Genomic DNA, 72,089 nt, shown 5'->3' with positions numbered 1-72,089 from the left:
ACTTTTTGGCTTTTCTTCCTTTTGGACCCACTGACCTCGGGGCTTCAAAAAAAAAAATTAAGCACAGAGCCAAAGCTCCATCAAGAATAGGACTTTTAACTCTTCCGATCTCTAAATGTGTTTGGTTTCTCTTGTCTGTCCCTTCTCTTAAGGTTTCACGCCGCTTGTCTTAGCACATAAATGTTTCTGGTATCGAGCTGTGGCAAACACAATCCTCTGAATATTACATGACTCCCATAACCCCCTAGTTCTATGGGACTGTTTGAACGTGATATGAGTTGTAGTCCAATAGCTAATAAAGTGATGTGTCATACCTGATATACATACATGCTAACATAACATGCTAACTTTCTATCTCCTCTGCCAAAACCATTTCCTCTAATGCCCCCTGATCGGGCCTGGAGGTGTTTTACTATGTCTAAGGGCCTGAATGCTGCGCTTCCCTGGCAAAGCCAGTGTGATGGTGAACTCTGTCTGACTTTCGTCTTTCCACACCTTGGAACAGCAGGGGACCGCGATCAGAGAAACATGACGAGGCAATGCATGTTTGCACTGAGTCAGCAGGACGTGTTTGTGTGTGCGCTCACATCTCTAAGGGTGTTGGAGCATTATTGTTAATTAATGAACACATTACTTAACCCCTCTGATGCTAGAAAAAATCTGTACTACATATAATAAGACAACCATATAGACTCTGATAAAAACTACCTCTGCACGCAGAGAATTAAAAGGGTCGGGTTTAACCAACCGACACTAGGGTCTCCTACCACAAAATTTCAGGTGCCTGACATCTAGTGATTGATGATCTAGTGATCCAGGAAGCCCTTAGTAGAAGCATTATTAAACACTCAGAAATCTCATGGTGCTGCCAAAAACACAAGGGATTCTGGGTAGGCGCATGCAAATAAGGTCAACAGCTGTCCATGAGCGGTGATCTGGCTATTGCACCTCTTCCCGAGTTTTGTCTAAAGGCTGTCCTGTACTGCGGGCAATTACTTTCAAGGGATCTATGTATAAAGTGGATATAGAGGCAAAAGGTGATCATTGTTGACCTTATTTGCATGCGCCTTATAACCTTGCTGGTTCAGAAGACTTTAACTGAATGGCCAATCAGGATGAGCAGGTCAGGTGCACTATGGGAAATAGAATATGCTAGGCAAAACATTAGTATGCTAAGTCATACCTCCCAACAGTCCCAGTTTTTGCAGGGAAAGTTCCACTTTTTGGGCACTGTCCTTTTGTTATGGGCAGCTGCCTTATTGTTCTGCTTTTGTGGGAAGTAGGGATTAGACCAGGTAGCTGGCCAAGTGTTTGTGTTCGTCTTCGGGGAAAAAAAGAAACCTTTGTATTCCACGAATATTCGCACGCTCCCATATGTTCTTCGTGTTGGTTTTTCTAGGATGGGTTAACACAGGGTTAACGCCGTAACAGTTAACAGCAGCTGCCCTTCATTGGTTGATGCCAGAGGGGCTCCCTGCCAGCAACCAATAGAATCGCTCTTATTAAACATTTGTGTTCCTTTTCATGTTCTCCTGGATACGAATGCACAAGTTGGGCTCACAAGAAGGTTGGGGAGATCCTCTGATCTGTAAAATCAATGAAGTTCTGTGCTGCCCAAGACCCTGACCCACCGCTTGTGACATCTTCCAACACTGGTGTCTCTATTTAGACACTTGAAAAGTAAGCAAACAAAACACATTGCGAGTTTCTCAAGCTGAAAGGGATGGGATTACATTCTTTTTTCCACATTCATTGAAAATGTAATCAGCGCTGATGAACTGCATCCCATAATTTGAGCCGAGACGATTTCATGTAAACACGATAACCCACGTAGAATTTGGTCAGTTAGAGGACAGGCTTTCAAACTTTCCAGAAGGGTCTCTGTCTGAAAGGTCTGATTAAGGAACGCTTGAGAACAGTTAAGTGTCCGTTGCTCCTGGAAACAATGATTTTCCCACTGGGCGTAAGAAACGTTTAGTAGAATACGCAGCAGTGAAAAAGATCTCGACTAAAGGGGGAGGTCTGACTCTTTCCTCGCTGGTGGTCTGCTTGCAGGTCGTACCTGCTACGTATCGGTTGAAGCATTTCATTACATGCTGGAAAAGATACACGTAAAACAATTTGCCAAATTATGCATCCCCGTGATTGTAGATCTGAATTAATTTTACAAGACTGGCTTATATCGTCTCACTGAAGAAAGATTAATGCCGAGCAGGAAGACTGTCCTGTTTGTACTTAATATACCCTGCGTCAGTCCAACAGGGTATTCTGATGGATACCCTCTACAGTCATCAAGTCTCATCTACTAAAAAGCTCATTGATAACATGCCATCTACTGAGAGGGTGGTAGATAAGCAGAGCAGACCCCCAGCAGAAGTGGTAGAGGGTAATACATTGAGGGTATTAAACATGCATGGGATAGACATACGGCTCCTGAAATTAAGGCAAGGCCAACGACTGATTAAGATTTGAGTCTTTACAGCCGGGAAAACAGGCAGACTATACAGAGCGAAAAAAGAAATATCGCTTTCCTAACGTGGGGAAGAAAGAAAGTGACCTGAGGCCCAAGTATGGCAGCTTGAGTCCCCTAAACATCAAATACCACCGGAAATGGCACACTTTACGGTAAATTGAGTACAGGCAAAGGAGCAAACATGATAAAAGATGAGATTCCATATGTTGTTTTCAGTAAAAGCACATTTCACAAGGATGGCAAATGTGAGACCTCTGTAAAATACATAGTTACAGATAATAGGACCCCCCGGGCAGGCGATTGTTATATTGAAACTGTCGGGGCTAAAGAGAAGAGAGAGTCGTGTGCTACTCCCTACTTCCACACTCTGCTCCCCCTGCTGTGCTTTGTTACGACATGAAAATATTTGAAAATGAAGGTTTTTTTTCATTATTAAAAAAAAATACTCCTTAAATCTTTTGAATGTCAGTGAGAGTGAGCAATACTGTGGGCTTTTCTCTCAAAAGATTTTAGGGAAATGGTTTCAAACAAAAGAAATAAATAAATAAATAGTGACTGTTCTGCATTTCATTAGCCATTTGTAAGCTTTTCTGTGAAAACAGGCATTACAAATATATATATATATATATTAAATCAGCGGGGGGCATCCTGTTTTGAACAACTTTTGATAGATCTGCTGCAAAAAAAGTTTTAATGCAGGGGTGGTAGAGAAGTGGAACAGCTTCCCAGCAGAAGTGGATCTGTCCCGTGATCCCAACTGTCCATAAAAGCTACTAAAAATGGGACCAACAAGTGAAAACGGTCTAGTGGATATAGAGAAGACGGCACAAGAAGCCCCTGATTCTTTTTAGCGCCCCGTCATTACTAGATTAAGATGTAGAAAACCATAATCTGCCTGGTGGGAAATGCAGACTTTTTTTTATGGTTTATTTTAGTTCGATGAACAAACCAAAAGGAACATTGATGATAAAACTAAAATACATACAAAAAGTGGCCTCCGCTCCTGAGAATTATTTGCACAACAAACACAGATGAAGGAACCGACTTTTCCAGATCCGCTGCATTTAAGCCTTTTACAAATTAAACCCGAATAGGTGTGGGTTTGAACAAGTTCCGACCGTAATCAGGGAGCGGTATAAATAAAACATTCGGAACAGGTGGGAGACATAAAGATTATGATATCGTTTAAGACCTTCCGACAAGGCTAACCCGTCATCAGGCTGCTGCGTGAACGGCCCTAATTTAGCTCGCACCAAAATGACTGCTTGTTTGACGGCTATAAACCTGATTTACTCCCGCCGTGGTCACAGCGGTGGACTTGCTTGTGTTTGATTGAATTTTTAAATTCAAAACCACACGAAAGCTGTTTTTTCTTCGCTGGGTTTGTGCTGCTTGAACTCTGTCTCTCAAATGGCCGAGTGTTGGGAAGTTCATTCCTTGACGATGGAGCAAGTCCGGAATATATGGCGGAAGGAGGGGACCTGACATTCTTCTCCATCATTAGACCGTGATCCCTCTGTCTCGCCCTACACATTTCGACAGCTATCCTAGCACTATATATATATATCATTATCCTATTACATTACCGTATAGATTGCAATATCTATTTACACCTTTGATTGAGTAACCTACGGCACCTCAATTGGGTTTACCCGCTACAGGACAGGCTCACCCAAGCACAACCAAGTTATGATAACTCAATAACAAAAGCTGTCATAACCGGAGTGAACTTGGTGGAGTCCAGCAGACCCAAAACCAACTCAGAGACAGTTCCTGAACCTGGAGATATAAGCTCAGCTCCGGAGCCAAAACTAAGCCAACCCAGTGAGCTTTTGATGAGTCCAGTTTCCATAGGCATTCATATAGCTCTGGGATTGCCTACCTCCATATCCATCCATCCATCTATCTATCTATCTATCTATCTATCTATCTATCTATCTATCTATCTATCTATCTATCTATCTATCCATCTATCTATCTATCTATCTATCTATCTATCTATCTATCTATCTATCTATCTATCTATCTATCCATCCATCCATCCATCCATCCATCCATCCATCCATCCATCCATCCATCCATCATCTACCTACCTACCTACCTCCTGTTAAATTAACCCACCTCACCTCCCTTTGAGTCCTAAAATGTGTCTCTATGGATTTTCAAAGCTCTCTGTCTCCTTTAGTATAAAGTGGTCCTTTTTTTGTGTATGACTTCATGTAAATCCCGCACCAGAAATAAAACAACTGGAAACCTTTATCACAGAATGTATTCCAAGTGACAAATGATGGCGTTCTAGAGGAGGCAGAGTCACTCTCCTATCAGCGTGGAAATGTAACTAGTCGCTTTTATTTATTAGACATTAATGTGAAATGTATCACAGAAGAAGCATTGGCGGAAAAAGTAAAAGGTAAGCAAAAAAAACCTTTAGCATGAAAAAAGAATTGGAGCGCTCAATTAATTTTGTCAAAATGTAATAAATATTTATACACGGGAGGCACCGTATTGCCCATTCACAGATCAAATTTTTTATGTTTTTATTTTTTTTTGGTGATTTTTCCACCCTGATTTTTTACACTTATACTTTTAAAATAACACCTTTGTCAAGTGTGCTTAACATGCACAATGGTAGCGTAATTATTAGTACAATGACACTGGTTGCTATGGTGACTGTGCCACTTTTTTATACAAGAAATGCTGTTCACAAATCCCAGGCATGAAAAGGGTAAAAAATAAAAAAAAAATAAAAGAATAGTAAAAAGCTGAGATTTAGGCACAAATCTTAAGCTTAATTAACTACAATTTTTTTCTATTCATAAGAGGTCTCAGCAGAATGAAACGCCGTTAATGTAACACAGCTTGTGGCTTCCTTCAAAACAATAAATAAATGAATTAATTATTTGCAATATTAACATTCACTTCTACCAAGAGAGGAGATGAAAGCAAATTGAAACCACTTCAACCGATTAGATTAAACCGAACACTTTTTCACAGCTGTCACTTTCTGGGGATGCTCAGAGTCTCCTGATGAGGTCACCGGTGAATAATGCCGGGTACCTGCGACGCAGTGCATTTCATTCATGAAGAGGGCAATCAGCCCAATTCCTGCATCGTCTGAATATGCTTTAACCTAAACCGTGAAAGGGATTTCCGTCCAAAAGCACCGAGACAACAACGTCTACGTTAACAAACCGAGAAAACGGCTCTCCTCATCAAGAAATGTTAGATAAACCCAGAGAGAAGATTAGGGTTCGCTACAATGTTACAGCGAAGAAAAAATATAACCACCTGTCACCGGTGTGCGTGCGTATATATGTGCGTGCATATATATATAAATATATATATACCATATATATTTATATGGTATATATATATATATATTTAGATGGTATATATATATATTTATATGGTGTATAAATATATATATTTATATGGTATATATATATATATATATATTTATATGGTGTATAGGGTATGGTGTATAGGGTATAGGGTATGGTGTATAGGGTATAGGGTATAGGGTATAGGGTATAGGGTATAGGGTATAGGGTATAGGGTATAGGGTATAGGGTATAGGGTATAGGGTATAGGGTATAGGGTATAGGGTATAGGGTATAGGGTATAGGGTATAGGGTATAGGGTATAGGGTATAGGGTATAGGGTATAGGGTATAGGGTATAGGGTATAGGTATATATACACACCATATAAGTTATTTTGAGTAAAGGTGATGAAAACCCTTCCACTTAAATTAAGGGGGTAGTAGAAGCATTATTAAACATTCATCTACAGACACCAGACGAGCCACAATGGATTCTGGGTAGGCGCATGCAAATAAGGTCAACAATGATCACCTTTTGCCTCTATATCCACTTTATACATGGACCCCTTGAAAGTAATTTATTTATTTATTTTCTGGATGCCCGAGGCGTTGTGCTTCTCATGGAGTGCATCTGTGAATTCGGTGATGAACTGCAGCATAGCCAGATCCAACTTTAACTTTTTCCTTCCTTCCTCGGCCAGAAGGCACGCAGGAGGGTCGGAACTGCTTGGCCTCCCAACAAAAGGATACTGGATTCCAGTTTTCTTCTTCACTGCAGTACAGGGAGCAAAAAACGCCAAATCAAAATCGTATCCAAATCAAAACAGTGTACGTTGCCATAACCGAAAACCGTAGGTCAATCAAAATTCATCGGCAGACGTGCAAAAAACATGGATGTCAAATAAATGATGTGCCCGGCTACCGTTAGGCAGTCAAATCAAAAAATGATGTGCCACACACAGGCCCATAAGAGGCAAGTAGTGAAGTGCTTCTGCAGCAGGCCTTCCATGCTTGCCCATGATCATTCTTCATCAACAAAAGTGCAGGGTTGTGAAGAAGACAACCGGAGTATAACTCTGGAACAAATAAGACACCTCAGGCTCCATGTTACCTCAGCCTTAAGGTCAGAGGATCAGGCTTTGCCCCCATTCCAATACAGCACTACACTTGATCTTTGCCAAAATGCCAGGAAGCAATCAACACTCATTGGCAGCAGTTTCATCCATAATTAGACTTGTCAACATGAGGCTGTGACACTGGTCTATTACTTGAGGCTTGGGGTAGCCAAGAAACACCATTACATAAGTTATGGTGAGTAAAGGTGATGGGAAAGCCCTTCTAAAGGGGTAGTAGAAGCATTATTAATCACTCATCTACAGACACCAGACAAGCAGGAAGGCTGTCCTGTACAGCAGGCAATTACTTTGAAGGGATCCATGTATAAAGTGGATATTTATTTGCATGCGCCTACCCAGAATCCCTTGTGGTTGTGGCAGCATCATGAGATTTCTGAGGGAAAAACAAGCCTTCTGGCTTGTCTGGTGTCTGTAGATGAGTGTTTAATAATGCTTCTACTATATGTATATATATGTGTGTATATATATATATATATATATATATATATATATATATATATATATATATATGTATGTATATATAATTTATTTTTCCCTTCTTTGAATTTATAAGCCGTGTTACATGGCTGTAGGATTTTGAACGGTTGAATACATTGTAACGGGTTAGATGTAGGACTCTGGCGTATCTGCATGTCTACCAGGCAAACAAATCAAATACATTAACTTCAGACAAGAACTGGGAAATGTCATTTGCTGCTTGTGGGTCCACTAACTGAGTTAGGGCTGAAAACCAGACATAAAAAGCAAATAAAAAAATCAAACCAGACGACTAAAAACGAGTAAATCAGTATTTCTTTCTGCAGCTGGAAGCTCTTACCCCGCGTTAAATACTTCATTGGTATCGGTACCACAGCCTGTGATTTGAAGAGGTGATGTCCCTTTAAGATCACCGAGAAACTTACAATATGTCAAAAATACGTCAAAAAACACGATGCACGGAGTGGGGAGGAATAACAAATTTTAGAATAGTGTTTATGCTGGTTCACGGGTCAAACACATTTACATTCTTGTTTTCCATTTTCTTTATACGGATTATATATTTAACGATATAATATTACATTACAGCAATTCCTTTACAACAGATTCACTGTCACAATAATACATTATTGAAACATACAGAAGGCCCGTGCTGAGCATGAAATGGTTTTCCTCCATACAGAATACATCGCGGCGAGAGCGCAAACGTGAACCGGGTTTACCTTGTTAAGTTAATGCCATTAACCCTTTGAATGCCAGAGAGGGGGAACACAAACCTGGCCTGCTGTACATGCATTTGCATAGCGAAAATGTAATTTCCGAGGGACGGTTGTGGTTGGAAGTTAAAGGTGCTGTTCCACCTACTCAATTTAACAGAACACCTTTGTAACTAAATGCACCATTAGAAAGATCATTCCTAGTATTGCTGAATGCCCAAGAGCTTCCTAGAAATAATTACGCACTACGAAAGCAGACACTGGTTATTATCACAGAATCTTTGGCGTTCCTCTGTTATTTCAATGTGATTAAACTTTCTAAGAAAAGAATCAAATGACAGCTATTCTGAGGGTTATTTGCTTAACACACTGCAGGGTACAATTATGCTTTGTCTAAGTGGAACATCAGCTTTAAGGGAACCCCAAGCAGCACACGCTAGGGTGACCACATCAGCCATGTCTTTCAGGGTATGTATGATTTTTACATATTGTGCACCAGCCCAGATAAAATGCTGCCCTGCGGTATGGGGGATGTATATCTGACTAATTGGTTCCCTTCCATACATCCCCCATAGCGCAGGGCAGCACTTTATCCGGGCTGGTCAGCAATATGTAAAACTTATATGCGTCCTAGAAAACATGGCCGGTCCGGTCACCCTAGCAAACTGCCCTCCCTTGGTGAAAGCCAAGATCTAGCCAAATATGCATATTATTTTACGCTCACAGGGAGAACTATTCACTCGGACGCCGGTTGAGGAGAAGGGTGGCACCTTTAATTCTTTTCAAGCCAAGATTCACCTGGTGCTCTGCAGCACCCCCACCGATAAAGAACAGGAACAGCAAGAGCCACATGTATGCTAACGGAGAATCAGTGTTTCGTCTTCTACAACATAAGTGTTAACGTAAAAACAGAGCTGGTATTGTCAGATCACCACTCACAGACAGCACTTTCATCTTCAACAAGTCTTATGAGTTTGAGGCTTGGGGTATCCAAGAAATACCATTACATAAGTTATGGTGGGTACAGGTACAACCACAAGGGATTCTGGGTAGGTTCATGCAAATAGGGTCAACAATGATCACCCTTTGCCTCTATATCCACTTTATACATGGATCCCTTGAAAGTAATTGCCCGCTGTACAGGACGGCTTTTAGACAAAACTCGGCAAGAGGTGCAGTAGCTAGTTTTGTCAGGTGATCATTGTTGACCTTATTTGCATCTGCCTACCCAGAATCCCTTGTAGTTGTGGCAGCGCCATGAGATTTCTGAGGTTTCTGAGGGAAAAACAGGCCTTCTGGCTTGTCTGGTGTCTGTAGATGAGTGTTTAATAATACTTCTGCTACCCCCTTAATTTTAAGTGGAAGGGTTTTCCATCACCTTTACTCACCATAACTTATGTTATATAGAAATGGAGGCGTGAAAAATATTACGATATCCACTCAAGACATACATTTTTTGTGTTTACCCAGCACATATTTAGGCGTATTAACAAACAAATCACAAAGCAAAGAACACAACATATAGATTCATTACAACAAAACAGCTAAAACACATTCATTTAATTTATTTACTATTGTTTAAAAATACATTATGGTGAAGAAACCTTATGATAGAGCAGTTTCATTCATGAAGATCCCAACAGGAAGATTAAAGTAAACCAGTCACATTGTTCTGATCTTACTACATATACGAATATAATAATTATCCTATACGTTCTATTAACATCTCCATTAACAAACCAGTCTGATCACACCGTACAGGCAGTCCGGAAAACAATACCTGGCCTTGGGGCTTACAAAGAGTCCAGAGGACATTTCTAGGGAGCAGACTCTCAGTCGGGGTGACATATGGTCAGCGAGATAACTCACAGGCTATTCGAGCTCATGAGAGCATGCATGGTGGTAAGACTATTACCGTATTGGCTCGAATATAGGCCGCACTTTTTTCCCCCACTAAAGTGGGGGTGCGGCCTATATTCGGGGTCTAGCGCCCGACGCCCGGGACATGCAGTCCCGGGCGCCGGGCAGGCAGCGGGGTTTGGATACAGACCTGCATCCTAATCCCCGATACGCTCAGACAGCCTCCCCTGCCAGCACTTCCCACGGGGGGGGTGCCAGCACGGGAGGTTGTCTAAGTGCATCGTGCGGACCGTCCGCACGATGCGTTTTACCTCTTCTTTTACCTTTTCTTTAAAAAAGCACCAAACTTTTAGGGTGCGGCCTATATACGGGGGCGGCCTATATACGGGGGCGGCCTATATCCGAGCCAATACGGTAATTGCCCCAGCATGCACTTGGCAGTTCCCATCTTATTACTGGTGCAGGAATCACTCAGATATTCGTTTGGCTTTTGTCTTGATATGAAGAACACCACAGTAGTCTCTTATCAAAATGTATTACATACAGACTTTTCATGGTAGAAAGATTAACACTCTTTGGACCGTATAAAATAACTGCTACGTTTTTGTAGCTGATACATTATTTGGAGAAAGCTGATATTGGCAACTTACTGCAAGCCATCATGTCTGATTTATGAATGTCTTCGCTGCTTACCCAGTAAGACCTTTAAAAATTTATATGAGCGGGAAGCAAGTGACCATAACAAACCACCGCCGCTCAACTCCAAAACGTGACGCCACCTTCTCCGGTCGGAGGTTTTACAGGGGCGAGGTCGGCATTTAAATGTTTGGAGCTGGTTACGGGCGTTACGGGCCATGAAACCAGGAAAAAAGGGGGGGGAAACAGAGACTTTACTGCTATATGTGGTGTTCTTGTATTATTTAAACCTCTAAAAGGGTAGTGATGTTTTTTTATATGTAAAAGCCACGGCAGAGGAGCATCAAACATTTTTATTATATATATATATTTTTTTTAGATCTGTATTTTTTACTCTAGAAAAAAACAAAGACAAACAATAACTCCATTTAGATCTTTTCTACAGTACTGTAAACAATGGAAAATGTTAGATATAAATCAGAAGATTTTTTTTATACGGAAAAACACGACTCCCTAAACTTACCGACTGACCTCCAAGTAAAACATCACGAAAAGCAAACCCATAACAATGAGATTTATATAAAATATATAATAAAACAAAACAACATGTATTTAAGTACACAATGTGCAAAAAAATGTTAGTGCCACTTCAAAGGGACAATCATACGCTATTTTATTCCTTCTTTGAGCTAAACCTGTGGTATGAAATAACCGTCCTTTAAAGAGGATATTCTTGATGAATACCTCTGCCGAGTCAATGAGGCATGCGCCGACATCTAATCTTACACCCCGACTTGTATGAATATTTTCTGCCATCCTTATATGAGAATTAATCATGTTCTTCGCACAAGGACTTCTGGGCATGTCATTCCCAGACTCACGTTCTCAATGTTTTAGCACACATTGGAGTCCGTTTTACACACTGGGCCAATAAAAGCATCCAGCTGACATACATGCTATTGGCTGCTGCTATCCCTGTTAATTTTGGTGAGAAATAAGCTCTGATTGGCTTTAAAGGGAACGTAATCGCAATCAAGTAGGAGCAGGACGTGTACTTAAATATGCTTAACGCTCTTGAATGCTCTGGGGGTCATTGGGGTCAATTCAAAATGGACTCCAAAATGGACTCTACATGAAACTAGGACTGGGACTTGCTCTATGAGACAATAACGTGAGGGATATCAGTTACCTTACATCCCCTACTCATCTCCCCTTGGATCTACGTACCACGTCTTGTTATGCTTTTGGGCAAATTTTGATGAGAGTTTATCTTTTACTGCATTTTTCCCCCCTAGAAATGTATGCTTTGCATAATAACACAGTTGTTAATGTACTCTAATGTATTTCTTTCCTAATCCCCCTGTTATTTTAATTAAACTCTTTTGTCATGTCTCCTGCAGGAGTTCAAAGGCTTGTAGTAGGGCGATACCAGCGGCATCTACAGAAAATGCGGTCTTTCTAAAGAAAAGGAGAGCGGATGATGAAAAAAAAACAACATTCAACTTTTACCATCTTAACTGATATAATTACTGCGCGAGTAAATCACATTTACAACAGGCAAACCATCGCTAGAATCACTTGTGTGCCGCGGTAAATGAGTTTATTTTGTTGCTGTGCAATGGAAGATTAACAGCTTTACTGTATCAGGCGAAATATTATCATAATATCCTTAAGATCAGCCTGAGAGTAAAAACTGATATTAATACCTTTAAATGTTCGTTTAAAGCCATATTCTACAGGGGCAATTACTTTGCGGACATATCGGCGGAATATTTAGTGAAAATGTAAGTTGCAATCATTACTTAAATGACTTAAAGACCCTGTTACATCTTATAGAAGTCTCTCTCGTGTTCTCTCTGTCGTGGTTTGCTTTACTAATCCCCCAAAATTTATAGGACTGCCATTTTTGTTGATATCCTGACCCCCTTTAAATTTGTTCGGTACTTAAATCTTTTAATCTCCTTTTTTAAATCTCCTTGCTGGACTTTATTGTTGCAAATAAGATGAACGCTGGTGCTTTATCTCCGCGAAGAACGATCTGTTTTATTAAAGAAGACCTGTAACCTGTGTAACAGATGCTGGACCCCCCATTTTATATTGACTTGCTGGTTTAAATTCTAATATTTTGTGTTTTCACCATTTCTATGTGTATTTAGATTCACCGTCTGGTCTACTCTTAAGCGTTACTTCCCTAATCCTTTAATCTCCGTTGTGTATGTTGAATGTGTGATGAGATTAGTCTGGTGCCGATGTTCATTGTAGAATCCCTTGCCGTTGTGTTATGTGGTAATTGTGTTAGTCCTTTCCTGTTTCTTGTGTTTGTCAATTTCTCCTTCCATGGCTATGCAGACTATGCCCGGGCACAATAAAGTCTGTTGTCTGGCATTCCCCTCTAGACTGTAAGCTCCTTTGAGCAGGGCCCTCCTCACCTGTTGTCTCTGTAAGTCAATTTGTTATGTTACATACTATTTGTTATGTCCTGTCTACCCATTGTACAGCGCTACGGAATCTGATGGCGCTATATAAAACAATAAATAATAATTCCGACTGGTGTGTTGTGACTGGTGGTACGGTTCTTTGGGGGATCCTGTTTCCCCCGGAGGGGCAACTTTACTTCGTCCAGGGACATCCCAGTAGACCTCCTGGTTCTTGTTAGAAATTGATAGCACTGATACCCATTAAGTCAACCATTATAGTGAGTTTAGTAAACTTGGTGCTCTACAATACCGTTTAAAAATGCGAATTATATTTTTTTATGTACTGACAAATACCTTTTATCACCATTAAAAAGGCATCTCTATATATCCTTAGAAGCCTCCACTTTGTCCACTGTCACCTCGTCCATGGGCAGTGGAGTCCAGAACTTTACAGCCCTTCCTGCAAAGAAAGACTTTCCCTGTGTCTCATAAAACATCACCAGATAAGTGTGAAGTCAAATAAAGCTACCTGCCATTTTTTCCCCCTCAATGCTCCCTGACACCCAAAAACTACATTATTGGGATGAGTTGAGTCTTGTTATTCATCCAAACCTCATCCTCTACGTCATTACAGCCGTCAGATCTTGAATCTTGCTTAACTATTTTCCACGATTCTGGACCAAATTTCTGGGAACAACTCAATATATTTCGTTTCTGTTACAGTTACATTACTATAACTGTTCATTCGGATTCTGGACAAGCTAGAGACCAATCCCAACAAACATTTACACCAACGGCGTTAACGCACATCCAGCCCCCAGATAGTGTAAGAGCTACAGCATTCCTTGATAGCGAGAAGCTCCGTGAAAGCTGCAGCACAGGAAGTCTCGTGAATGATTATCTGACGGTAATTAAACCCCTACAGTCCTTCATAACCATTAACCGTAGTGCCACAGATAAGTAAAACAATAATTACTAATCAGGCGACGTTCAATTTTCCGTCTCAATCAAAGCAAAAGACTGAAAGAGCGCAGGATTCTCATCACTTCCAACGCTACACCTGTAATTATTATAATAATTTCCTATGGTTGTGCTTTTTTTAAACAAGCAGACAGGGGTTAGGTACAAGCTGCAGAGGAGAGGGTTCCCTGCGCTCAGCAGAGAAGAATAAAACGAGGAAGTTACAAAGAATGATTGTTTCTAAGGGGAAGATACCAGCCAAAGAGGAAGTGTTATTTATTCAGTTATTAACCTTGTCTATTTTATTTGTATACATTAAATATATATCTGCTTTTTTTTTTACTTTATGCGTATGGTCATTAGATGCCAGGTTGGGATGGTTAACGGGACATTCCAACTACCATATGCACTTTAATGTGCTTTATCTTTGTTGAAAATTGTGACCTAAATGCTCCAAAATGTAGGGCCACAGTGGGTACCAGGTCCTTGATCCTTGACTTCTGGGGCCTGGACTCCCCACAAGGAGATATGCCGGATATCCCCCCCCCCCACCCCACGAAGAAGGACCCACTTGGAATCAGGAGGTAACGGTGTTTCTGTTTGGTTATCTTATCAAATCACGCTGCTACTTAACACTTGGGCTCTGCCCCAGTTAGCAGCAGACTGCAAAACTGTTGTCCTATATCTCTCCTGAATGTGGGCTACAAGATCTTCGCTAGGTTGCAGCAACCAGCCTGACCAGTCTTGGATTGTGGGGTCTCAGAGATCCCGCCATAGAAGGGAAAGTGCTGGTGGTGAGCAACAAGATTTTTCCCATTCCATACTATGGAGCTCAAGCCTGGCCCTTGCTGGTCACCATCCACAAAGTAGTCTTCCACTTCATCTGGGGCTCCAAAATCGACAGAATAAAGCGCACAGTGATGTAGAAGGGCACTTACAAGGGAGACACACGGGTGCCTGACACACTTGTCTTGTTGACAGCCTTCTTTGTATACAACCGTGTACCCAGGGCTCTCAGAGAGGTACTGAAAGGCTCTGCTGGAGACTCCATCTCTTGGTTATTTCTACTGCCTCTGTGAAGACAACTGAAGTGGGCACAGTAGGACAGCTCCATCCCTTACAATCGGACTATGCCTTGGTTCTACTTGGATGTGGACACCTTTGTAAGGCACTGGAGGGAGTTAAACCAGATCTGTTGTCATCGTGTGTGATTCACAAGCTCATCAGAGCCAAGGACACTGTTGAGGGCATCTCAGGGCTCCCTGCTGCCACAGTCACGACTGTTTGGGCAAATGTGGCATCAAGCTGGCTGACCAACAGGCATAAAGACATTGCATGCGTGGCCGTTCAGGGAGGTCTCTCCCTAAGGACATTTATATATGGCAGAGGACTGTGCGGATATAGACACTGTTTGCAGTGCATTGTGGAGGAGGAGACAGCCCTTGGTTTGTTCTGGCAGTGCCTGTTTGCACAGGCTTCGTTGAAAGCCTTGAAGCTGGAACTCAAGAAAGCAACCGTCCTACCACTCTTTAATTTACAGACTTTTTCCAGGAACCCACACAAAGGACGCCATTGACGATGTGTTGTGTGAAGGATGCTTTATGGGTTGCCAGGAACTGCCTGGTGCTAAGGAGGGAGCAGGTCACAGTCCATGACTGCCGCAGGCTCATCCACAGCCTGCTGAGGGACTACTCTCTTATGGACCATCTAGAGGAGGAAAACGAGTCCCACTCTCCTCTGGGCCCACTCTCCTCAACCCCCTTACTTTACCCCCAAAGCCCACAACTTGCACCCACCCCAGTCACAACACCGCCTCGTTTCCCAGGTTACTACCCTATGTGCCAAACCCTACGTGCCATGTCTGTATATGTAAGCGTCCTCTGCTGTTACTGTATTTCTGATCTTTCCTTTGATTACGCTGGGCTCCGTTGCAGTACTCCGATACTATTTAAACTTGTACTGACGATTCTTCTGATGATTCTTTTGCTTCTGCGCAACATCGCAGTTCATTTTGTACTATATTGATATCGTTGCTATGATTTATTGAAAAGGAATATTCAATAAGAAAACAGCAGACTGCAACATGAGACCTACTACCAGGATTGTAAAAACGCAGCATCACGGGAAAACTCATGCTGCAGACAAAGAACACCTATCTTTTCTTATATATGTCGGGCCTTTATCTGAAATAAAAAGACATCGGCAAATATACATAAATACGGTTTAATTTGGTCCTTACAGTAAGTATATTGCTGGCAGGGTCCCTTTAAGTCAAATTACCGTCAGTAACAGATATCCGGCATGCGTTATGCTTACAAGCCTGTCTGATATCCCAATTACCGAAATGCACATTTTGTTATCCTCCGACGTAGAGCTTTACAGCCAAGGCATTCTGGGGGAAAATCTAACCCAATCATTCACTTCCCCCCGGCCTGACCCTTCCCTGACACATGCAATTTCTGATATCTTAGTAATTTGTCACAGCTGCCATTTCATTTCTTCCTTCCTCCCTGCGCAACGAGCGAGTGACAGTACAGAAGTAATTATCATACCGTGCGGATTCTTACGATTGATTGCGGTTTTTGAAGACGCGAAACATAATGTTGTCAAAATAGGTGATCGCTTGCGAGCCGTAATGGAGGGATTTGGGTAGGAAAGACAATTATTGGAGATTATTTCCCGCAATCGACAACCGTTCTCGTACGGACATTCCACTCGCTTTCTGATACCCCGGCATCTATATGGAAAGACTAATTCATTAATTGGAATGATGGTCTTAACACTTGAACCAGGCTGAACTTCTTGTCAGGAGGAAAACCGCAGATATCAACCCCCAGGGCTGCTAAAGGGCATTTGACAAGGCGTTGAAATGTACCACCAACAACTGCATAAACTAACGTATACCTTCCAACAGTCCAACCATTCTATAGTGCTGGTTTTAACCGTATTAACCCCTTCAAGACCAAGCCCATACATGTACGGGCTCAAAATGCATTGTTTTTCATGGGTTTAAGGACAACCCATTGTCCTTAAGGGGTTAAGTTTCTGCAGTGAAAATGCAAAGCAATAGGGATGAAAAAAAAAGAGTAAACTTTCATACTCCGAGGCAAAAAAAAAAAGATTACGAAGCACCAAAACAGAATAGAAGATAAACCCGCAATAGAACTTCTTGTCAGGGTTTTCACGGGGCTTTTACCAATTAAACTTTCTTTAGCTTAGGGCCATTCTACATTTTCAGCATTTTAATTATTCACGGAAAGGGGTTTCCTACAATAGCGGGACTGAAATAAAAAAAAACAGCAGCAGACTCACATTTGCAAGGAGGGAATGCATCGGGGACCTAAAAAGTTCCACGCCATGCCACGGTCACCAGCGGTGCTGCCCGGGTTATTATACTTGCCTAAATGATAAGGATCAGGGAAGCGCATGTTGTTGGATCCCAAAAAAACATGACCAGTCCCTTTAAGCGTCCTTTCCGAGTAGGTGAAGAAGTATATTGTACGGGGATGAGTGGCTGCTTATTATTTTCTTCCCAAAACTCTTTTTGTTTTTGTTGTTAACGCAGCTGATGACACTTAGTTTAGATACTCGGGAAGCAGCCACTAATGAATGCCCTAACTGTTGTGCAAATTACTTGTTTAAAAACAAGATTAAGTCCCTGTTACTGAAGAAGTAAAAAAAAAGGGGGGGAAAAGCCTTTAATTAAAGGGAAACATTATCAGAAAAATAATGGTAGGTATAATCGCCTTTCTAAACCGCGTACTGTCCGCAACCACCGGGCTTTAAATGGACACCTAAGAGTTCCTGAGATATCCTATTAAAATCTGAAAAACAAGGTTGCTGGAAGTCATTCTGTATTGTTAGTGGAAATAAATAATCAGGATTAATGATGCTCTGGAGGAGGATACATAAATAAATAGTTATAGCGATGAGGATTACAGATATATGAATAATCTGTATGTGCTATTACAAGCTGTGTTGTTTTAAAACAATGGTTTGTGTGGAAAGAATGTTCATTAATCAGAGTGAATGGCGTCTGAGATACATTTACCTTTAAGTAACAGATCATATACTGTAATAGTCGCACAGGAATTAACATCTCAGGGTTTTAGGATACCCCTGATTGAGAATATGTGGGTCAACGAGGGATATCAAAACAGCCTACTCCGCTTGTTGCCCCTAAGATGACTTAAACCTATGGGCAGCAGTATATTCTGCCCCTCAGCCACAAAACCAGGGGGCAGATCATCCTAATGGGTGATCAGGCTCCCTGTGCACTACTGCATCATGTGCCGCTTGAAGACTTGCCCTAGTACCCATCTTATTTACACTATGGAGGTGGCTTGGATGAGGGCGAGGGTGCACTGGGCAATGCCCACTACACCTCCCTGTTTCAGTATAGTTATTCTGTACGATCAGAGTCCATAAGCAGATGAATTGAAGTAACTTCAATGTTGGGTAGAACATTGGCTTAGAGATAGAGAACAGAGAGTTGTTATAAATGGTACATTTTCAAGCTGGTCAAAAGTGGTAAGTGGTGTCCCTCAGGGTTCTGTTCTGGGACCAATTTTATTCACCATATTTATAAATGACCTGGCAGTAGGCGTTGAAAGTCATGTTTCTGTGTTTGCAGATGACACTAAACTAGGTAAAGTTATACAGGGCGAGCGGGATATTACTGTGCTGCAGAGGGATCTAGATAGACTGGGGGGCCGGGCACACAAATGGCAGATGAAATTCAATGTAGATAAATGTAAAGTTATGCACTTCGGGGTAGCGAATGCACAAGCAACCTACACCCTAAACGGTAGTGAATTAGGGGTAACGACAAATGAGAAGGATCTGGGAATTGTTATAGACAACAAACTAGGCAACAATGTGCAATGTCAGTCTGCGGTTGCTAAGGCTAGTAAGGTATTGTCGTGTATAAAAAGGGGCATCAAATCGCGGGATAAAGATATAATTTTGCCTCTGTAAAAATCAATGGTAAGGCCGCACCTTGAATATGCTGTGCAATTTTGGGCACCTATTCTAAAGAAGGATATCATAGCACTAGAAAGGGTGCAGAGATGGGCTACAAAATTAATAAAAGGAATGGAGCACTATAGTTATGAAGAAAGGTTAACTAATTTAAATCTGTTTAGTTTAGAAAAACGTCGCCTCAGAGGGGATACGATAGCATTATATAAATATATTCGGGCCAATACAAACCATTGTGTGGAAATCTGTTCATAAACAGGACTATGCACAGGACGCCGGGTCACGCGTTTAGACTGGAAGAAAGAAGATTTAGTCTAAGGCAGAGGAAAGGGTTTTTTACAGTAAGGGCAGTAAGGATGTGGAATTCTCTGCCTGCAGAGGTAGTTTTATCAGAGTCTGTACAGACGTTTAAACTGCAACTGGATGGATACCTGGAGAAACATAATATTCAGGGATATAATCGTTAATTATGGGGAAACAGCTTACTGATCCAAGGAGAAATCTGACTGCCATTTTGGGGTCGAGAAGGAATTTTTTTCCCTGGTTAGTGCAAAATTGGAAAGAGCGAAACCGGGGTTTTTTTTGCCTTCTTTTGGATCAACAGCAACAAATTAACAGATATAGGAAAGGCTGAACTTGATGGACGCATGTCTTTTTTCAGCCTATATAACTATGTAACTATGTAACTTTAATAAAGGGACGCGCCAGTCGCCCTATAGATTTTAATGCATGTGATAGCTGTGGTCCCTTTGATTGGTGTCCCTCTTGCAAATGCATGGGAGGGTTCATTAGAAGCCCCCCATATGCATCTCTGCCCATCCCCCCAGGTATTTTCTGTAAAGGAGATGTTTTCGGTTAAACACATTTCCTACCACATGGTATACTTCTCGCCAGACAGCTTCAGCTCTGGCTTGGCAAGCTTTCACAGGGAGTCGAAAGAGATAAATGCATCAGTTGAGGGAATCAGTTGACCCTAGAGGAGCAGCAGCTTCTCCCTAAGGTTTACGTGATTTTTTAAAGAATGAATATTAAAGTACTCATAAGGTAATTGAATATACATTTTTGGTGAGGTTGTCTGGAACATTAAACTGTCCCTTTAATACAACTTTAACGTGGCAGCATGTGCCCCAGAATCTTCCACTTCTTGTACCCTCAACTTATAACTTCTGTGTGAAGGGCAAGCGTGAATGTGTATGTGTGTACGGGCAGGCATTTGTAAGGACAGTGTATATGTGTATATTTTGACAGTCTATCCACAATTACTGCTATTTTTATGTAAAGGGAATAGACTGCATTACATGACCCCGAAGCGTTCTTTCCTCCCCGGAATATTTACTTATTTTACAGTACATTAGATAATATGATCAAAAGCATACTATCTCCCGAAACTCCTCCTGTGTGTCCTGAAAAAAAACAATATATAATTTGTGTGAGTATACACAAACGCAACAGAAATGTTAAAACAGCCATTTAAAAAAACAGTGGTCATTAGGGGGCTGAAATGGATTCATTTATTTGGTAATCTTCAAACGATTCCAATACCTCCCATGTGACGTCTACCCCTCTGATCCATCTGTAAAAGGTGGTCCTGATGAATTCTGCCAATATTTTATGATTCGAGACACTTGAAGAAGGAGAGGGAAAGAAAGACATCTCACTTGGTATTTTGCTAGTGGAAGTAAGAGGTTTGTTTTTCTCCCAAAATAGAATAATTGTAACCACAATTACAGAGAGCAGCTAGCGGGGTATGAAATGTGTTTCTAGTTCTTGATGGCAAAAGATTGTTGACTGCCTGGTAAGAAAAGCCAGGAGAGATTTCTAAACCACAGCCTCCAATCAGATCCATAAAGTATTCTCAGATCTTCCTCCATAACCCCTTACAGGATAAGAGCTATATGGAAGGATGACACATTTTTAATTGCCCGGCAAACGATTACCAGACAGCGCGGTGTACGTCAAGACAGATAGCGCATCCTGCAAGCGACGTGGGCACAACATTGTAGCAAACCGCCGTGTGTCCCTGTTTATATAACGCTTGGATTTGGATGATCTTCATATAAAATTGTAACATATTAACAATTAAAGCAGACATTGTTGAATTATTTTGTTCCCCTTTCCTGACCCTTTTCTCTGTTTTTCTCCATCCCCGGCCTCTTAACTTTTTCCCTACTGCATATTGTTTCTCCACACCAAAGTTTCATTTGGCTTGTCTTTCTATGAGACCTAAATCATTGTGTCCTTTTTCCTCCCCAGATGCTCAGAATGTTTGCTGGGCATGAGGGTTCTACAGCCCCAATAATATGTATAGAAAAAACGGGTTTCTAAATGAATCTGGGTAAATAAAATATATTCTTCTTCTTCTAAATGTATTAATTATATATATATATATATATATATATATATTAAATATAGCAATCAATAGGTCCCAATGTCCAATAAAAGCTCTTGTAAAGCCCCACCCTTAGCCACACCCCTAAAGAAAAAAGGCCCCTCCAACTCCAATGTAGGTTGTCCCCCAGGTCCTAGGGGGTTGGACACCCAAGGCCTATAGGCGCTTAAGAGGCCCCTTGGAAGTTGGAAATAATAATTATTATTATTATTATTATTGTTGTTGTTATCTTTTTTGTTATCTTTATATAGCACCAGTAATTTATTCAGTGCTTTATATAGTCCATACATTCAAACTGAGTGGAAAAACTAGAAGTGACAGACTAAGATGAACCATTAAATTAGATAAAGAAGGCCCGGCTCAAAACTAAATACATTTATTATTATTATTTATTATGATGTCTGCATAAGGTATTTCCCATTGTACGTCTTGTATATTATGTGAATATTCTGGCACTGGCCAATTTTTTTTTTTGCAGAACTTGCATCTTTATTTGGTCATTAATATAACCCTGTCCAATTAGAAACATTACGCAATATCGCACAACGACAGCTTCAGCCATAGAGCGAGAACCTCAAGATATAAAGCATTAAACAAAGCAACATGCTAAATAAACCAATCTTATTTTGTATTAAGTAAGAAAAAAAATGCACATTTCTCTCATGGCAGGTTTCTTTTAAATGCGGGTCCAAGCAGAGCTAAAACTCCTAACAGGAGAAAAAAAAATAATACAAAATTCTATTAATAAACCCATTAGACTCTGTCCACACTTTGGTGGCGGAATGGAACAGCAGAGGGGCTTAATGGCACGTGTATTAGAGATAATGTAGTAGGCATATGGAAGTCAATATAAAAACATCCAGGCAACAAATTTTCCATATGGCGTAAATATTAGGGTTATTATAACGGGGGCTGCGGATGAAGCAGCTCTGATGTCCTCGATCTAATTTCGTGCAGTAAGTGCCTGGGAGGCAGTTTTATGTAGGTGAATCAGGACAGACACTTAGAAAAACAATGAACCTAAAGGGAGATAGCGGTTTTATGTTGCATTACAGTAGACGGGATGCTCTTCTCCTCCTGATAAATCCAAAACAGAGCTCCTTCATTGCGGAATTTATACCCTCTGACAATTCCATAATTGCTTGGTGCTCTAGCATTAAAGTGCTTGGTTGCTTAACATTCTAGCCAGTAAATGGAATGATACACCGTAACAGCCGTCCAACTTCAACTCCCACAATCCTCTGCCCGGAAACGAGGCTGAGCAGGAGAGATTTAAGGTCCATCAGTTAGAAGGCCGCTGGTGGACAACGTTCTTCCTCCAGATTCTGCATTGATATCCAATAAACTTTTTTTTTCCCCATCATATTTTTAAATTTTTAGATACAGCGTTAAAGTGAAATGGCAAAATGTGAAATAAACACGGAAATCATTTAGAACGTATTAAATGTTGTAGGTTGTCAAAATAGCATTATCACTTTTCATCGAAGATGTAACAAAATAAAATGCAGACATCCCCAGACCAGGGCGTACAAACGTCTTTCTCTATTATTAAATGAGTTTTGTTCAACAGTTGAAAATCAGAAGGGAGATTTTATCACATCGATGATCTGTATTTGACCCTCGGCTGTTACAAGTCTTTTTAATAGGCATCTCATAAATTTTCAGCAAATGGAATTTTCCATTTTAGTATTTGAGGAAAGGATGGGGGGTTGGGAAGTACGTGCAAAAGGGGTGCTGGAGACAATTTAGAGAGGAGAGGAGAAGGAAGGGGATGATATCCATGAGTGATGAGCTGAAAAAGGTCAAGCATTATAAATATTTGAGGTGCTGAAGAAAGGTAGAGTGATTGACACATGTGGCAGGAAGATAGACATGTGGTAGAGAGGTGTGTGGGGGAGAGTTAGCACAGAGATAGACATGTGGTAGAGAGGTGTGTAGGGGAGAGTTAGCACAGAGATAGACATGTGGTAGAGAGGTGTGTAGGGGAGAGTTAGCACAGAGATAGACATGTGGTAGAGAGGTGTGTAGGGGAGAGTTAGCACAGAGATAGACATGTGGTAGAGAGGTGTGTAGGGGAGAGTTAGCACAGAGATAGACATGTGGTAGAGAGGTGTGTAGGGGAGAGTTAGCACAGAGATAGACATGTGGTAGAGAGGTGTGTAGGGGAGAGTTAGCACAGAGATAGACATGTGGTAGAGAGGTGTGTAGGGGAGAGTTAGCACAGAGATAGACATGTGGTAGAGAGGTGTGTAGGGGAGAGTTAGCACAGAGATAGACATGTGGTAGAGAGGTGTGTAGGGGAGAGTTAGCACAGAGATAGACATGTGGTAGAGAGGTGTGTAGGGGAGAGTTAGCACAGAGATAGACATGTGGTAGAGAGGTGTGTAGGGGAGAGTTAGCACAGAGATAGACATGTGGTAGAGAGGTGTGTAGGGGAGAGTTAGCACAGAGATAGACATGTGGTAGAGAGGTGTGTAGGGGAGAGTTAGCACAGAGATAGACATGTGGTAGAGAGGTGTGTAGGGGAGAGTTAGCACAGAGATAGACATGTGGTAGAGAGGTGTGTAGGGGAGAGTTAGCACAGAGATAGACACGTTAAATTAAAAGCTTTGAAAACGTTAGGAAAACATTACCTGTATTTTAATTTCCCTCGAAATGAAATGGATACATCCAAAACACAAGATGTACTTATTCTGGGTTTTTTTTTCGGTAAGCGGACAGGTTTGAGTATATAAATAGGAGAAAGAGGACGAATGACGGCAAAATACACATTCCAAATCAAAATGTTTCCAAAAAAAAAGGCATTGACAGGTCCAGGAGGACAACGCGAGGCAGCGATACGGAATGTGAGAATATATACGGATCTAAACACGGACAACCAATGCTCTCGATGTGAAGTGTGGAAGAGCTCAGCTACTAAATGCTTTCAAGTGACTGACGGTAAATTATGCGGCTCCGTGATGGAAAATGTATGATTTGTGTCTGTATAATATTAATGCCGGCTCAGAGTGCCGGTTTACAGCCCAATGGGAAAACATAGTTACCGTGAATTACTGACATTTGAAGGCATGCAGGAAACCACTATAATCTGTCTCAAGATGCGCGGGATGCTGGCTTACAATCCGCTGGAGAGGGTGGCAGGAGTGGCACTCGCGGGTGAAGGGCAAAATAAAAACCTCTTAAATTAGGTCTTGCGAGGGAAACCTGTTTAACCAAAGCGCTTTACAGCCAAATCATGCGTTATACCGTCCTATGCAAAGGTGTTTTCATATTAAAGTGAGCAATATATATGTGTCTTAGAAGCCCACCTTATGTGTAGACCATGGGGCAGCAATGTTAACTCCTTGTTCTCAGGATTTGCATGATTATTCCTCCCCATTTAATGATTTATTTTAAGTTTAAAAGATTATTTGCTCATGTGCTGCCAAGCAATAACGATGGTATGACCTCTACTGCACTGATATTGAATACAAAAACCCGACGTATATTTTATTCCATAGTTATGTGTACGGTGTAGAAAGAGTTAAATACGCACCAAGACACCCGCTGCAGGCGGTAGAACAGGGTCATGTTATGAGAAATCAGGCTATCTTAGGGGCAGAAATTATTGGCAGTCTAGACAGATGTGATTAATGATACAGACAACTCGATCATGGATAATTATCTCGTGGGCTGAGAGATCGGAACGGAAATGTTATTTTATGGTAAAAAAAAACAAAAAAAACAATAACAAAATGTAAAAGACATAAGGAATCTCTGCTTGGGAGGCCTTTGGTGGAATATTTGTGATTTTATTCTGGGTTTTTCCTTAATGTATTTCTGGATTTATCCAGAGCGCAAGCTCTACATGGAATACCGGATGGCTACACGGTGTGAACATTCCACTGGTTGCTATGGTGATTCCTCCACTTTTGCCACTTTGCCTAGGAACCGCTGTTTATGTATAACCCTCGTGGATAAGTGTTACACGATGCAAATTAACTGCTTGTTGCTGCTAAGTATGTAATTTTGGCGATAATGTGTGTAAAAGGGCCGTGTAGCCAATGCAGCTTTAAAGGGTTGTATGAAACATCGTATGCACCTTTACATTCATGCGTTGGTTCTCCTGGCCAAACGTATGGAGGGATTTATCAGAATCCTTCCGTTGGATTTGCTCTCGTTTCCCACCTCCCAGTTGTCTGCATTGCAGAAGATGCGTTCAGCCGAACACGCTTGTGTAACAGTGCCACGGAATCTAACATGAACCCTTACACGCACTAACACACGCACGCACACACGCGCACGCACGCAACATAGTCCCGCTATATTCACTGGGACTGCCAGTACTTGGCCGCTTTATGAAACCAAAAGTGGTATAGAAATGGGACTGTGAAGGAGGGTGGTATGACGCAACTCTAGAGCTGCAGCTTCTCCTAAAGGTAAGTGTTCTTTATTGTTTTTCTTACAGGTTCCATATTAAAGTATATTTTTCTACGCATTCTTTGTTGGTGGAGTTATATGGGACACTAGACCGTCCTTTTAATGCCCAACAGTTTAATGTCCAGCAGTGGTTGGATTACAGAGACAGGCCTCTCATTCTCCCGATCTGCCACTCCAGCGGCTGGATATGAGCCTAAAGATGTACTGATATCACCGGGGGACCTGTCCCATCACCGGCCCGGCCCTGGAGAAAGACGTACAGAAGTTTGAAGGAGTTCACAGAGAAGAGATGAAGACGACGCTATTATGGGTTTTTCCGGTAAGTTGGGAATGATTCACCTGTGTGAGGACGGCCATGTTCACCTCCTTCATGATGGGGTGACATTATGGGAATAGCTGGTACATCGTTTCTGAAATACAAACCAAATGTGACGCATCCGGGAGCTCTTCTGACTTGACCGCGAGTCATTGGGTGAAGATCTGCTTCCCCAGGTCTCCACGTAATTTTCTTCTTTCTGCGGGCAGGGAAGCGGTGTCCGGGCATGCGCGCTCCCCACTCACTTCTCGTCTTCTTCTTCCCATCCCACTGAAGGGTGTCTGGGCTATCCCTTCCCCCACCTGTGACTAGCCCGACAACTTGAAACCACCATCCCAGAAGAGGGAGCGTCTTCCCTGGGGGGGTTCTTATGTATAGAGCAGAAACCGTTCGGCATAGTGCATGCGCACACACATCACTATGGCTTTTTGGCATTGCTGCAAATCAAACCTACGGAAACAGCTGATTCAAAATAACAGCCGGGGTTTGATGGGTTACTGAAACGTCCTCTTTATTTTCGGTTAGCAGACACTGCACACGGGGCACGAAGTAACCGAAGCAAATAAATACCATGAGCGCTGCTTTTCCCAAGAAACCTGTCTCACTTTGTCTAATATGTAACAAGTCCCTGCACCTGTCTGCACATACACAACATAACACGTCTGTTATCACTGGTAATAACTGCCTTTCAAAATATGTATCTCTTCCAAGATTTCCGATGCATTAACTGTAACGCAGCCACGTTCTCTGCATAACCTCAGAGAGAGCGGCGCCCCCTGCTGGATGTTCCTGGGAGAACACGCTGTGAGCTGAGTCCCTTCCCTCTTGAGAAACAGAGAGCGGATTTCAAGAGGAAATCCCACTATTAATTATTACTGGGATTTTCAAAAATATTTAGCTATTTACTACTTTAAAACAGTTGTAGTTTTTGCATAAAATAATGTTTTCAGGCCGCTGAGTATCAGCCATTTGTATGAGCTCTCGCTCTGTTAAATGAACGGACTTCATTAGCATTGCCATAAAGCATCAGCTCCGTGTGGTGTTTAGAAAGTCCCCCAAAATATCACATGACTGACAACAAGGGCGGCCCCCAGGTCTGCAGATAAAGGGAGTTTATTGGAACTAGTTTTTTGTCGATGCCGACCGACATTACTGTATTACTGTATACTGGAGGGTCAGAGATTAAGATGTAATGTATGTAAGCTTTAATTTACTGAGAGGGTAGTAGATAAGTGGAAAAGCCTCCCGGCGGGAGTGGTAGAGTGTAATGTAGTGAGGGAATTTAAAAATGCATTAGGGATGCGATAGGGATATGACTCCTTAATATAAAGCAAGACCAACGACTGATTAAGGTCTGAGTCTTTACAGCAAGACAGAACAGGCAGCCTAGATGGGCCAAATAGTTCTTACGTCCCATCAAATGTTTATGTTTCCGTCCAGAACTTTAGAGCTGGTAAAGCTCGTATTAACACCCTTACCTTGTATGGACCTTGGTTCCCAGAAAGTTGACTCTGATGTCCCATTCATGTTCATGTTCCTTTAAATGTTTTGCTAATGCAACCCTGAAAGTAACGGGGTCATCAACCATATCTGACTCTAAAGAAAATAAGCCCCGTCTGCTACTGGAAACAAAAGAACACCAAATCAGCTCTGTACAAACAGGGGGCCGCGTCGCCTCCTTTCACCGCCGGCTTCCAGTATGGGAATAGCTGACACATTGTTTCTCAAATTCAGATCAGGCAGAATTAATAAATATATACTTTTCATCAGACAAAGGATAAAAACACATTTGTCCCGTGTTTTGTTTGAGGGGCTGATATATATACCATGGCCAGGGGGTCCCCGGATACTAAAATATAAAAGATCCGAAATATAGGTTACATGTTTAATATGTCCGACTGGTTCCTAACTATTCCAAAGACCTGTCAAACTCTTAAATAAGAATAATGATCTTGCACAGCAAAATCCATTTAAAAGGACATTCCAGCTGTTATATGCACTTTAATGCACATGATTACTGTTTTCCATATAAATCTAAATATTTGTAATATCCGAAATCCCTCCGTGTATTGGCACTCTATCCCAGCACTGCAAGCTTATGGATTTCCAAGAGACACTCAAGCGCACGCACAAACACGGACATACACACGCGCAGCCACACAATCGCAGACACACACATCACTGTGGGAATTGTCAGTTACACTGATCTGGGCTTAAGACGAGAGTCCACTCATAGTGCGGCTGAATGTTTGTGTCATGCCCCGCTTAGCTTGAATGACAACTGTCCCAGGGATTTGTCGTTTATGTGAGTGGAGGCTGCCCTGAGTGTTGGAGCTGTGATAATGCTCTATCTGTCTGCATAGAAAATAATGAGAGGAGCGAGTTTCGAAACAAAGTATCGGTGGACCAAGATCTCACAACATGGAGAAATGGACTGATGGAGAAAGGTAGAGGGAGACATAGGAGAGGGGGCAAGGGAAAAGAGGGAGAGAGGAATAGAAGGGAGGGAGAGAGGGGTAGAAGGGAGGGAGAGAGGGGTAGAAGGGAGGGATAGAGGGATCAGAGTGGAAGATGGGGCATATGCAGTAGTAGACATATAGTAATAACCTCTGGGCTTACTGACAAAAACAGAGAACTATCTTATAATAGTAAGGCCGAGCTCGTGTCTCCAAATACAGAATTAATAACAGGAGAACAAATTAATGTTTTACAAATGCAAATCTAAAAAGTAAAGCTGCAAGTTAATGGATTTGAGCTCAGTATTTGGGGCGAGATAAGGGATGTCACAGACAAGCGGTAGATTCTGGAAGCTAATGATGTTTCAATGTCTTTGTTCCTGGGCTGGAAGATTGAAAATGTGCCACGTCGTTCAGCTTTGCATTATCCCGAACACATTAATTTCCAGACAGTAAGTGATCCTGAACAAGAACGGATTCTTTAATATCCAGAATACTTGGTGTGAGACATCACGGAAACGAGACTCGTGTATCGCGCTGGAATGCAAGGATAGAAATGTAATTTATTGCACGCACGGCGTGATACGTTAAGTGCGGGGAGTTTTCGATGGAATGGTCCGAATGGGTCCTCTGGTGGCTGTAACAGATGGACATATCGTAACATAGGCATAGGCAGGAGAGCCTGCTGAAAATCTCTCCCGCATCAAAATTCATTACGGGTCCCTGTGCTAGATTTGGCAGTCAGATCCAATAAATTGTTTCTGCCATTTTTCAAGAGCGAACAATAAATCTGACAGATGACAAATCTACGGATAGAACTTTGTACAGCTCATTACGGTACTATCCTGGCCAATCCGCCTCGCGCTGCCTTTCAATCTGGGTGCTAACTCATGGCCTCATCAGCTCATTACCCATGACATGTGAGTAACTTTAACCACAATGAATGAATGAATTAACGAATGAGGAAAATATATATATTATTAATGAAGTAATTGGTACATGCATGTTTATTGCATGTTGGAGTTTTTTTGCATTTCAAATTGCATGCAAATTGGAGCATGTATTGTTAAGGTTTTTTTAAAAAATAGACTTCTGTCTCATTTATTGCCACTCCTGGCTTCTTCTACTAAAGCAAGGAAGCGTTAGAATCTAAACCTCTTCCACATGCTTTGCAAACACTCAATGCAGAGTTTCTTCTTTAGTTGTGTTTGCTGAAAAAGCAACAGAGTGATTACAGTTAGTGACAATGCAAAAAACACAACAGCTTATTTATGAAATATCGTTATATAATGTCTAAATAATCTATTATCATCACTTATCACATGTTTGGATAACTATCTAAAATATCTAAAGAGATGGCCGCCATCAGAGGGGTACAACCAGCACTGGTGTACCAGGAACGGCCAAGCAGGGGGGCAGGCCTATCTGCTCTTTCAAGGGCCCCTAATTGGCTGAAAACCCTGTTCCTGTCCTGCCATTGGTGAAGGAGGAGGGGCCAAGCGTCTACAGCTATGAGCGCAGAGGAGAGCTTCCATGTAGCCATGACAAGCATGAGGGAGCAGGTATGTTAATTTCTTTCTCCTTTTGTCATTGTCTCTCCTTCCCACTTATCTATCTCCTTCTTCTAAGTGAGGAAGGAATAGAGCTCATTCAACCCCATTTAGGAATAACGAAATAGAGGTTCAGGAAAGGAGCCAGGGAAGCGGTCGGCGGAAAGGTAGGGAGACTTCGGAATTTCGTTATATGTCTTTTCACTTAAAGTGCAAAGTCTAAGGACTTACAGTTCATATAAAAAAAGGGCTCTAGTGCTCCTTTAAGCATTTTGGGTACATAGGAAACGCTGTGTCCCTTGAACCAGCACTACCCAGCTGATGGCACATGGATAGTTGGTGGCTGGAAAAGCTTTTCTGGTTACTTGAACTTTCCTCTGAATGTGTATCATTTAGCATGGTTTATCTTAACACGCTTTGACACAATACATCTGTGCTAAAATAAAGGGAGACGGGGAAACCAGCAAACAAAATCAACACCCACATGGATTCAGGTAATTGCCGAAAGGATACAATTTTAAGTCACATTATATACAATAACACATGGTGTCTAAACATATCAATCTAATATGAATGATTAACAGGTTCAATAAAAGCTATCAATGCGGGTATATAGATATATATATACATGAAACATGCACACTTATGGTCAACATTGTTGGCGTCCTTGGATATTTTGTACGTTGTGTACAATATCTTCAGAAATCATTGAAATTATCAGGATATTTGAATGGGATGTCCAAAGGTAGTCAACAAAAAAGATGCCTTTTCAACGGACATGTGGTGATTTTACAGAACAAACATACAATATGACAAGGACAACATCGAAGGTACCTTCCCCTAATATTTGTTTGTACAACCCTTGGCAACAATGACAGCCTCCAAACACTTCTTTTAGCCGCCTTTAGCTGCAATTGCAATTTGTTCAAGATTTTGAATGTTTGCAGAATTCCAAATCAGACTGAGATCAGAACTCATTCACGACCAGTCTAAAACAATTCATATGTATCTTTTCAACCACTCCTTTGTGCTTTTGGATGTGTGTTTAGCATCAGTGTCCTACAGGGCGACCCATGATCCCCAACCCATACCTAGTTTTCTGACACCGGGTAGATGCGCTCTTTTCTTCATCATTGTGAAAAAAAGAACAGAGGATAAAAGTGGCTTTTTTTTTTTACGCTTTAAATGTGTCATCAATTGGTTAATTCAAGCCATGGACGCACTGACAATTTATCACAGGTGAATCTTATTTCACAGTAATGACATTCTAGTTCTAGATCTTCAAGAGTGTGCCAATAACACGCCATGGTAACATATAAATGTATATAGAACAAAGCTGTATCACTACACACCTCTTTCAGGAGATAACAAAATTAAAGGGTTAATACTTCAAGCAGAAAAGCAGGAATTCTTAAACATCCTACCTGGCTGTACCAGCGCATGGACGCCATTGAGAGTCTCCTAAATCAACTCCTACGGGCGAATGACCGGCAAAAACGTTCTCCCAAAATAATAACTCAAGATTTAGAGGAAAAAAGGAGGACCTAGAAAAAAAAAGAAATGGCATTACACGTTTCACATAAAACAGTACAAAAAAATGTTTCTCAAAAGTTGCTTCCAAAAAATCAATTGTTACTGCATTCAACGTAGGGCTAAAGCATGCAGCATATAAAAAAACTGCACCTCGAAGCAACATCAGCACAAGCGCTGTGCGTCGGGGGCTTCATGAAATGGGTTTCCAAGGCAGAGCAGCTGCAGTCAAGCTGAAGATCACTATGGGCAATGCCAAGCGTCGGCTGGAGTAGTGTAAAGCCGCCGCCACTAGGCTTCAGAGCAGTGAAAATGTGTTCTCTGGAGGTTTGGTGGATGCCAAAATATTGTATAAAACCTTTCAAGAAGAGTGGAGGCTGTTATAGCCGCAAACATGGGGCCAACTTCATGTTAATGTCCATGATTTTGGAATGGGATGTCCAACAAGATCATGTAGATGTGAGGGTCAGGTCTCCACATGCTTTGGGTCATATAGTATACTGTAGTATATTTGTATCCACGTTAAATCGACTTTGCGTTCAACTTAGTAAAATTACACTCATTTCATATTAATCAGGGACATTTTAGAAGACCAATGAGATAAGAATTTAAATTCAGCTGGCACAGGGGTAAAATAGGCAATTAAAATGAATTTTTTAAAATAACTACTTGTAGAAAGTTATAATCCCGCATATAAAGCTCTATTTAAAAAGAAATGTGATTCAACAAATGTAACAATTTACAGTACATCGATGATGATACTAATTAGATTTATGGAAGAAAAGCTTATCCGACCAAATATTACTCATACAAACAGTGCTTAGTTTGTTTGCTCTGTATAAATCAGTTTTCAGTAAGCATAGTAATAATTGAAAGGTTTTTCTATGCCATTTTCCCTAGCTTGCTGCTTCTTCTTCTTCTTCGAATTCAGATACCCACACAATTTATGTATCAATCTTAATAAATTATCCTCATGGTCTGCATAAAACAATACTGGATATTTGACCCATAACTCAAGCGCTTGTGCCAACCCTTAATATGATCTAAATATGATTACCCCCCCCCCAAAAAAAGAAGAAACTGTAAAAAAATTTAAAAAATAAACGTGCCTACGGGTAAAGAGAGCAGATTCTCGATAAAAAAAAACACAAAATCTGAGGCCCCTCGCTTGCAGTTTCCTGCAGCGGCAGAAGGAAACTTTGAGTATATGCGTAGGAGAAGTAATATCATTATATATAATTACTGGAGGATTGAGCACATTCTGCAGGAATCACTCAGCGCTAAGGACCGGATGTCAAGCCAGGGGCATCCATCAGCGCCTGAAGGCTTAACTGTTTGCTCGAGCTAACTGGCGTAATGTCACCTGTCTTGGAAGGAAGACCAAACACAAGCCTGACCTTGGAAAAATCCATTATGTCTTCTCCCTATAAGAATGTATCCGAACACTAAATCTACTTTGCGTTTGTCAATATGTATTAACCGCTTTAAAGTGAATCTAATACTTAACAAAAAAAAATATAAACATGCTCCTCATTTTCCGCTACACAGGCATTCTTATTTGCAAGAAGAAGAAAAATATAGAACCTAGCTCCGGAAAAAAATCCGACAACTGATCTGCAACCTAAAGTGCTTGTGGCTTCAGCTGCCTGTTGTTACATTACCAGACTTGATACACATTACGGTTCAAAAGTTTGGGGTCACTTAGAAGTGTCCTTGTTTTTGAAAGAAAAGCAAATTTTGTCCATTAAAAAACAATGAAATGGATCAGAAATCCAGCGCAGACAGGGTTAATGTTGTAATTGTAGCTGGAAATGGCTAATTTTTAATGGAATATCTGCATAGGCATATGGAGGCCCTTTATCACTCCCATCACTCCTGTGTTCCAATGGCCCTTTTTCACTCCAATCACTCCTGTGTTCCAATGGGCCTTTTTCACTCCAATCACTCCTGTGTTCCAATGGCCCTTTTTCACTCCAATCACTCCTGTGTTCCAATGGCCCTTTATCACTCCCATCACTCCTGGGTTCCAATGGCCCTTTATCACTCCCATCACTCCTGTGTTCCAAAGGCCCTTTATCACTCCCATCACTCCTGTGCTCCAATAGCATGTTGTGTTTGCTAATCCAAGTTTAAAAGGCTAATTGATCTTTAGGAAAATTGATCGTTTCTATTCTGGAGCTGCATCGCCTTGGCTTCCTCACTGGCCGAAGCCTCGGTGAAGGTCGGATCTTGAAGGATGGGCCCACCAAAGTCTTCAAGCTAACTACTAGCAGAGCAAGGCATCAATGGTAGGGATAATGTATTTTATTTTTATTATTTAATTTATAAAGCCATTTCCTGCTGTTTCTATACACATTATCGGGGCTTTTAGGGCTGTAGAACCCTGCGATACCCTCATACCCAGCAAACATTCTGGGGAAAAGAGGGGCATCAAGGGAAGAGAAAGGGATTTGACCCCAAAGAGGTACTCTTAAAAACGAGAGTTTCGGGGCATGTAAACAATTCTACTTTGTGCCTGTGACTTGTATTTAGAATTCCTTTATGCCATAGTATTTGCCTGTTCCTACTGATAAGATGTTCGTAACCGAGAATCTCTATTTAGCCCACTAGAGGTTTTTCCCATGACACTGGGGAAGTAGGAAAATGGTAATGTCTCCCTGTTATGGTGGCTACACCTCAGTCAGGGGACAATTACAGAATATATTTATATCTCCAATAACACAAATAATACGATTCTAAATAAAGCTCATGGAGTAATTGTATATAGTTGAGATGGAAGAGAGGTACCAACTCAGCCTGCAATGAGCTGCAGTTTAACAGCCAGAATGTAAGGGGTTAATGAACCCTTCCCTAAAGAAAAATGGCTGCTGACATATAAACTCCTGTCTGGAAAATTCCTTGATTTTCTCTGTAAAGTACAGGTTTCCATTCTCTGAATACAAAGTTTCGGCTAACGGAAACCGAAGAGATACAGACGCTAATTATAAATTCATAGAATCAAAGGAAATCTCACAATACTCAATTATAAATGAACCATTCTTGTGCTTCTTACTTGGATGTTTTTCCATACTTATTATATATCTTCAAAGTAGCAATTCTCTTGAAAATAGAAAGAAAAAGAAAAAAAAAACAAAAAAAAAAATAACGATTTACCTTAACAGTGACAGCTTAGAGGATAACACAACAATTCATTCCATGCCTCGGAATTGCTATTTTAACATCACTTTCAACTTAAGAAAAACATATTTGGAAAGTCTGTATCAGCATGTCAATGTTCTTAATTAGAATGCTATGTATTCAGTGAGATAAGCAGGGCTAGGAGCAACACCGGCTGCAACCAATCAACGCTAGGCAAAGATGAGACCCTTCTTTCCAATTGGCTGATGAGCTATTTAATCTAGTCTCCTTATCAGCAACATCTGCAAGCAGGGCTGGTCCAAGATATCATGCTAATCTTTGACCAAGAATGAAAAGTTGGACCCCCCCCCAAAAAAAATAGAAAATAAAATCACTCCCACAATCCTCCAACCAAATCATGCCCATACCTAGTATGTTACAACACGTATATTTTTCTCGGACTGGTGGACAGGGATTTACGCACATACTAACATGCTTACACACACTAACATGCTTACACACATTAACAAACATGCTTACACACACTAACATGTTTACACACACACTAACAAACATGCTTACACACATTAATATGCTTATACACACCACCACCAACAATAGAGAAGACTTTCCTGGAGGCTGCACTTACCTCTATCGGTCAATCCCTCCATGTATTTACTGCTGACTGGGGGCCGATCGATGGAGTGAGGCAGCACCCACCTCCAATGCCGGGGAATGGACTCATCCTTGACCCATGGTGGGACCGGCTCTGCCTCAAAAGGGTCCCTACTAATCTATCACAACGGCTCAGAGTACCAAACCTCTGCAGACAACTTACATCACTATTGTTTTATTTTTGCTCGTGAACGGCAGGATGCAGCGCGGTTTGATCAGTTATTTTCTATATACGTTGCTCATATCCCACACACCCCTAGGGTGGCAGGTCCCTGGGCGGCATCTAATACTAATAATACTAAATGATGACCCCACAAATACCGGGTTTTTGAACAGGTGCAAAATTAGGCTGGCAAGATGAGCCAAGCAGGTCTTCTCCGCAGAGGAGACTGAGTTTCTAGTAGTGTATATTATTTATGTATTTTGTGCTTTCTATTACAGATCTCGCTATGTTTTCTTCTTTCTTCCCGAAGGTACTGAAGATTCCACATACCCAGCGGGATTTTATTTCGTCTTGATATCGGACGTTTGATTTCCCCTCACGGTTTTGGTGATTTTCTTTTGGTTTTCAGCGTTCCTAACATGTGTCGGGTCTATTTGGCGCAGTGAATAATGTATCGGTAAGATAGCTTCATTCACAAACAATGCCCGTTTCAGTTATATTTAATCCACATTAGGCTAAATAAGTTGTTTACTGTATTTTTTGTCTTTTTAATCATATCTTCCATCTGATTGTTATGGCTGGAAGCCTTTCCAGCCTCCCCTTGCTTTGTATGTACCGTAGATCATTAGCAGTGACTATGATATTGACTTTGTACCTGAAATAATGATATTTTGAGTATGTAAATCACAAACCTCGGAGCAATCAATGCAAAGAATTTAAGCTCTAATGGGAATGTATATCGGTTGGTCCTGTAGGATAATTACAAATAAGCTCATTTGGTTTAAAATGGGTGATATATTGTTTGCTTTACGACTGATATTTAATGATTTGATCACTTAATACGTTATAGTGGTGCTTTGCAAATATAAAGGCAAAACTGCACAAAATATTTAATTAAAACATCTGCTTCCAATTAACGAGGACATGGTTCTGACGCGTGTCTTTTAAACACGTCAGAAGCAGGATGCTATGGAAGAAGAATTGTATTTTGTAATTAGGAACACTTTGCCAGCCATTTATATCCCTGGTGCATTTTTATTCCACTACTGATCGTGAGCACACCTGGCCACTTCTTAACATAATACGCTTCAGTGATGAAATAGTTAAAGCCCACACTGCCTGTGCACATAGGTTCAGGATTTGCATGATGACTCCTCATTAAGTTATTCCTCCCCAGTGGCGATAAGATGAGGTAAACACTAAGAAGTTACTCATTACAATAACGGGGTTAAAACAATATAACATTTAAACCAAATATTTATAGAAGAGCTTCACTAACTGAAAACTGAACATACAGCCTATAACATACCTACCAAGTGTCCCGCTGTCCTGGGTAGCTGCCCAACTGTCCTGCTTTAGTTGGTGGGTATCAAGGGGCAGTTTGGGTTTAGCGCCACTGTTAGTGCCTCTCATGGGATGCCCCGACGTGGCAGGGGAGCTTATGTGCCAAAGCGTCATGTTTATCAACAGCTGGAATCCTGGGAATTTGTTCTCCTTTGTTTTTAAATTTGGCTAATTTGCTTACGATACAAAATATTTTATACATTACATCCAAGGTAACGCGACGCAGCGCAGAACAACTAACTACACACAGTCATAGCTTCTGTATGCTGTCAATAACAAACAGTATTCCTGAAACCCAAAGTCTTAAAAAAAGAGAAGTGACATTAATTACATCATACAAAAAAAACAAAAAGCACTTCCAAGGACGCAGGAATGGGGGCTTTGCAGCAGGAGCAGGGTATGGGGTATGACAAAAGCTAGGGGGATCAGGAGAGTGAAGAATTGGGATTAATCCTCCTCCTCTGAGCAAGATGAAGATCAGTCTGGGACAGTCTTTGCAAAAGGACACCGCTAGAACAGATGTAGTGAAGTCACTTCTGCTACGATGCACCGTGGGCAGCCCCCTAATGTGCCAAAATGTCCTTGGAGGAGACCTCCCATAATGGCCATCCATCCCATGACTTTGTCTCTGTTGGCAGCCTGCTCGATGCATTTTATTACAGATTAAAATGAATTTCAGGTGACCAAGATAAGTGGTGATTCTAAAACACAATAGAATTACCAAGCCCACATTCTTAATGCTTCTGTCCCTTTAAATTTCTGTGTGTTCCCCAGTGCAAGTGTATGGGGGGATTCTGCTGAATCTAAAGAGACCCCCATATGCATGTGCAGAAACTACTCATTAATTTCAGTGGAGGTCTACATCGGGGAAGCTGAAATGTGGCAAAAGGTGGCAAAACCAGCATTACGTACGCAACATTCTGTCCCGAAGCACTCATTGTTGTTTTGCTACAAGACTTTTAATCATACCTGCTGAGCTTTTTATAAATTAAGATTTTCCTTGCAATAAAAATTGGACCGAATATCACAAATTACCAGCTTTCTGGCTTTACCGGAGATTTGTTTTATTGGGCTTTTTCATCCTACTTTTGTGTGCAACCATATTTTTTTCTATGAACGTGTTTAAAAGCCTCTAGTTTCCATCACAGAATAACTTGTATGAATAGGAAGAGTAAGCGTAGCGAGGTTTGCACAAAGTGACCAATTTTACTCGATATTTTGTATAAGAACGGATCCGCTGCTACATTCCATGGCTTTGAAAGAAAAGGTCGCAATCTGTTTGGATACGAAAATCAAGCTATCCTATGCGATAAGAAAAAGGTGAAGCAATGTTCCCATCTCTGAAAGATGTTGATTGCTTGTTAAACAGCCTCACAACTCGGACTGGGGGAAAAAAAGCTTTTTTTATTTTTTTTTATTTAAGAACATCTCTTTGACTCCGTCTGCAGCCTAATAATACAGCGACCATCATCTTTGCTCTGATATGACCCAAATTTTCTTTCATCAGACTGCCGCGCAGGACTTTCAAAGCACTTCTCGCTGGGCAATGATGGGAATTTCAATGGGCTTTTTTTATTTATTTTTTGCAAAGGTCTCTGCAAGCTCATGGATGAAAGTTGGGTTTAATGTGCATTACTTCTGCTTAGGTGGCTTCCCTTATTAGTATGAAGCCCATGTCTAAGATACACGGACTGAGCCCTGACCTACATCCATCTCAATGACAATTTGTTTCAATAGAGCATCTTCCTCTAAAACAGGGGTGGGCAATTAATTTTCCCATGGGGCCACATGAGAAATTGGAATGGTTTTAGAGGGCCAGACCTCTACAAACTACAAACTCCGAAGCCTTGTCCATTTTGTTAACTTATGTGCTGTTTAATAAAGTTATTCAAGCCTACGTCATTGGTAGAGGTGCTTGAATAAGTAAGGCCTGAATAACTATTAGCACAGCACAGAAGTGAACAAAATGAACAAAAAGTGAAAAAAAAGGAAAAAATATTTTGAGCTAAAAAATGGGCTAAAATATTTATTACAATAACTGAATAAGCTATGAACACAGTAAGACACACGCAGTAAGACACACACAGACACAGTAAGACACACACAGACACAGTAAGACACACACAGACACAGTGAGACACACACAGACACAGTAAGACACACACAGACACAGTAAGACACACACAGACACAGTGAGACACACACAGACACAGTAAGATACACACAGACACAGTGAGACACACACAGACACAGTAAGACACACACAGACACAGTAAGACACACACAGACACAGTGAGACACACACAGACACAGTAAGACACACACAGACACAGTGAGACACACACAGACACAGTAAGACACACACAGACACAGTAAGACACACACAGACACAGTGAGACACACACAGACACAGTAAGACACACACAGACACAGTAAGACACACACACAGTGAGACACACACAGACACAGTAAGATACACACACACACAGTAAGACACACACACACACAGTAAGACCTCCCTCCCTAACCCCCCTTCTCAGTATCTCCCCTCTAACTCCCTAACCCCCCTTCTCAGTATCTCCCCTCTAACTCCCTAACCCCCCCTTCTCAGGATCTCCCCCCCCGCCCCGGTCACTTACCTTAAACTCCTGTGTTGGAAGCGTGAGGCGTTTGTCTCGGGTGCCGGCGCTTCACTGCTGATCGCCGGCGTCTGACGTCATATGCCGGCGCCCAGCGTAAAGCGCCGGCACCCGAGACAAACGCTTCCAACACAGGAGTTTAAGGTAAGTGACCGGGGCGGGGGGGGACACCGGACTCATTGGTGAGTCACCAGGACACTCTTTGCGGGCCGGTCCGAGCTATTCAGCGGGCCGGATGTGGCCCGCGGGCCGTGCTTTGCCCAGGTCTGCTCTAAAAGGATAATAAAAAATAATTAAAAAATAATTACTGGGAGAAAAAAAAACCTACCAGTAGCATTAGGGATCTGTATCAAAGATCGTTCAATTACACAATTGAAGACCTCGCAACTTTGTAACAGGTAATAAATAGCAACTTTACAAGACTTATAACCGGAGAGGTCAATAAAAGTAAAGTTGTCTAACATCTATAACATCAGTGTAGACGGCGGCAGTAAACTGCATACTTAATACGTTCCCGGAAAGACATTGAAAACTGTACATTTGTTTTAGAATGTATTCATTTATTGTTGTTTATTACTATTGTGGGGCAAGGTCCTGTTTGCCAGGGGACAGCCATGTACTCTCTGGAGCTGCAGCTTCTCATAAAAGTATGTTTTTACGTTTTTTTTGAATGTTTAGGATTCTAAGTATTCTTAGATACATTCCTCTTTGGTGATATTTCCTAAGATATCAATCTATCCTTTTAAAGTTGGATGAATTTGGGGGAAAGATCTGTATCTATTTTAAGATTGCTATATTTAGGGAAAAGGAACATCTTAAAATCAGGGAAAATATATTTTAAATACTAAAATACTTATTTTCAAAAGTTATGGTAAAAACGGATCAGCACATGCTAACCTATTAGCCCCAGGCATCTATTTACATTCACAAACATTAACATTTTCATCAAATGCCTGTCTATGTACTTTTTTTCCCATACATTTAGAAGAGTAACAAAACTTTTTTTTTATAATTTAATTATAGCAAATGCTTCTGTTTCCTTTTAAGTTTTTACACTTGTCATGAATGCTGAAAATGTTAAGTTCACAGGTCAGGAAGCGATCTATGCTTTTCTCGTATTAAACATGTGAACTTTATTAATACCATCTTGATAAATACTGTAAAAGGCTTTCAATAACCTTACCATCTGTGTAGCTTCTGCTTGCTCTCAGCGTTCCCTTCCCTGCTAGCGAGCAACAGTTTTTCTATGGAGTACCGAAAAAAATAGACTTTTGACACTTCTGCAAAAAAATATAAATAGGGCAAGCATTCGCCTAACAACCATATAAAGGCAAGTTTTGGTGTTCTGCATAAATGGGTCAAATGTAGCAAACTGAGAAATCTGTAGCCACAATGCATATCCAGCGAATGCCGTTTAAAAATACCTATCTCAGGGCATTCAGTCATATTACTTAGTCAGTTGCTGCCAAGGCCGCTCGTATGTGAATTCATTATGTTTATCGAGTCTTGCGTGATCTTAACAAGGCACTTTTGCCATGCATTGGAGCTCTACTAGTTTCATCCGGAGTCTCCGGATGAAGTTATGGTTTAACTCGAAGTCTCCGGGTAACGTAAGGGTTCAACTCGGAGTCTCTGGGTGAAGTTAGGTTTTAACTCAGAGTCTTCGGGTGATGTTATGGTTTGACTCGGAGTCTCTGGGTGAAGTTAGGTTTTAACTCAGAGTCTTCGGGTGATGTTATGGTTTAACTCGGAGCCTCTGGGTGAAGTTATGATTCAACTCAGAGTCTCCGGGTGAAGTTAGGGTTTAACCCGGAGTCTCCAGGTGAAGTCCTCTTTCTCCGGGTGTTTAACTATGCTCACTCCCCACCCACTGAAAGAAGTCTGGGGCTAGGCCTGCCCCCACATGTGGCTAGCCCCACCCCAACACAAAGCCACTCCCCACAAGAAGTAGAGCAAGCCTGGGAAAGGGTTCCAGGTATGAATATCAACTACCATAGAACTAAACCATTTCTATCCGCTGATAATTGAAACACTGGAGGGTTTGGTTATTGCAGGATACATTTCTGGCAATGTAAATCGATAAGCGCAGTTTTCGCTTGATTGTGTATCATATCCGCGTAGATTATATGTACATATAGAAATAAAATCAATGCAATCAAATATACATGAGCAGATGGCTTGTTTCAGCTTATACAACTCCGTCTGGAAGAGGCTAAAAAAAAAAAACGTTTTAATGCTGATAAATCCCATCCATTTAAACTTCTAAAATGATTTGTGCTCAGATTAATTTAAAGGGAGGCATTGTTAATATTAATAAGTTGGATCACAATGAGAACGATGGTAGGTTTTAGCCGGGACTCATGCCCTGTGTTTCTTTTATGTTTTACACACAACTGTTGTGGTCAACTTGGGACACCAACGCAAACCCCCATTCCATACATCATATTCATTTGATACAATATCCTGTTACCTGTTTCTATTATCAGAGAGAAAACATTAACTCCGGTAATTTAATACCATTTTCCAACAGATGACAATAAAAAAAAACAGTGATGCATTTTATATCAGGTGATAGAATCTAGCCCTGTGTATTTTACTTTACAGAGAGGATGGTAGGTGTGTGGAACAACCACCCAGTAGAAGTGGTAGAGGCTAATGCAGTGCATTTAAACAGGTTTACAGCAGAACTAGATGGGCAGAATGGGTCTGATCTGCAGTAGAATTCTATGTATCTATGTTTCTAGTTGTGCTATAATGAAAAGTTCTAAAAAGTTCCACCATTACCCATAAAAAGTAATAGTGTAATATTATAAATATAAAAAATCATTAGCGCTGTCCCTTCATTGCTTACTTGACAATTCCCATTCCATGTTAGCAGCGCAACTGGGATCCTTCCGGTATAGCCTGAAAACGGTGATCATATTCCACTCGGCTGGCATGTCACGTCACGCTTTAAAGATGTACCAGAGGGATCGAGCAACAACAGAAATGGATCTGACAGTTCTCTATTCCTTAAAGGACGCCAACGCTTAAAAGCTACTCGATGCTGCGCTACGGAACGGCGTTTCAAATTAGCAGGCGGTTTAAAAGCTTTTCTTACTTCAATTAAAACCTTTATCTTTGAACGGGTAAATTGTCTAAGTCGGCAGCACGCTCCGCTTTGCCATGCTTGGAGAAGCAGGTCGGCTTATGGCTTCCGAGTGTCTTGGCTCAGCCTCCGGTTCCTTAAATGTTGTATCTCAAGCTTCTTGGTTTTGCCAAAATCTTAGAACATCAACGTAGAGACGATGGACGTTCCAGAGAGGGTTCAGCGGAGGGCTACTGATACGGTGAATGGTTTGCGGGATACAAATGATCAGGAAAGACGGAGGGATTTGTACGCCTTGGAGGGCAGAAGAAGGGGAGATGTGACAGAAACATTTAAATACATAAAGGGATTTAACAAAGTTCAGGAGGGAAGGAGAGATCATAGTCTAACACTAGAGGGCCAGGGGCTTACATGTAATGTAAGAAGATTTTACTTTATTGAGAAGGTGGTAGATAAGTGGAACAGCCACCCAGCAGAGGTGGTAGAGACCAATACAGTAAGGGAATTAAAAACATGCATGGGATTGGCATATGGCTCAGGATTCTGAAATGAGACCAACGAATAATTAAGGTTTGAGTCTGTAAAACAGGAAAAACAGACAGATTAGACTATTCTTGGGTCTTTTCAGTGATGGGAATATACATGAAAACCAAGTTTTAAACTATTTTTATTATTACTATTATTATTTTTTATTTATATAGCGCCAACAGTTTACGCAGCGCTTAATACAATACATAAATTCAATGGGTCTGACAAAACGAGAATTTACAGACTAAGACAAACCGATACAGTAGGTGGAGAGAGCCTGGCTCGTTTAAACGCAAATAAATGTTCATTTTGGACACATAATCAATCAATATATTTTAGAACTTGGGGGGGGCGCACCAGAGCTTTCCCTATAGCTAGTCTTCAGAACATAAACATTATCCCCCCCCTCTAATAAATCATACAGACTGCAGCCACCTTTCCATTGAATCTATACACTTGATGATGAGAAAAAAGTCTCATATCTACCAACAACAAGCAACGTGTTGCAAACACCCTGGAATTGGAAAGGTTGATCTATGCATGCGCTGCGTTGATCTATACGCACGGTGTGTTTTATTTTGTGTTTCCTGGGGAGGTGACTTTTTCCTCTCCTGTTCACGAAGAGCTGTCTGCACTTTCCATCATTGAACCGGCTATCATTATCTGCCAATGATGTGTCTAAGTGAATTGGCTGTGCATTTCCTTTTAGTACAAGGCGTGTATTCATTATCAATCCTATTACTGTCAGCGAGCCATGTTAACACCATTTGTGCATTAACCTATACATCTGTGAAAGTCACAGTATCCCAAAAATAAATGCAGACTGTATTGCTGGCTAGTTGCTAACAGCAGCAATTTCAGGAGGAATCACAAATTTGTCACATTCTTAGCCTGGACCGGTTCACTGAATAATACTACAGAATACATCTCCGCTGTCAAGAAAAAAATAACAGAGGAGAAAGGAATAAGGTCGACGGGAGAGCCGGGGAGAGAATGAGCTTCTTTCGCAGAGCTGGAAGGATGAGGCCAAAATTGCTTTGGACACAGACAAATAAGATGGTCCCCGGTTAGAGAGCACTGACTCTGTGAGCAGGAAGAGCGCCAGATATACCCCTCTAGGGCTCAAATGATTAAGGCAGTGAGGGCAGCCCCCTTTGCTGTTTTAAAACCTACAAAGAAATCCAAAGGGGCTTTATGTATTAAAGGTGTTTTTCTACATCGTATAAATGATGCATTAGAAGCGCCCAGTATCCTCCCTACAAATAATTAACATTTTGCTTAATTCGTGTTTTTTGCCAGAAACGCTTAATTGCCATTTAACATAATGTGTCTCACTCATCCCTCCACTCAATTTTCTCTGTTCTTTCTCCAATTTTCTATTGTCACACCCCCTCTGCTCCCTTTTCTCTTTTCTTCCCTTCTCTCCTTTCTACTTCACTCTTTATTGTCTCTCTTCTACCTCCTCTCATTCTTCCCTTTTCTAATCTCCCTCTCTTTTCTTTTTCTTTTTTTATTTCTCTCTACTCTCATTTCCTTTTGATCGCCTCTCATTTCTCTTTCATTTTTTTTTCTCTCCCCTTTCTCTCTAATGAACAAAAAGATTTAATTAATTTTGTTGTCATTTATAAAATTATAAAACCCATGCCCTAGCCCCACCCTGGCCCCACCCAGGGAGCAACCCTTCAAAGATTGCCCATGGGAATGGCTTGACTAAAGGTGGCAACCCTTGCTGGCACACTATAAATAAATCTAATATGATGTAATTAAATTATTTCTCTCCTTCTTCTTGTGTCGAGAGATGTAGAGTGGTTTTGCATAACAACACAAAATGTACACGATGACATTAGAGAGGCTGCCGAGATGGAGCAGGCTACCAGTTTCTTTGGCTGGAGGGCAAGAGATTCACACAACCCCAGCTATTAGTTTGTCACCACAGATCACTGTATTGCCCAACACAGTCTAAGGATCTGCTAGCCACAACAGACGGGAGGAAGCAGGGTGGCGATTTACTGGCGCGCTTCCCACCAAGTGGCACAAGCAATCCCTAACTGGATACGGGAGCTGCAGAGATAACAAGCTCACTTTCCTATTAGGCAAACGATCTTAATTATGGAAAAATCTGTTTGCCGTGGTGGTCAGGAACATCTTGCACTTGAAAAGTGACGTTGTCCAATCGGGTAACGAGGCTGAAGCACGGGATTTTTGGGCCTTGGGCCCTCCCTGCTAAAGGAAACAGAGCTGAGCAGGTGCGCACCGCGTCCGCCGGCGAACGTACAAAGCGCCGCATTAGGAATAAAGATTGTTCACAGCGCAGAACCTGTTCCCGAAGCAGACCTCCAACTAGAGGCAGACGCGGCTGTCATAACATTTTCCTCCGGGAATTAAAACTCTGCAAAATATTCAGTGATTGTGCAACAAGGATGAGAAAGAAACCAAAGTCGGGTGGAAAATAAATAAATAAATAAAAGCAAATTCCACCATTCCTTATATTTATTAGGTAACCAAAAAATCACTACCTCTTAAAGACAATATACAGATTATCAGAAATAAATCAGGGGTGGTCATGGGTAAAGCGACAACTGAATAATAATAATAATAAAAATATTAATAACAATAACAGTATTATTAATAATAGTAATAATAATAATAATAATAAACTGGGCCTTTTTATCAATATGTTTTCAGAGCAGGAGAACATTTGGGGGGGGGAGTTAAAAAAAAAAATACAGACATTGCTGATGTGGATCAGTGTCTAGGTGGCTATATACATAAGCGATACACATGGCAGTGTTCATTATGATAAAAAAGCAGGTTGTCTCCTGAGTATTGTCCAGAATGCCTGGTGCCATCACCAAAAAACCCTAAAATGTCACAATGCCTTCCTCACAGACACCCCGTCTCACCGGCTTAATTTAAACCACAAACGCAAAAAGGGGAAGAAAAAAAAGAAAGAAAGTTACAGTTATAGCCGCAGGGCTAATGTTCGTTCATACAGAGTAAAATACATCTGACACTCAGACATTGGTGCACGCAGCAACTCAAGCGAACAGCAATGATCCCTCGGAGCTATTATACAGCGAGGCCGATGTCTAATGCATCTCACTAACCACACAGGTGTCAACAGGAGATCATAAACACACCAAGCTCGGCCGGCGTTCCAGAGGAACCCTAATAACAGCCAAAATCACTCTCGCTTCTCCTGTCAAATCCAAGTCAGCCTGGCCGCCTTGACGAAGGGACAAGAACACAATGAGAGAGAGCGTACCATAGTACGTCACCGGTCATGGTGCGGTCCCATTGTATCCACCGTTTTCCAGGTCTAATAAGAATACCTTAACTGATTGAATTTTTATGGAGCGGGTTAAAAAAGAAGTCACAGGTGCAAAGTGTTTTCCGTAAAAATCAACAGCTAATGCATAGTAATGAATAATAATACATTAACTAGAACTAAAAGGGAAGGGAAGGGGTCCTCAATAAAAGACGACCGCTACAGAGACAATGGAAAGAGGGTGGAAAAAGAACCCCATTTTTAAAAATGATCGATAGAAGGCACTTATATACCCTGCCGCTTTCCGGTAGAAGGGTTTGCTACAGATGAATGGCTTGAAATGATTGCGGGGCAGATAGCTATTGGAGAGTGGAAAAAAGCAATGGGGGCAACACAATTTACATCTCGCAGGGTACATTTTGGATGGCTTACATTTTCAAGACCAGTTTTCTGGAAATCTATATATTAAGCGGCCAGCCGAGTGCATTAACATGTGCGTGGCTGCGCTGTACTAAAGGCATGGGTGAAGTACGGGTGCAAAAGAGTTTATAAACCAGGATCGGCAGATCCAGAACGTGACAAGCTGTTCAGAGACGAACGCGGAGGGCGACTGCGCCATCTTATTACCCTCACTGTGATAACTCGCCATTCTAATTACACCAGCACTTCTCTCTGTTTCACTAATGTGGTAAAGTTACACGTAAGGATGAGACCCATCGCACACTGTACACAACCAAGATCGCCTAGGAGCTCAAAGCAGGACATCACAAGTAACAAAGAGGGTGCTGCTGAAACCAGCTTACGATCTAGAAGGAGTTGGGGGACTAAATGAATCGCATTAACACATTATATTTTAACGCTACATTTCTGGAATAGCAGCCATTACCTCTATACATAGAACATGACGGGGTTTTTTGGTTTGTATTTATTTTTGAACAAATGACGCCATTCCATCTATTTAGCGGGAACAAAAAAAGATAAGTACAAATTTACAGATCTTCTACGAGGTTGTGCAACGCTGATTTTTTTTTTTATTAAAAAAGCTTCCTATTAAATGTTATTAATAATGATTTATTAATTAATCAGAAATCAAAGTCCGAAAGTAGCATGAACGTCTGAGCACGCCAACAAATCTTTCGCTAATATTGCTTATAGAGCTGACACTTTTTGGGACATGCACAAAATCATAGTGAAAAATGTAAAAAATGGGACAGTCCTATTAATTTAGCTACAGGTGTGTCATATATATATATATATATATATATCTCATATTCTCGACAATGAGATATGACATTGTTTGACAACTGATCCTTTGAACAAGAACGCTGAACGCCCAGTGATCCTTTATGCTGTTTAATGATATTAGCAGCATGTCCGCCATCGATGAGACATCAGATCAATGGAAACTCAAGGCCGGCACGTCACTTTGGCAGGGGCCAGCCAGAAAACAGAGTGCCCTTTTCAGATTGTCTAGAAATCTAACCAGCTCTCTCTCTCCCTTGTGTCCTCTGTCAGGAATAAGCTGGTAATAAAGACTCCCGGCATTGACAGGAACAAGGAACATTCGTCGAGGAAGTAACTCTCTTTTTTTGTGCGAAGCTCAATTGAGCAGCTAAATCAATTTAGGCTTTGATTTCTTCCAGATCCAAATATAATACAAAATTACAGGTGGAAACCAGCGAGACGAGGTTGTTTTTCCCGCTTTAAACCTCAAATGACAGCAGTTAACCCTGCGCTCTCTAACATGGGTGCCAACACACTCAGGAAACACACCGAGCATGAAATCCACTTAGCAACTGGAACATATATATAGCAACAAAGCATGTTTACAAGACGTGTTATCAGCTAGATAACGGCAAATTGGTTATCCGACAAGTCTAAAGAGAACCACATGAACACCAGGAAAAAATGTATCCCTGTATGTAGAGACTAAACGAATTTATTGCGGTTTCAAAAAAAACCTATTTTTATTTATAAAAAATATTTTATTTATAAAGTATAAAATGATTAGCAAATTACGAGAGATGAGAGACAAATGTCTTTAATACAATCAGTATTTTGCTCAGATCTAAAAGTACTCTGAAGGGTTTTCTGTTTAGAGCGCTCTAGAATCAGATATGACTTTCTAGCACTCCATGGGTTAAACTAATACACGAAACTGGTGTAGATTAATATTAAACATATGTTGTAAGTTATGTATTTTTGAGATAAATAAAAGGGTATGACCCAGGATTTGTAGCTTTGATCATGCAGCCGAGTGAAGCCAAGCGTGGTGCCGTATGGGAGCTATGCTAACACCCAAAGGACTCGCAACATATATAAGGAACTCCGGTCTCCAAGCTAAAAAGCACCTTTCTCGCTGAAGGTGTTCATGCAGAGCACGCTCCAATTCTCTTCCCCCAGCCAGCAACTGCCAAATGATTTAGGGCTCCTTCCAATTCTAAGTCGCCAAAAAATAAATTCTGCTCTCTGGTTTTTTATCTATGGTCCTTCCAGCTCCTGACATTACGGGGAAAGAGTCAACATTTCACTGCCCACAAACACTACAATGCAAAGGGTTAACTGTGCTGTGGCACCTTATATTATGGCACCAACGTCATAGGACAGACTTAACTATAAATACTGAACAGCTTAGATTCAGTGATGCTTTGGTTTAAATGATAGGAAATACACAGGTCTTTGCCTGAGCTCCCCTTTTTAAATTTGCAGTGGCGGGGTGCACTCTTTTAAAGTCTGCAGTGGCCGGGGTGCACCCTTTTAAAGTCTGCAGTGGCCGGGGTGCACCCTTTTAAAGTCTGCAGTGGCCGGGGTGCACCCTTTTAAAGTCTGCAGTGGTCGGGGTGCACCCTTTTTAAGTTTGCAGTGGTGGGGTGCACCCTTTTTAAGTTTGCAGTCCCAGGGTGCACCCTTTTAAAGTCTGCAGTGGTTGGGGTGCACCCTTTTTAAGTTTGCAGTGGCGGGGTGCACCCTTTTTAAGTTTGCAGTGGCGGGGTGCACCCTGTTTAAGTTTGCAGTGGCGGGGTGCACCCTGTTTAAGTTTGCAGTGGTGGGGTGCACCCTTTTTAAGTTTGCAGTGGCGGGGTGCACCCTTTTAAAGTCTGCAGTCCCGGGGGGCACCCTTTTAAAGTCTGCAGTGGTTGGGGTGCACCCTTTTTAAGTTTGCAGTGGCGGGGTGCACCCTTTTTAAGTTTGCAGTGGCGGGGTGCACCCTGTTTAAGTTTGCAGTGGCGGGGTGCACCCTTTTTAAGTTTGCAGTGGCGGGGTGCACCCTTTTTAAGTTTGCAGTGGCGGGGTGCACCCTTTTAAAGTCTGCAGTCCCGGGGGGCACCCCTTTAAAGTCTGCAGTGGCGGGGTGGCTTCTTTTTTATTCAACAGGTGTTCACATTGAGAGATGAAACTGTTCCTTGTATGCAGATTTCTATGTTATATTACATTATTTAGATGTGTATTTAGTATTCTAGAGACAGTTCTTATGGTCAGGAACGTATGTGGAAAAATGTTTCCATTTTGTTGTGCAAACACTTTGACCACTGAATCACTGAAAATGATCTTTTTTGTCTATTGATTTCAAAGCATTGGAATTTTGGAGTTTAGTCCATTGCAAACCATGTGACTTTGACCACCATTAACACCAACATGGTTTAGACGGTTCACCGAATCAAACCCAAGATTTCTGGCCCAATAAAAAAAAACAACGGTCCTTTTTTCAAACAGTGACAGAATTATAAACTTAACATTACATCTGAAACTTTTTCGGGTGCTAAGTATTGTAAGGGGCAAATGCTACTTTTATGATCACTTTTACACCTAAAACCCATTCTCGCTCCTATCTCAGATCAGTCTCCTGCCGTCAGCCACACTCTCTTATCCTCTCCTTAAAATGTAAAGCCTCATTGTTGTGTCATATTTATAAAGACTCAAATAAATTAAACGCATTCGACAATTTCATATAACTTGAAGCCGCACTGCACTGCCTTGAGTAAATCGATTCCAAATTTGTGTAGGTTTTAAACCATTTTTGGCCCCTGCTTACCAACAATTAAAATGACTTTTCAAATTTAAACTTTTAATAAGTGCATAAAGCAAGATATTTCCTTTTATGGGCAATAAAAAAAACAACTTTTCTACATAAACACGCTGCCAGTAAAATATCTATTTTATGAAAGTACATGGTCCATAGACATTTCAAATTGGCAGCTCATGCTTCTCCATAAAAAAGATTGACTTGGAATTATCACTGAAATGTAAATTTATGGCAAAACAATCAAACGCCGATATCTCCAGAGTTTGCTGCTGATTTTCTCATCACAATTTAATGTATTCAAATAAATTCGGGAGTTCACCGAGAACACGCGTTTGTGTACACAGACGTTAGGTAAACCGAATGACATGATGCATACGGGCGGCGGGGTCAATTAAAATCATTAGATGCCCAAGCGATACATCATGTTCGGCACAGTCAACGGGATTCTTTTTTATGCAAATATCTTCTCCACATTTTATATTATTGTGAGAATTTTAAATCATGTGTTCTAAAGGAGCTGTGACACTTCAACCATGATTTGTACTTTAATGTATATCATAGTTTATATCATAGTTAAGCCCCTTTAAGTGTTTTTTGTAGTATTCCCCTTGCAAATACAAGGGGGCATCCTGTAGAAACTCTCCATATGCATTTACCCTTCTTCACTCCCCCTACCTATTTGCTGTGCAGAATATCTGTTTGTGACAAACACATCTCCTACCAAGTTATATGCCTGCTTGCACTCAGCTTCAGCGAGACTTCGGGGAGTGGGGGTTGCTCAGAAAGCAATCCTATTGATTTTAATGGGAGCCAATCAGTGGCACGAAACCTTAAACCCAAGAGGAGGGGATGCACTGGAGCTGTAGCTTCTCCTAAATGTAACTAATTGTTATTTCTTAGCAGGTTTAATGAATATATTAAAATACTTGCATAGTTCTTTAAAAAGCATTTATTGTTCAGGAGGCTGCCTGGGATATGCTCATTTTATTTTTTGAGAATGCTGCCCCTCTCATGGAGAGCTCGGGGCCCTCTGACGATTCCTAATTGTCCTTGACGTTTCTATTGGCTGACGTGACAATGTAATGCCACCCCAGCCAATAGGAAATCGAGTCAACAGTTTGCTGCCTCTCAACAATCTAACAGGCGACACTTTTTGTTCCAAAACCACACAGATTTGGTTCTCTCTCTCTCATTTAAAGATTCCAGTACTTTCTTTATGTCACATGAATACTGGAGTCAATTACTGCAAGCAAATCAGGCAGACATTCTTTAGTTATAGGAATAAGAAAATTAGACTCTACATTAAAAAAAAAAAGAGGACTGGAGTATTCCTGAAAACTCGAAAAAGTTTAATAAAATTGTAACTGGGTGGTAATTATTGAATTCTATAATTACGTTACAAAATACAGTTTCCATGAGAACTTTACCCTGAATTATACGTGGGCAATGAGGGTAATGTCAATGTTTCTTTCATTGGTTGTTACATTTTCACACTTAGCAGCACAATCACTTCCTCCATATCTCAATAGCTGGAATCAGTTAAATTTAATTGACTGAAACAAATCCAAGCCAACAAAATACTGAAGTCTGGAGCCGGGGAAGTTAGGGCCTATGGTAACATGATTTTAAAGGGACAGTCTAGCGTCAGGAAAAAAAGACCTCCGACGTCCATCAAAAGCCTGTCCTTCATCCGGAAAAAAGTCTAGTCCTCTTCCAGTTTGCAGATGAAATCTTAAGACTGGAGCAAATCTAGTCTCTTTATGAATTTAAACCTTATTTTATTATTTCTTATGAAAATCATTGGGAAATATGGTTAGTTTTGTAACGACACAGGGATATAGAGTTCATATACGACAGGAGGTTTTGTGATCGCTAATGGCATAGCTCCGGCAAACATCTTTTATTTCTCGGCCAGTGTGTTTAAAAGGTGACATTTTTTCTGTTTCCTCCCAGAACATTAGGAGCGCGACGTGTAGCGAAATTCAAGGGAAAAACAACATTTGATGGTTTAAGGCTGCTGGTTATGACCAACCAGATCTAGTAATGAATGTTAGCCAGTTAATGCAATTAAAAAGAAAATTTGTGCTTGTATTGTAAACATACTGTTTACAGAAAACTTTGAGGGATATGTGATTATTAAAAAAATATTTATTTAACTGTTACTGTTTGATGACCCAAATGGGGCAACATATGTGAAGCTCATTTTAAATAAAGGTGAACAAAAATATATAAATTATTTTCCTCCATAGCTGCAAAGCCACGACCCTCTGTGGTCCTGTTTTCACTCTAATTGGCTGCTTGAAGGAGCCAATCAGTGGCATGAAAGCACTTCCCTTTAAATCAATGGAAGTGCTTTCTGCACAGACACCATGACATTTTTAATGGACCACTTTATGATATGGCTTATTTGATATGAAATTTCACTGTAACTTTAAGCAATTTAAACACCCCTGTAATAAATACAAAGCGGCTTTAAAATAAACAAGCACATAAATTGGTACAATCAGAATCAGAAGATCATTATATGGCAATGCGGGTGAGCTTATATAGAAGCGATACATTGGGGATTATGTATAGACGAGATAGTAGTGTAAGTATGAAAGGTGCTCTTATTACCCTAGCAACTAATGGAAAGTTCCTGCTCGCTGCATGAGTCCAGTGGTTATTCTTGTTACTACTCTTAAAATGACAAACGAATTCCATGTTTTGGACATAACTCCTAATGCCATATGATGTAAGTGGCCAGGGTTACAATCAATGCCTAGCGTCAGGGCGAGCATTAATCTGTGTTCATAAACACAGTAATGGTTGAAGAACCAGATGAGATACAATCGGCTGCACAACTGGTGAGAACCCTGAGGGTTAGTCTGAATGCTGTAAGTTCTACATTGGATGCCTTTAAAACAAAAGCAAGGAATCCAGCTAAGGAGAGGTTAGCAGAACATGTACATGCATTGTTTCTGTCGCACAAAACAAATTTTAGGTTCCCAATGATGTTCACCTTCAACATTTCTTGCCAATAAAACCTACATTAATTCTGAGAAGCTGAAATTAATTGTGTCATCCACGCTATAAAAGCGAGTCAGGCTATTTCTTCTTGGCATACAGCTGTGCATTGATTTCATTTGACATATTCTGATGTTTGACACAATAAAGCAGATTTTAATAGGAAGGTGGGAAAAAAATGTACCGCAATGTGATTGACTTTCATGTTAATCAAACAGATTTTTAGAAAAAAAAATTCTATTCTGCCATGTTACTATACATTGTGTTTGAAAATGAAAAAAAAAAAAAATGATGGTTTTTCAGCTCCTTTTCCCAAACTGAAAATCATTTTCGAATGAACGATTAACAGTAAACAAAATATCAAATAGCTGTTACAGTGTATCAGTCACCGAGGATGTGTCTCCTAAAAACAACAAATACACGAGTGCAGGACGTAAAAACTTTCTCTATAGAGCACTAATACTACTTTTCACAAGAGTTATGGTGGGTAAAGGAGATGGAAAACCTTTCCACTTAAAGGGGGTAGTAAAAGCATTATTAAACACTCATCTACAGACACCAGACAAGCCAGAAGGCTTGTTTTTTCCCTCAGAAATCATGTGGTGCTGCCACAACCACAAGGGATTCTGGGTAGGCACATGCAAATAAGGCCAACAATGATCACCTTTTGCCTCTATATCCACTTTAAGGTGATCATGTTGACCTTATTTGCATGCGCCTACCCATATCATAGTGTGCCATGTATTAAAGATGCTCAGAGCCTTTGCAATCCACGGAGGCTCTGCTGAGCATAAATAGGCTGGTTGGGGAGATCAAAGACCCCCCGGATAACTGGCCCATTCTGTAGCGGGACATTAGGGTGCTTGATCACTCAAAAAGGCAATCTGCCCTCCTGTTTTTGTAGCAGCGGAAGTACAGCCCCTGGACCTGCCACCTATTTGCACCTTCTATCCATCCATCCATACGTCATATGCATATAATGACGGGAAGGAGGCCGCCATCTGAAGACAACATGTTAACACTCAATGCTAAAAACAATTTGACCTCCTCTTTCCGTTTTGTCGCAACCCTTGAATTTTATTTTTTTTAGATCATCTGCTTTAATTTCCCTAAAACATATAAGGAGTTCTATGGTAGATCTCTTAAAATCTATGAAAAGAATCACTTGATAAATAACAATTTGATGAGGAGGTGATGGTATTGTTGGAATTATTTTTTTTTGCACTTTCATTCCATATGTAGTATTTTCTTAAAGCTGTTTGAGAAAACCGAGGTTAAAACCGTTACTTATTGTATTTCCAAACGAGAAATCAGTGGGAGGAACTTGGCAATAATTAGCTGTTCCTTCAGACAAGCGCTGCCACCTTGTAACATCACAAATCAGACTGTGATTCATTTCCATAACTTCCCCCTTGATTATGGTGTTCCTTTTGTGATGGGCGAAAAAAAAACAAAAACAAATCAGTGAGCAGTTAATTACCAGAGTTTAATGAACCATACACGCTATAAAAAGTGTACAGTGACAGTTCTGGACGGGGGAAGGCTGATGATACTCAGAAGTTGTTGGATTCCGATGCCTCTTAATGAGCTTGATGCAATTTCTTCATGGCTTCCAGGCAATACCAGTAAAAATCAATATATTTCCCAATAAACCTTTTTGAACTTGGATTTTACAGTTCGATTAACAAGCCCTTCGAGGAACGGATTCCTATCTTGAAGGGCGTAGAGGGTACGGAATAAACACTGGTTTTGGAGAAGAAGGATAAGGTTATAAAGACCTTCCAGAGAAGGTGAGAGGTCTTTAAATGAGTGGAGATACATACCAGCGTGATCCGTGTAAAACAACAGATGTACCAACCGGACTCAACAATATTTTAATTGGCAGGTAGATCGGCGGATGAAGTTTAAAAATAAAACCGGTTCCTGGGGTAAGATGGTAGCCTCTCTTATCTGAGAGACTCTGCAACATTCTCAACACGCATTCTGACCTGCCTTAGAACCCAAAAGGGCGACGTACATAATTATGGAGAACTTGGGAGCTGACAGGCATCTTTGAGTGATCTTTGGTCTTACAGCTAATTCTGAGACCTGAAAAGCAACCTTTTCTGTTCTTTTTTCTTTGTTCGGGTCAGAAATAGAAGCTGTCTGATTACTAGTCCCATCAACCCTATGGGACCACTGGAAATAGCTAGTGCTCGGTAAGTTAGGCCATCGTACGGAAGTTCTACGGAACTATAAGAAATCTCATTCCAGTTGAAATAAAAATTAGCCGCTTAGAAAGATTTGCATAAGAACCTAATGAGGTTTCCTTTCTAAATTTGTTTTAGCTTTCAAAAATGACATTTCAGCTTCGGCACCTTCAAGGTGCTAAAAAGCCTAAAATTCTTATGCTGGGGTGCAAATGAAACACATTCCAGTCCCAGAAAAAACAAAACAGGTTCTTAATCTAGCGCTTATTGTAATTTTAATGTGAGTTTACTGAAGGCTCAATTTTAAGATGATCCGTTTGCAAGCTCTATGGCCCTCCTCACCTGTTGTCTCTGTAAGTCAAATTGTTATGTTATATACTACATTTTATGTCCTGTCTACCCATTGTACAGCGCTACGGAATATGATGGCGCTATATAAATAATAATAATATAATAATAATCATCTGTCAGTAACTAAAGTCACCGTCAATTTGATCAAATCCTCATTCAGAAAAGCCTTCAATGTCTTATCCTTAAATTTCTGTTTGACCCATCACTCTTAACTTCCCGTTCTCAGGTTCTGTATGATTATTCCTCCCCATTAAGATATCTTTATTCTCCTGTTTAAGTTACACACCCTATCTGGTGGCAGCATAATTGGTCTTTCGGCAGTTTTAGGAAGGGTGAGAAAAAAAGGAGAGCTAATACAGAACAGTAAATTGACGTAGCTCTGCTGGCTTCCATAAGGTAAAACAGTCCAAATATCTAATAACTACTCCAACTGAAAAATAAAACCGCATGCTGTAGTGTTATTACATGAATTTGGTTCTGCTTAAAGCTAGGAAAGCAACAGTTTTCCCTAAATGTTGAAACACAGAATTTTCTGGCAGATCGGACCCTTTTTTCCTGCTCAGACCCTAATCAGTCGTTGGTCTCTTCTTAGATTCAGGAGCCGTATGCCTATCCCATGCATGCTTACATCCCTTCGCTGCACTGAAGATCCCTTTGAATGGTATTAGTTGTTGCCGTAGCGTGCCGCTCGCTCTCAGTAACAGGTTGCTTTTGGACCATTGAGTTACAAGGAGGAAAAAAAAAAACAGCTTTGCAGAAAGACAGGGATTAAATGTGCATATCAAAACGGCCAGCATGGTTCTGCCGCCGGCTCATGCGTTTGTTAGACGTAATTGACGAGCAAATGAATTCCATTGAATTGTCAGCGTTTTTCAAACTCACCGAATCCTGCAAAGGTAACGCTGGACTGATAGGCTGTCACTATGTATCAATTACAATTTCATGAATCCAATACAGCTGTTTTCCCGGTCTGCGACACATTACCTAAAACGTGAGAAATTACATGGATACGCTGATCTATCCGACGACGAAAGGGGACACTGAATCTTATCGGTAAATGTTAGCTTTTCATAGAAGGCTATTTCAAGTCTAGCTAACAATTAATGACGCTAACCCAGACATGGTGTTTATACAAACATTGCTGTACATGCATAGCACAGGGGAACAATAGGGTTAAATCTAATACCCCCCGTTTCTAAGAGTGTTTGCTGGGTATGAGGGTATCGCAGGGTCCTACAGCCCTAAAAGCCCCAATAATGTATAAATGGGTTTATAAATTAAACTGTGTAAATAAGATACAATATTCTTCCAAATGGCTTACTCAGGTATATCAACATAGGTTATGACGTCACATAAAAAGTCTCTGTAAAGTCCCGGCTCTCTAGCCACACAATATTATATCAGTTTGTAGAATTGTTAAGGTCCAACTGAGCTTTCTCCCCCCCCCCCAAAAAAAAATAGATGCAAATCAGCAGGTTTACTCTACTCTCCATCAAGGTTCCTCCTCTGTGTTATCTGTCTCTGGCCATCAGTCTTTCCATCGTTCTTCCTCTCACTTTGTCCCTGTATCCGACGGCAGATTCTCCTCTCTTCCCACTCACTATAATCCTCAACAAAACAACAGCAACCGGGATCGGGGATTGTTTGAACTTCATTGACTCATTCGTCTGTTTTCCACCTCAATTACTGTGTTATCTGTCTTTCTCTGCTTCTCCTGCTCATTTTCTCTCCTTCTCGTTTCTTGGGCCCGACTCCCCCTTCTCTCTTTCTGTATTCTTCCCCTGTAGGATTTTACCCCTTGAGCATATTTGTCTCGATTCTCTTGATCGTGAATGTGCTGTCCAATATAACGCTACAGCCTGTATACTATACCTGCTGCCAATCACCAAAACCAATTATTTCAACCACTGGAGAGAATGTTGAGAATGATTGATGATTATTTCTCTGTATAATGACACTGGGTATCTATACGCTAACCATTATAGAATACATGCATGTTATTACCCGGTCAGGGGCATAAGAGGATCTATCTGCCCCTTAGCATACCCCTCTAAGACCCCTTTTAAGTTGTGGGGAAGGGAAACACCATTCTTTCCTACCTTTTACCCCCCATTGACCCCTTTCATGCCACCTACTGAGGAAACAGCAATGTCTGTGAATAAGCGTGAAAACGTTTGCAAAGTGGTATCAGAGTGTATGCGACGACATTGCACGCCTAGTGGCATAAACATGTCACGCAGCATACACATAATGACGAACACATAACATACCGTATTTGCTCGATTATAAGACGACCCTGATTAAAAGACGACCCCCCAAAATCAAAATATTAATTTAGGCAAAAAACAAAAAGCCTGAATATAAGACGACCCTATAGGAAAAAAGTTTTACTAGTAAATATTAATTCATGTAAACTAATTTTCATATTTAATAAAAGCTATGATTGAGAAAAATATATTTTTTATTTCCTTTTATTTGTCAACCTGCCCCCCCCAGTTATGCACATCTGCCCCCAGGCTTGCCACTCTGCCCCCAGAAATGAATGCCTTATACCCCCCTATTTGCCACTCTGCCCCATGATGTGCCTTTTAACCCTCTATATGCCACTCTGCCTCCAGAAATGTCTTATACCTTCCTATATGCCACTGTGCCCCATGATATGCCTTTTAACCCCCTATATGCCCCTCTGCCCCATGATATGCCTTAAAAGGCATATCATGGGGCTGAGTGGCATATAGAGGGTTAAAATGCATTTCTGGAGGTATATATATATATATAGCCAGTACATGCTGGAACCTGGGGATGATAGTAGTGTGATTACAGCCTCCCTATGCCATGCTACCACCACCACCCCCCTTACACATCCATGCTATCACACACACACACTCATTCACAAACATTTAAATACTCATTCATTCCATTAATCACAAACCCTCCCCCACCCCCTTACCTGAACTGCAGATCGCCCACTCGCAGACTTCTGCAGGGGCCCGGCTGTGCGAGCAACTTCTCTGGCCCCGCCCCCAGAGGAAGGAGGGGGAGGCAGAGTTATGTGAGGACTTTGCTAGCTTCCTGTTCTCCTGCTGCTAGTGGCAGAGACGCTGCTCGCGACCAAAGCCCGGTAAGCAGCCTGGCCCCAGCAGAATGAGGTCTGATTAGAAGACGACCTCGATGATAAGACGAGGGGTATTTTTCAGAGCATTTGCTCTGGAAAAAACCTTGTCTTATAATCGAGCAAATACGGTAATTTTGGGTGGAAATGTGTTTTTTTCACCATTTTTACAAAAAAACTGCCCCTTTATGAGATCTGTATGCCTGACCTTACAATTCCTGCAGGGGTCATTCTGTTTCCCCATTATTTTGCCCCAACTCCACCTCCAGTATTCCAGTGACTAGAGGTAAGTATATCACGTGCACGGAGGTCTGTTCAGCCAAAAAAATCTTCTGAGCAGATAATAGTTTGGGGTGGGCAAAGGAACAAATGTATAAGATTGTAAGCTTGCGAGCAGGGCTCTCTCCACCAAATGTATCGGTTTGTCTTAGTCTGTCAATTCTTGTCTTGTCATATCCCTTGAATTTATGTATTGTATTAAGCGCTGCGTAAACTGTTGGCGCTATATAAATAAAGGATAATAATAATAATAATAATAATAATAAGAGAGATTCTATGGCATCCCACCATAGCTAGTAACATTATTTAAAAAAAATATTAATGTCATAACTGACCAAAAATATTCTTAGTTTTACTCTTTTTGGAAGGTTTTATTTCCATCAGAAATTAAGCGCAGTATATGGGTTAAATGTGTTAAATTTGTTAATCATGGCATTATTATTCTAGGCTCCTAGAAAGCAATTAGAAAGATGTGAAGCACCACACAGGACACAATAAAAAGACACACAGGAGAAATAATTGAATCAATACCTGTCAAAAGAATGAGCAAAAAAGGGAAAAATACACAGAATGCATCCTCTAGGCATGGCTGGTGCCATGGGATATAAATGTTAGTGTGTTTAATGTATTTTGTGTGTTCTTGCAAAATACAGAACAATACATTCAAGCCTTTTTCTTGAATAGTTCTAGTTTTTGTATGTTTTATATGTTTTCAGGCAGCTGCACATCAGCCATTTCCATGAGTTCTGGATCTGTTACGTGAGCCCCGATCTACTAAACAAACACCCCGGCTCTTTATCATACTGCCTGTGGGAAACAATAGAATACCTCAGTCTAAAAGTAAGACTTTTAAAAGTCTATAGAGGAACAGACATCATTAGTATTAGAATCGGCTGAGTTTGGTGTTTAAGCAGGGAAAGTAACCTAAAATATCACATGACTCACAACAATGGCGGCCTCCAGGTCTGCAGATAAAGGGAGTTTATTGGAACAAAATGAGATAAAATCAGGTTTTTGTCAACGCTGACCGACATTACTGTATACAGCGCTGGGGTTTATGTTGAAAAATATTTTTGTTCCATGGAACTTAGCTTCGAGGCTTCCGATCTGCCACTGTGTGTTTCATTGAGTTAACAACTTCCATCTTCTGGAGGGCTGGTACAACTTGACAAATGTACTATAATACATGTCGCGGTCACATGAAGACTTTCTTCTTTTAATTAAACAAAATGTCCTTTGAAGAGAGCTTCACAAAGTGCATCCAGCAAACCGAAGCACCCTTACATAAGCCTGGAAATTGTCCTTCCTATAAAGCAACTTCCTAAATATCAGATCCCCCAGGAAACCCTGGGCATTTACTGCCGGCTGTAACCCGTTTGTTTTATCATCAGGCAACTAAGTTATGACTCTTTTGAGAGAAACAAGGAGCAATTTCACACTGCTAAAAAAAAGCCAAAGATTCAGGTATTTCCATAAAAAAAATGTTAGAGAAGTAACAATAGTTTGACAGACAAAGCTTTCAGGTAAACTCAGTTGAGTGGCCCGTCAAGTAAGATGTTAATTGGACTGCCAGACCCTGATGAGACCCCGTGGCATAACACTAGCTAAACACTAGTACATTCACAAAAAACAAAATACTGTCTGCGCTTCTCACCCTAATAAAGTTGCCAACAAATACATAAACATAATATAAATGAGAGGTTTTGGTTATATGAATTGGCCAAAGCATAATTAAGCTCACCCGCCACGTCAAGGCACACTCTCAATAGGCTGAGAACCTACTCTCACCTCTACATAGTGGGCACACAAAGCTACTAGTATATTCACTATTATAAAAGTTGTTTGTGTGTACATGCAGGTAACTGTGATTTTGGTGAGTTGCAGGCGAAGGCATGTGAATTGAATTAAAAGCTGTACCTCCTTGCCTTTAATTGGCAAAAATTACATTAAAACATCTAAAAATAAATAGGTTGGCTCTATGCGTCCTGAGGGTATTTTATTATAGAAGTTAAAAATTAACCTTTGGACAGGGGGGGTATAGGTGGGTACTATGCTTCCTGAGGGTATGAGGGGGCAGCACAGGCTCTATTTAAACCTCCAACTGAACATAGAGATGGGAGATTTGGGAGCTAAAAAGGTCAACCTAAATCCCCCACCAAACAACCATATCTTCAGGGAATCCACTGTGGGGTTCATGCATTTCTGACTTACTTGATTTTGCATCAACTCGCCTCATCTATCAGAGTTGTTTAAAATGTTAATTATTTCAAGCGCTAAGTCAAGTTGCCAGTAGTGATTTTGCAACTCTAGTCCAACTTGTGTGAGTTTGCCGCTACTAACTAGCATTTATTGACAACTCGTATTTTACTATTTATTTACTTGGTATTATGTATGTTTTACCCTAGTCAAGTATATGTTACAAGCACATTCATCACCAAGTTATATCCTGCTTGTTAAATATATATCTCCCAAGCCTTCTCATTCATCACCAAATTACTATTTATTGGACGGCCAGTCACTATCACCCAGAGAGCTGATATCCCTGACACCAAAATATATCACTTATTAATAATACTATCTGTCACAATTCTGCAAGCTATACCTATGGGTAAAAGAAATATCCATTTTCTAAATGCCTCCTAGGATTTTTTTTTTATGAAGATCATATTTTGAATTGGAAAAGGTGATGGAATAAATGCCATTCTACAGAGCTATATGAAGAGTTTATTGCATATATATAGGTTTGTATACGTGCCAATGGTCTATTGATCGTGTGATCATTAAATTCCACATTAAGATGAAGTTCCACATTTTAACAAGCCCCTCTCCTGTAGACTGTGTTAGCCGTGTCGCACAAATAAGGTGATTAATAGACAAGTCTAGATTAATAATATTTTTTAAGTATCCCTTTTAAGGCTGTGAAACCGTTAGCGTGGCTTTATCTACATAGAACCATAGCTGAATCCCTACATCCAAAGAAAGTTTTGATAAAAGTTGATTCCATCCAAAACCAGCGTTTACAAACAATCATCAGGCCGGTTAACAGATAAAGAAATTACTCATTGTCATTATTGTGACCTGGTGCTCAATTTAAGTTTTTAATAATGTTGTTTTGTCTACAGCACCAGAAACGGTAACAAATTCTCATTTAAATATCTTTACAATGACTAAGCGTATATCCAGCAGTTCTCCGGGTGGCTAAACGTATTAAATAATATTTCTGGATGTCTATCACTTTCCCTTTAAACCGTAAACTGTCTGGGAAGTAAGAGTACGAAACATCTCTGGACCAATCAGGAATGAGACTATTGATTTATAGCAGCCATATCCTGGGTATGTAAGGTATATTATTATTGGTTGAAACAAGCGTAAATACTTTGGATTTGCATTTATTTTGTTTGCCTAAATATCTATGCAAATACGAATCCTCTACATATTGTCACTTTTATACCCAAGGTAGGCCAGTTGACGCTCCTTCCAGACAGCATGGCTGTTATCATGGTGGTGTGGGCTAGATAGTAGTGGGGCAAGGGCCAGTTAGACTTTGGAGGGATAGGAAGTTGGGGAAGAGTGGTCATGGCCAAAACCACTACCCCTGCCCCCTGACACTAACTTGGAGGTTTTTACTCAAAGTCTCTGGCTGAAAGATGCCAAGTTCCCTGGTATTGTCATATTAAGCAACTAAATGGGTAGAAGGGTTAACAGAGATAAAAATAAAAATAAAGACCATCAGCAACCGCCTAACAGACCTGGAAAATCACTAATTCTACATAAACTGCTAAATGTTCCATTTAAAGAAGCCATAAAGTCTCATGGCAAGAACCCATGAGTACTTAAAATTTAATGAAAATGGGCTAATTTCTACAACTAGTCCTTGAAGTTCTCAATATTAGTAACCATTGAAACAAACTATCTATCCTGTTAAAAATGACAGATTGGTCCCCATCACAATTAAAGCAGGTAGATCACCATGCACATTGCATCAAAGAAATCTCAACATGTTTGGACCTCCCATGTATTCAGAAACATTAATATTGGTCTCTCCCCAGTATAGCCCAAAGATAGATTAAGATAGAATAATAGCCACATATGCCCTCTATAATTTGGTGAGCGGCTTCACTGTCCCAATACGCTTATATTACTCCCAGCGTCAGGATTCATAGTCTGGTTGTAACAACTGGATCCCTTGCAAATGGCATCATGTATTGTCGATGACATCATCGTGATTGCTATGAGCGAGGACGACACAGTTGTCTTGTCGACACACATCTCTAGTATACAGGATTTTAAAGGGGGTTTAGAATTGTGGCATTACACACAATTAGAAAGCCCGATAATGTACCATGCTGGGCCTTGCAACAAAACTTTTTTTGAAGAAAAAATATTTTTTAAGCTAAATTAATAAATTATGAAAATCTCCTTTCATTAATGTCTGTCGGGAAATAAAAATGATTAAAAGACAAAGGCGACTTCTCAGTTGGATCTCTTCAAAAGTCATATTTAAAAAGAATACAGTGGAGGGAAAACAATAGCTTTTATAGTTCAGTATTTTTTTTCTTTTTAATTTAACTCGCAATGTTAAATGCCATTTTTTCTTATTAGCGCAGAGCATAATGAAGATAATCCTGGAACCTGCATATTGTTATTCATATATTGTTATGTTATTAACGTTTCATTTGACAAGGCTCACATTTAACAATCCCACTCATAGCAAAACATCTCTTTATTGATCTATTTTTAGACTCAAGGTACATCAAGGCTAGTTATTAATGTGTTATGGCAAGCAAATACATAGACTAGATGCATTCAGATTCATACGGATTGCAAATTTACAGAATTTTGGTGATTCGTACAAAGCCACAAAAACAAGTCCACACACCCCGAAATACATGGACCCACATTCACTCGCATTCATTCTCTCACATTCACTAAATGTTTCCCTACCTTCTCTGCCAACCACTTCCACAGAGTCTTTATTTTTTATGCTCTTTTATCGTCTTCCTTCTGTCCTTCTGTCAGTGGCAAGCTCCAACTGGCAGTGGCCAGTGGTCAGAAATCACTCTCTGATACTAATTATAACTAATCAGTGCAAGTTTAGTCACTTTTGCTGTTTTCCTAATGGGTTTGAAACCCTATAAACAGCTTTGCTGTAGACTGGTGGCCAATTAAAGAGCCAGCTTCCGCCGTTTGATTCCAAATCTTCCATGATTATCTACAATGGCAAGCTCCAGGTTCTCAGATAACTTTAAGATGACTTTAATACTGAATGAATAAAATATACGGTAAATGCTTTATGCCTTCTGCACTGTGTAAGCCTGTAACATGGGGAATTCTACAACAAACATTAAGATTTATTCAACCATACATTTAATTTCATCTTTTCATTTCTATTTACGTTACCACAATGAACATGACATTGTAGAACTAATTACCATCTCCTCGCAGCTCTTAACAGAAGACATGCTATTTTTACATTTCTTGCTTAAAGTTTATACCTGACAAATATTGTTCTGGAAAAGTCATTAATTAAAGTGAATTTATTGTGCTTCGTTTTACAAACATATCATGGATAAACCGTACAAGACAATTAGCAGCAAAGCGGTAGAGCTTAATAGGCTTCCAACGGAAACTACACCAGGACCATGTAGCTAAAAAGTCCAATGAAAATACATGCGCTGCTTAATACCCATCGTTCTGATGTAAATGGGTGCCAGGCTAGAATGCTCATAATTGGGGGGGGGGGTTGTAGATGAAGAATAACTCATTCTAACTCATTGTCTTTGCACTGGAGTTTAGCTTCAGCAGAACAGGAGAAGATTTCCTTAAACATGCAACTAAAGGGTTTTTAGTCTTGTAAATTGAAAATCCATTTCAAACATCCAGCTAACATTAGGTCTGGGGGGCTTTATTTAGGCAGAAAATTGTTTTACTAATCCCAGGATCCAGGAAGACGTTCCTCATAAAATCTTTTGGCCGATGAAAGATAATTAAATACAGATGTCTCTTAAGAAAACCTGGTCGACCCAAAAGGTGTCCTCCTTGGACCCTGAGCTCTACAAATATTAATCCACTTTAGCTTCTATAATAAAACTAATGGAACACTGTCCTTAAAATGGTGCAGGTTATATATCAGCATATGTGTACTCAATGCGTATGTATTGTACGTTGTGACTACACCTTAGGAATGTTCACCATTTATTAAGATATGTTCAGATTGCGAGAGTTTCAGTTATGCGGTTACTGTATCTTCTCTTGATACTCTTCTGGATGCTTCTTCACTATCCTTATCTAGAAAATAAGTTTCTGCTGTTTCTGCTCAAAGTGATGTGGTCTCTTTGTGTGCGACTCAACATCTCTCTAATCTTCTATAGTTTACTTCTTAGCTGTGTCCTGCAGCCAGTGTATTATTAGTGATATATTTAATTCTCCCGTGTTCCATTTCTCTCTTTGGCTATATAGACAAGTGAGCAGTATTAGTTAAAGTAGGCCATGTTTCCCTTGTTATTTTTTCAAGTACAGAACAAAAAAATAGCCGCTGAATCGAACACAGTCCTTTACAGATTATTCTCCGGGATAAACTTGAGTTTGCTTCTGCAAGGAGCAAATTCTACATTTTATTTTGAAAAATCCTTTAAACCAAGCACCGGAGCCACCACCACAGCCGCTCCTGACCTGGAATTAAGAGAACGCTGTACAAACGATTTGGCACCCATTATACTGCGCTCTGGAATATGATGGCACTATATACAACAATAAAGAAGAATCTGAGTTGCTCCTTTACTACAAGTCATTGTGTAAGTCCACAGATCTATAGTAAGAGGGCAAATAAATGGATAAAATAATGTTTTAATTTAACAAAGATTAATGATGCAGTCCGAGGTTCACCTGATCAATCACCATTTAGATGCCGTCTCAAAGCTATGGATGCATTCTTGGTTTACTTAATGAATTAGCATTACATAAGTTATGGTGAATAAAGGTGATGGGAAACCCTTTCACTAAATTTAAGCGGCTAGTAGAAGCAATTATTAAACACTCATCTACAGACACCAGACAGGCCAGAAGGCCTGTTTTTCCCTCAGAAATCTCATGGTGCTGCCACAACCACAAGGGGTTCTGGGTAGGCGCATGCAAATAAGGTGAACAATAATCACCTTTTGCCTCTATATCTACTTTATACATGGAACCCTTGAAAGTGAATTAGAAAATCAACTAGACGACAAAAAAAATCTTCTAAACCATAGGCAGGCAAGATTGCTGGTATTTTTGTGGGTTCATCTCAACCTGGGCATTCAGTGACAAGGACCCAGTGGTCTTTTCAGATGATAGTATGTAAAATTGTACATGAGGAGGATATAGATGGAGTTGGGTGGCGCATTTAGGTATCTCTCATCAAGTAGTTCACATCAACTGAACAATCGAAAGAGCCAATAGAGATATTGAAATAAACTCCAGCAGGTATATTCTGTAGAAACTGAGAATGATTGTGAGTTCCAAAGTCGAGGAGGTACATTGTGACTTGTAGAAGTGTTTCTCCTGTGAAAAGGGCCTCTATAATACGTTCCTAAATCAGTGAAGTTTCCTGAAGGGTTGGCCCTTCATAATGCACTGAGTTACTAAGATAAAATATTACTTGAGGTTTAGTAAAAAAAACCCTACGTAGCACGTGAGAGACCCTCAAACTGGGTCTGACTTCATTTAATGGGCACCAGCACATTCCGAAGAGCTATTACAACAGGAGAGAGTGAAAAATCACGATAACATTAAAATTGACAGATATGCAATACAAAATGACAAGAGGTCCCTACTGCCGAAAGCTTACTGTCTATTAGGAGGTTGAGGAGGAATACGGCAGAAGGTGAAGGACACTTCAAACCCTTAAGATGCGCTGTAACCTTAAAATGGAAATTTGTTTGTTACCATAGTCAGGTACCCGAAATTTCATAAAAGCCTTGGATTTCGGCAAAACTCTTAATAATCCAAGCTGGCGGTGAAGACGGCTCTCCTTTGGGACTTTACATAGATCACCTAATATATACCGTAAGACCTTACATTACCGGTTACATTATTGTAGACTCCATTCAAATTGAAAATCCCAGAGAAAATTAAAGTCAGAATGAATCTGGAATGTGAGCTAGCAAAAAATAATAAAAGGGAGACAGGGAGCGGGGAGGCACCGCCTGCTGCTGTCAGTTCGCAATAACATCTAACTCTCGACGACAGGCAAATAACGCAATAAGAAGCCAACAGCTTTACAAAAAGGTAAATATATATATGAGAAAATGTAAATGGAACAACTTACCTACTTGGCGATGAAGCGTAATATATTCCTCAAGGTTCCAAAATGAGTTTGGCGCCCAAACCGAGAGCAGAAACCAACCGCAAACGCACAAAGATTATATTATATCATAAACAGCTTGAAGTACAAAGAAGGTACCAGCGGGGAACCTTCCGTACCTCTCAGCTTTGTCTGCATAAAAATCGAAAAGTAAATTAGGGAATAAGTGCAAAATGAAAAGATAAAAACTCGGGAGCAGCAGCCACTATATTCACGCAAAATAACTTCGGTCGACGAGAGGGCAGCGATCCAAACATACAAGGTACATTTGCACGAATTGTATGCCAGCTGTCACGCTCAACCTAGTACTGGACTCTAATTCCCATCATCCTGAGACGGCTGTTTTACTAATGCTGTTCTCCTTTTATTTCATGGCTAAGCATAGATACTTAATGGTCATCTTGTAAAAAAACAAAGGATTTGACAAGAGAACTTTGTGCACATCTCTAAATGTTCATAATGGCTATGAAGACGACCGTAATGAATTCTGTAATATTAAATGGGAACTTTTAACTCATTCATTGAAACTACGTATGACGTGTGCCTGTTGGCTTTCAATGTATCCTAATCCCGTTCAGAACGTAAGTGTGGCCTATTGTCTAAACACACCTTTTTTTAAACTAATAAAAGACTGGGACTGTCACATTTTAGCACTGATTATTACATTGAACAAGTGGCGGCGGCCGAATGCGAAGAAGATGAGTGTGCCCGGTACCAAGGATTTAGCTTCATTACTTTAATGCTTTCGCCCCCCATGACCCTTTCCTTCAAGCAACCTATTAAGAATAGTTGGACCATGGCTCAGGCAGGTGCTTTAGTTATTTATTTATTTAAAATTATTCATAGAGGGGTAGGGTTACTTACCTTTTAATCCATTCTTATTTAGTGGACAGTACATCATCCCTTTAATGGAACGATGCAGGAAATGTCGCATGTGAGGGTGTATCCATCTCACAGAGTATTGTGTCGCATGCATGCGCCGAGCGCACAAACACGCGAAACACATCTGTAAATCACTGCCCACCGTCAGATGGGGTCTATATATTTTGTTACCTTGATTATGCTACGGGTGACAGCTCAGAGATACATTAATATTTCCACCCCTGAAGGCTGCGGCGAGTCCCTGAAGCTTTGTGGGTGTCAGCCCCCCTGCTACCTATGTCTCCTACAGTGATAAAGAACCAAGAATTACATTTTCCTCCTTAGCGAGGAAAAGTCGCTCTAAGGAGCATGAAGAATACAGTCTGCTGCTGTTAATGCGACTTTGTATCGGAGATTGAATATTTTATGGGGAAGAATTTCAGAAAATTGAGCCGGCAGGGTATAAATCCTTTTTAAAGACACAATAAACATATATTTTCAATTATTCGCATATCTACAACTGTAACCGTATTTAATAAAGGCGGATCTCAGGTCTGCCTGGAGTCTTTGCCCTTGAAGTCTCCGGCAGGCACTGTGCTTATTTCCAAACAGCCTCGGAAACCTTGAAATTAAACCATATCATTCTCTTCCGTGCGGAGATCAAACTCTTATCTGAACTAATTAGAAAGCAAACTCTAAACCCATCACCCAGATCAAGAAAACAGTTTACAGGGGAAGATTCTCATTAACCTGTCTCTAATACCCGCAATCCACTTTCCATGGTACAAAATTAATCTCGTGCTATTGGGAAGGCTCCACTGCGTTATTTATATTGGTCTATCAAAACTCTTACGCAAGAAGTAATTTCCTAATTGGACTGAATTAGCCACATAATTTTCTCGCGTCTTCAAGGTCACTCTCCTTCTCCGCGAGTTTTTATGCATGCAAAATGGACAATATGTTTCTCTGTAGAGACACGGAACCTTTACGTCCGAACGTTCTAATGAAACACGTGTTCAGAGACCCCGCTGACCTCCCGCTTTTACCGCAGGGCTACACGTTTGTAAAGGGGTTTTACATTTTCTATGGAAAATTCCAAAAGGTGGGCAGAACAAGTAGACGAACAGGCCCTCGCGGACAATTCTCTCAGTTTCAGATAAGCTTGGAGTCATGGGGGAACGCCGAGCTGAATCGAGTATCTTCTTCCTCTGGATTAAATATTTGGATTTGTGTTCTATCTCCACTGGAGAAAACAGATTAATTCCCGCAAAATGCATATCCTGAAACTCTATTAACCTCAAATGCACAGTGTCTGGGGCCGCAATTTATACGAATTTCTGTCTACGGGAAAAGGTTTTGAGGAGTCGTACCATGCATCGGTGGTTTGTGATTTCTACAACACCCTGGAGAAGCAGACGCGATTGGAGACTGTGAAACCGTTAAAATGAAAGGGAAAAAAAATGTACAGATACGGACAAAAAAAACCAATTCCAGATAGCAATGTTGTATCATTGTCTATATACAGTTGATATAACAAATCAGTAAAGGTGTGAACATTTTAACTGCAGATATAAATGAGGGACACGAGCTCAAACCCAGGAGACAGAGAATATATATTTAGCTGAATTTCGCATCACCGCGCTGCCTGGTTTACATCATAGCCCCAGGAAATCGTGGAATGAACAAGATCTCCAGATACTTGGTGGGAAAAGAATCAAACGTATTTTTGGTTGATACAGTTTGCTTTTCAGAATCATGGTGATTAGGAGGCCTTGATATGCAGGGAAAAATTTTTATCAGCAAACTAACATTCTTTATTATCATCATTTTTTCTCACAGTATCTGTATTTCTGCTGCAAGGAAATCAACCTTTTGTATTTTTTGCAAAGAGTTTAAACAATCAGGTATTTTCTGTAGCAACTTGTTGTAATCAATCTAAACATCTCCAAAATAAGAATAGACAATATACCTTCATCTAAGGCTTCCTAATGGATTTTCTTTTCACCTGCAACCAAGAAGTGGAGCAGCAGATGTTTATAAAAAATCCTTAGTGGTGGCAATGGTAGTTGAAGCAAGGTGGGCTATAACCGTTCATAACCCAAAAATGGAGACACTGAGATCATACGAAAATAACCCAAGCCGCTGCCTATTATATATTATATATACGCCTCGGGGCAGGACAAAGCATTCAAATTATCCTCATAACGCTTCCCTGCTGAGTAGACATGGCCCCTCTCATGTCTTCAATCAGACGGAGCTGAGCACTGAGAAAGGATAAGCAAAGATTACCCTGCACCCTCCGAGCGGAGGTTACCCTGTTCCAGATCACCTGAGCCAGAATTCACTTTGCTAGAGCAGAAAAAGTAAATAAATAATTCCTTCCTGGCCATTAAAACGCAGCAATTACAATCCATTACAAAATCATAGCAATTATGCCATTCTTTAGCCAACCTATAGTCACATATTCCTCAGAATGATGCATTTTGCCTTCCATTATCATTGTTTCTTAGTAAAGCCTTAAAACACTGTTCGTTTAATCACTTTTACTCCTACTGAAAATAAACAACTTTATTTTCATTCCCAAAGAGTTGCCTGTTGTAGGGGCTAAAATAACCCCTAGTAGCCAGCTGACCATGACTCCTAAAATTCTATTGCTAGAAACTTAAACTCTTCCCTATAGGTGGTTGGACACTGAAATTCACACGCATAACACATACTGGTACAGAAGGAGGACATGGCCCTGCTCTTGTGAGCTTACAATCTATTAGGAAATTGAAGGTGAATTAAACAGAAGGGGGAGACTGTTTGGAAGTGAAGTGGTGTGGAGACCTCAAAGCTGGGGAGGAACAGTTGGTACCTTCAAGATTTAGGTTGAGGGTATAAGAAAGGTAGATTGTACGCTTCTCCAAACAGGTGGGTTTTTAGTGAGCGTTTAAAGTTAGAGTAAGTAGGGGAGAGTCTAACAGAACGGGGTAGGGAGTTACAGGGAATAGGCATGACGTGGGTAAAATCCTGGGTACATGCGTGAGAAGAGGTGATAATGGCAGAAGAACAGCTAGAGTATTTAGGAATACGAGCGGAGATATAGAGGGTGCAGTGTTGTTAAGGACTCCTTAGCCCCTTATCTAGGTATTAATGACAGCCGCTACTTGTAACAATTTTATCGCAGAATTTTAAACCTGTCAAACAACCCCATATTTCCCACCATCAATTATTCCCTTTAAAATTCTGAAATTATAAGTAGTATGCCTTTCGTATCTTCACAAATGCAGAACCTTGCTTTTACTAATGTTGTGCACTTATCAACCAACTACTCTCCCATTTGTTAAATTAAAACGACTCCTTAAGGACCGAAAGTGTTGCACCTTTTTCTCGTAATATCGAAGCATTTGTAGCACTTTTTCTATGACTTTGTTCAACCATGACAAATAGTATTGCCTTTTTTTTGCCTTAAATCAGGACTTTCATTTGA

Source organism: Sceloporus occidentalis, unplaced genomic scaffold (assembly GCF_023333645.1).
Source record: "Sceloporus occidentalis isolate IW3139 unplaced genomic scaffold, rSceOcc1.0.p SCAF_122, whole genome shotgun sequence".
Lineage (NCBI taxonomy): Eukaryota > Metazoa > Chordata > Lepidosauria > Squamata > Phrynosomatidae > Sceloporus > Sceloporus occidentalis.
Note: the sequence above shows the minus strand (reverse complement) of the source record.